This window comes from Lytechinus pictus, chromosome 8, assembly GCF_037042905.1.
Source record: "Lytechinus pictus isolate F3 Inbred chromosome 8, Lp3.0, whole genome shotgun sequence".
NCBI classification, from domain to species: Eukaryota; Metazoa; Echinodermata; class Echinoidea; order Temnopleuroida; family Toxopneustidae; genus Lytechinus; species Lytechinus pictus.
The window spans coordinates 23,717,886-23,789,974 of NC_087252.1; the positions used below are offsets into that span (position 1 = coordinate 23,717,886).

The 72,089-nt window shown below is 36.3% G+C and overlaps 3 protein-coding genes and 1 long non-coding RNA gene across 4 annotated transcripts in view; all 4 read right to left on the bottom strand.

Annotated features, from left to right (window-relative positions):
* Nucleotides 1–21,717: 21,717 nt before the first annotated feature.
* On the bottom strand, nucleotides 21,718–31,186 carry LOC129266976 (uncharacterized). Its single transcript, XM_064104167.1, has 8 exons — nucleotides 31,157–31,186; nucleotides 30,453–30,639; nucleotides 29,609–29,734; nucleotides 28,674–28,903; nucleotides 27,319–28,068; nucleotides 26,363–26,435; nucleotides 25,544–25,609; nucleotides 21,718–24,955 (listed from the first exon to the last, which is right to left on the bottom strand). Exons 1-8 carry the CDS (start codon nucleotides 31,184–31,186, stop codon nucleotides 24,696–24,698), a joined length of 1,722 nt encoding a protein of 573 aa, XP_063960237.1. The 3' UTR covers nucleotides 21,718–24,695.
* A 5,061-nt stretch (nucleotides 31,187–36,247) lies between these two features.
* LOC129263009 (uncharacterized) lies at nucleotides 36,248–41,101 on the bottom strand. The gene is made up of 5 exons (XR_010294470.1): nucleotides 40,926–41,101; nucleotides 40,182–40,357; nucleotides 39,406–39,523; nucleotides 38,874–38,988; nucleotides 36,248–36,596 (listed from the first exon to the last, which is right to left on the bottom strand). It is a non-coding gene; the product is annotated as an uncharacterized LOC129263009 (long non-coding RNA).
* A 3,630-nt stretch (nucleotides 41,102–44,731) lies between these two features.
* LOC135153107 (protein FAM234B-like) lies at nucleotides 44,732–62,221 on the bottom strand. The gene is made up of 8 exons (XM_064103815.1): nucleotides 62,112–62,221; nucleotides 58,805–59,583; nucleotides 58,154–58,365; nucleotides 53,395–53,566; nucleotides 51,339–51,448; nucleotides 46,733–46,849; nucleotides 45,626–45,807; nucleotides 44,732–44,853 (listed from the first exon to the last, which is right to left on the bottom strand). The coding sequence occupies exons 2-8, from the start codon at nucleotides 59,517–59,519 to the stop codon at nucleotides 44,745–44,747; spliced, it is 1,617 nt and encodes a 538-aa protein (XP_063959885.1). The 5' UTR covers nucleotides 59,520–59,583; nucleotides 62,112–62,221; the 3' UTR covers nucleotides 44,732–44,744.
* Nucleotides 62,222–64,621: 2,400 nt separating this feature from the next.
* Nucleotides 64,622–72,089, bottom strand: part of LOC129266179 (kielin/chordin-like protein) — a 57,851-nt gene continuing 50,383 nt past the window's right edge. The window contains exons 34-37 of the mRNA XM_064103816.1: nucleotides 71,787–71,934; nucleotides 70,368–70,536; nucleotides 68,878–69,058; nucleotides 64,622–67,105 (exon numbers count right to left, since the gene is read on the bottom strand). Coding sequence (XP_063959886.1) covers nucleotides 66,912–67,105; nucleotides 68,878–69,058; nucleotides 70,368–70,536; nucleotides 71,787–71,934 — 692 coding nt within the window. The 3' untranslated portion in view covers nucleotides 64,622–66,911. The remainder of the gene's footprint in view (nucleotides 67,106–68,877; nucleotides 69,059–70,367; nucleotides 70,537–71,786; nucleotides 71,935–72,089) is intronic.

Sequence of the window (72,089 nt, forward strand, 5' to 3'; positions counted from 1 at the left end):
CCTGGCAGCTAGTTTGAGGGGTCCGGCACTGAAACTTTTGGCGAAGCATGGTGAGATGGAGCTGCCATATCAGGAGTTGGTCAACAGACTTAAACAACGTTTCGGTCCTTCAGGGAAGGCTGATGTATTTCTAGCAGAGCTAAGAGCACGACGTAGGAAGCCACAAGAGACACTCCAAGAACTTGGGCAAAGCATCCGAGACCTGGCAGGGATGGCCTATCAAGAGTTTGACCCAGATGGTCAAGATAAACTAGCCCGAAGTCATTTCATGGATGCAGTGGTGAACCCGGCAATTCGGGAAGGTCTGTTTCGAGCTCAACCACGTACCTTGGATGAGGCCATACGGAATCTGACGGAATCTGCTATAACTGCGGACAGCAGGGACATTTCGCCCGAAATTGTCCTTATGAAGAGAAAGACACCAAACGCTGTCACCTTTGTCATGGAACCGGACATTTCAAGAAGGACTGCCCAAATAATCTACTAGATATTGAGAGGGGGCAATCCAGTCATTCCAGTCCAGATGGAAAAGATTCAGGAGGGAACAGACAGCAAACATCTAGACCGGATGGCCAACCAGGAGCTGGACAAGTTCGAGTTGGTACGTCAGGAAACGTCAAGCGGCAAGGCATTTTCATTGAGTCTAAAGTCAATGGGCAGTCAGTAACATTCCTGATTGATACTGGATCGTCGCAATCTTTTATTGCCGACAATGTTTTCAACATGATCGACAAGGAAAAGCAGCCAGTCTTGGAGGAAATGAATAACACGGTGCATCAGGCTGATGGATCACCTTTAGACACAAGGGGAAAAGCTGCGATGGAACTGCACATTGGAGGATTGGTCTTCATGGTCGAACTGAACGTGGCTACATTGAAGAATGAGGGTATCATCGGTCTTGACCTGTTAATTCAGATGCATGCTGAACTAGATTGCCATAAGATGGAACTTCGAACACCCTGGCAATCAATCCCATGTAAAGACCAGGAGGGCAGACACTTTTGCTGCAGAGTCGTGGCCTCCGAAACCAGTATCGTCCCTGCCGGGCATGAGGTTGTTCTCAAAGGAGAAGTGGCTGGATGTAACTCCATGACCATTAGCGGGGTCGGATTGTTGGAAGCCCCTACCAGTTCGACAGAATTGAGCAAGAAGGGCCTCCTAGTAGCCAGGGCTGTGGTTCCAGCAATCTGACCAGATGTCGAACTCTGTACCATAACATCTAGAAAATCTGTATCAACGAAGTACAGAGCAACTCCCTGAGCACCAGCGTAAAAAAGTGGTGGCATTGCTACAGGATTTTGCAGACATCTTTGCACAAAGTGCAAATGACCTGGGGAAGACCAGCCTGGTACAGCATTCGATCAACACAGGGGATGCAAGACCGGTAAAACAGCCAACAAGACGACATCCAGCAGGCCAGAGGGAAGTGATCGACAGGCAACTTGGTGACTTACTGACTAAAGGGCTGGTCGAACCGGTGTCAGGTCCATGGTCCTCTAATGTTGTTCTGGTTACCAAGAAGGATGGCACCAAGCGGTTCTGTATAGATTACCGTCAACTGAACGAGGTGACAGTGAAGGACGCATACCCCCTACCCAGGATTGACGACACCCTGGATTCCTTAAGTGGTGCCAAGTGGTTTTCAACTCTAGATCTTGCCAGTGGTTATTGGCAAGTCCAGTTGGATGAACAAGCCAAGTTGAAGTCAGCATTCATGGCCAATGGTGGGTTGTATGGATGGCGTGTCATGCCCTTTGGACTGTGCAATGCGCCCGCCACCTTTGAACGGCTGATGGATAGAGTACTGTCCGGGTTGACATGGAAGATGTTGCTTGTTTACTTAGATGACATCATCGTGTATGGGGAGACGGTTGAGGAGGAACTAGCTAGACTAAAAATTGTCTTCCAACGTTTGAGGGAATCTGGATTGAAGCTAAAACCGTCCAAGTGTCATCTGTTCCGGACCAGTGTCGTCTATCTGGGGCATGTGGTATCAGCAGATGGAGTCACAACAGACCCAGAAAAGACAGAAGCCATCAGAAATTGGCCAACTCCACGGTCCGTTAAAGAAGTCCGAAGCTTTATTGGACTAATGTCCTACTATCGACGCTTTGTGAAGGGATTTGCAATGGTGGCAAAACCATTACATCAATTGACGGAGAAGAACCGAGAATTTGAGTGGACAAAAGAGTGTCAGGAAGCGTTTGAAGAGCTGAAACGGAGACTGATTACTCCACCTATCCTTGCTTATCCATCTGCAGAAGGGCGCTACATCTTGGACACCGATGCTAGTGACATGGGCATAGGGGCTGTCCTTTCTCAAGTGCAAGGAGGTGTCGAGAAGGTGATTGCCTATGCTAGTCGCACTCTACACAAGACAGAGCTGAACTACTGTGTCACCAGGAAGGAGCTTTTGGCAGTGGTGGTATTCCTGAGGCAGTTCCGCCAATACTTATATGGCCGACATGTCACCATCAGAACAGACCATGGATCTCTGCAATGGCTGGTTCACTTTAAAGATCCAAGAGGCCAGTTTGCTAGATGGATGGAGATTATAGCTGAGTACGACTTTGACATCCAACATAGGCAGGGACGGAGTCATGCAAATGCTGATGGTCTTTCCCGGAAACCTTGTTTGCAGTGCTGCCGGGAGGATGAAGGTTGTGTTGGACAGATTATGGCTACATGGGAGGTTGCACCCGAGCCAGCAACAAACATTGGTGACTTACAACGAGAAGACGAGAATATCAGCCCTGTGCTGAATGCAAAGACCTCAGCAAAGAAACCTTTGGAGGAAGAAAGTGCATCATGGTCAGTTAAAGCTAGAAGACTCCTTGAACACTGGGAAGCACTTGTTGTCACCGATGGGGTACTCTACCGACGCTGGGAATCTGAGGATGGAGCAACAATTCGCCGGCAGTTGGTCGTCCCAAAAGTCATGATCAAGGACATCATCCAGGAGACTCATGCAACCTTAACTGGAGGTCATTTTGGCGTGGAAAAGTCAATGGGAAGGGCTAGACTAAAGTATTACTGGGTCGGAATGAAAGAGGATTTCCGTTCTGCTCTAAGAGAATGTGACATCTGTGCTAGACGGAAAGTACATGGCCAAACAAGACGAGCCCCCTTGCAGCAAAGAATAAGTGGTTCACCCATGGAGAGGATTGCTTTAGACATCCTTGGCCCTCTACCCAGGACCGACAATGGCAACAAGTATGTTCTTGTCGTTGGGGATTACTTCACAAAATGGATGGAGGCGTACCCAATCCCCGATGAGAAAGCTGAGACGGTGGCAGAGAAACTTGTCACAGAGTTTACATGTCGGTTTGGGGTTCCTAGGTATATCCATTCAGACCAGGGGCGCAACTTCGTGTCTGAAGTCTTCACAGAAGTCTGCAAGATCCTGGGAGTCACCAAAACCAGAACCACTGCCTATAATCCCAAGTCCGATGGGCTAGTCGAAAGGTACAACCGTACCCTGGTGGATACAATCGCTGCATTCCTGGACATGGATGGAGAAAGGAATTGGGATCAATTCATCCCCTTCGCTACATGTGCTTATAGAAGTTGCCCCCAGGTATCAACCGGTGAAACACCCAACATGTTAATGTTAGGGCGAGAAACAACCATGCCTATGGACTGGGATCTCCCTCCTCCCGAGACCTCCGAATATGATGACCAGACAGACTACAGTGCCAGGCTCCGGAATCGTCTAGAAAGAGCTCACAAGGTAGCAAGAGAATCCTTGAAGACAGCGAGTCGTCGGCAGAAGTCGTTCTACGACAGGAAGGTGCATACAGCTCTTTATGCTGTGGGACAATTTGTATGGCTACGAAAGAAAACCAGAGAAAAGGGCCGCTGCCCGAAACTGCAACCACGATGGCTTGGCCCTTACCTAGTTGTTACTCGCCTGTCAGATGTCACAGTTAGGATTCAACAGTCACGGAGGTCTAAACCACTGGTCGTACACATTGACAGGCTGAAGCCCTATCAAGGCATAAGGCTTCCCACTTGGGAATTCAGACCCACTGGAGAAGACTTGGTCCCGGAGAATTCAGCGGATGAAGAATCAGGACAAAGTTCGCCAAGTAGTGCCAACAGGCATGACACAACCGACTCCCCAGCAGACATCCTGCCAGATGTTGATGTGCCTGGAGACCCACCAGACCAGACGCCAGCAGGTGAAGACGCATCTGATAGACCAGAAGATGACACGTTAACAACTGACCATGATACTGAAAGTTCCCCAGAAGACGTTATGCCAGATGTTGATGTGCCTGGAGATCCACCAGACAGAAGCCATGCCGCAGATGATACCCTTGCAGGTGAACCACATGAAGCTTCGGCGGACGACCACACTTTGGAAAGCTCCTCAGGAGACATTCCACCCAATGACGATGTACCTGGAGAGCCACCAGACAACAGTCCAGCAGACGCAACAGATGGAGCAACAGCAGGGGGTACAACTAATGAACAATTACCCACTGCTACAGGAGAAACCACACCTGAAAAAGAAACTTCAGCCAGACGGTATCCCTCCCGTGACAGACGACCTGCTACATACCTGCGGGATTATTTTGTGACATGAGTTTCCTACAACTTTAACCAGGACTAAGTTACCAGTTCTGAAGGATACATGATAATGAACTCAATTGCAATCTTCAAGCTTTTTACGGATACCGGACGTCAAAAATATTGACTTTTGTGGACTTTAATCAATGCATAATTTCAGTGTTGCTTTGCATTGTATAAAAAAAGTTGTACTGAATTACCTGTTACAAGAAACTATATGACAAAGTATTTATTGTGTTTCGAAACTTAAAGTTGAAATTATGTTGTTTTGGAGTTTTTCGTTACCTTCTGTTTAGTAGTTGACAGTTTGTTATTAATTAGCTTGGGGACCAAGCTCGAGAGAGGAGGGAGTCGTGTAACGAACTATGTTTCCGATTTAATGTCATAGAGAGCTTATAGGGTCTGTAAACGTAGACTATATGGAAATCGTATGTGTAGACGTTCTATGATTCAACGAAAATTAGCCAAAATCGCACATTTTATAAACATGTTGGAGTTGTCATGAAACCTTTTGATTAATTTATTATTAGCAAAGTTGCCTAAGCATTATCCAGTTGTTTTATTCGAGAAAGCTGGTTGATTAGCAAAGTTAATTAGGTTATTGTAGTTGTTGAAGTCATTTTAGTAACTGTTTTATCGAAGTGTTAAAAAATGCATAAATACGAGGAGTCAACTGCTATTAAGAACAATCTGTGTTACGGCCCTTTACCGTAGAGCAAATGTTGCCCTTCATCTCTTGTATATCATTTTGCTCTGTACAATGATTTATCTGTGAGAAATTAAAGGTAAAGATCAAGCATTGAAACTACACTCTGGACTACGTTCTTATGAGTGTTATAAAGGAACAAATGATTGGTGTACGGAACGAATGCTGGTGATTGAATGGTCGACGGATGTCCGATTGACTGATAGTCCAGGATAGAAGAGGCATAACCTTGTTTTTTCATATATACAATATTATTTTATGGTTTCTTGTCAATTCGAGGGTGCTGATTACGAATCTGAATGATGCCACTCGTGTAACCTTGAGCATTTTCCGCAAATTGGCAAAATCAAATATGGCCGCCAAAATATGCAAATTGCCCATGAAAATCATAAAATTGTATGCACATTGGCTATGAAATGCATGAAATTATGTGGCAGGAGTGAAATACTCTCTGAAAAAATAGTTTTTGACAAAATATTTATTTTCCTGATATTCAAAATGGCCGCCATAGGCCCTTGTATACTCTATTATGTACAATATGAATAGGGAAAACTAATTTTCACAAAAATGGGCACTAAACTGCAAAAAAATCGCGATGTATGAACGAAGTAATATATGCAAATCATCATTAATAACGAGATATATCATTTATTATGTCATATATGGGAACATTGCTGTATTTTGATATCTAAAATAGCCGCCACTGGCCCGAACAGTATTGCGTACAATGGCAATGAGGGCAAAAAAATTAACAAGAGTGATCACTAAAATGCTTATTATGAAGATTAAACGAGTGGAATATACTAACTAAAAACCTAATTGTTAACGAAATATATTATTAGTAAGCCATGTATGTGATGAATGTTGTATTTTGATATTCAAAATGGCTGCCAAAGGCCCTAAAAGTATTATGCACAATGAGAAAGAGGAGCAAAGAAATCACAAGAGTGAGCACTAAAATGCATATATATATGTGATAAATTAATGAGATACTGTCTAAAAACGTATTTTCTAACGAAATATATCATTCAGGTTTCAGGTTTGTGTTAAATACTGTATTTTGACTTTCAAAATGGCCGCCATAGACATTGACTGTATTATGTACAATGCAAAGTGGGAAACCAATATTCACAGGAGTGAGCACCATAAATGCACGTAATAGTGATCTATGAGTAAAACATTGTCTGAAAGCATAATTTATATTAAGATATCATTTATTCTGCCAGTTTGATAAATACTGTTATTTTAAAGTCAAAATATGGCCGCTACAGGCCCTTGCGGTATTATGCACAATGTGAATGGGAACAAATCATTTCAACAGAATTTGGCTTTGTTTGGCCAAATGGTGATGTATGAGTGAAATATTGTCTGAAAACATGTTCTATAACAAAATATATCATATCTTATATAATTTAGTTGATAAATACTGTATTTCAATATTCAAAATGGCTGCCCATATGCCCTTTTTTTGAACATTATTTGTCTCCACTCAATTTGTATATTATACGATAAGGGCCTTTGTTGGCCATTTTCAATTTAAGAAATGCAGCACTTATCACAAAAATTACACAGCATTTTGATATATCTCGTTAGAAACCATGGTTTTAGACAATAATTCACCCTTAGATCACAATTCACAATTATGTGCAATATTTAGAGTCTAACAAAGCCAAATTCTGTCAAAATCATATGTCCCATGTTACAATGTACACAATACTTTTAGGACCTATGGCAGCCATTTTGAATGTCAAAGTACAGCATTTATTACCTCCACGACCAATATGTGATGTATTTAGTTAGAAATCATGTTTAAGACAATATTTTTACTCGTACATCACAGTTATATGCATTTTATGATTATCACTCTTGTGATAATTAGTTTCCATGTTCGCATGTTACGTAATTTAGTTAGGGCTTGTAGACATGGTTACTTATTTTGAATGTCAAAATACAGTATTTATCAACTATATGGCAGAAGAAATGCTATAATAATTTATATAAAAAAATATGTTTTCAAATAACATTTACTCATACAACAGGATTATATGGATGTCATAGTAAAGCAAATCCAAATTCTTACAAAATTATATGTCCCCGTTCACATTGTAGATAATACTGTTAGGGCCTACAGGGGCCATTTTTAATTTCATAATACAGCATTTATCTCATGCATGACAAAATAAATTATATGTCTTGCAATAAAACATGTTGTCAGACAATATTTTACTCGTAGATCACAATTACATGCATTTGATTTTTCTTACTCGTGTGAAAATTAGTTTCTCCATTCGCATTGTACATGAGAAATATAGGGCCTATGGCAGCCATTTTGAATTTCAAAATACAGCATTTATCACATAAATGGCATTTTAACAAATATGTTTTTAGTCAGTATTCCACTCGTTTATCTTAATAATATGCATTTTAGTGCTCACTCTTGTCATTTTTTTTGGCCCCGGCCATATTATGATTGCCATTGTACATAATACTCTTTGGGCCAGTGGCGGCTATTTTAGACATCAAAATACAGCAATGTTCTCATATATGACATGATAAATGATATATTTCGTTAGTAATGATGATTTGCATATATTACTTCGTTCATACATCGCGATTTTTGCAGTTTTAATTAGTGCTCATTTGTGTGAAAATTAGTTTTCCCTATTCATATTGTACATAATAGAGTATAGAATGGCATATGGCGGCCATTTTGAATATCAGGAAAATAAATATTTTGTCAGAAATTATTTTTTCAGAGAGTATTTCACTCCTGCCACACAATTTCATGCATTTCACAGCCAATGTGCATACAATTTTATGATTTTCATGGGTAATTTGCATATTTTGGCGGCCATATTGGATTTTGCAAATTTGCGGAAAATGCTCAAGGTTACACGAGTGGCATCATCCAGATTCGTAATCAGCACCCTCGAATTGACAAGAAACCATCAAAAAATATTGTATATATAAAAAAACAAGGTTTGGTCAATTCTCTATGGGGCCTATCCTGGACTATGAAATGAGACGAGAGAGGTGATCGATTGCAATCGACGGATGATCTGACTGGAGAAACCAGAGACGACGGTTGGTGATGGTTGTTAATCAGTCTTTTCCATAAACCATCAGCAACGGTCATATACTTTGACCAAACGAACGCAACTGACGGTCAGGCACGGTGGCATCCTGACAAGAAAACCGTGTCAGCTGAAAGTTGGATTAGAGGCCGTCACAATATATATTTTTTTGGAGTTTTGACATTGAGGAGTGGACATTCATTTATATTTTGAATGATACGGTATGGATTGAGCAATTGCTTGGTCTGGTATATTTCCCCTGTTTTTTTTTTATAATTCAATTGCCTTTTAAGGGACCTACAACAGGTTTTTCCTTTATTTACAGTTGTAAGGGAGGAAATATGGAATATACAATCATGTTGATAATTGCAGTTTATCAGTTTTTGTATTGATATGTCGATGTTTGCAGTTTATTATTTCAATGTTATGGCATGGAAATGCTAAGGGTGTTTCTGTTTCTGAGTTAGTAATTTACTTTTGCTATTTACATATATTTTACTTTGATACATTGTATGCACTGGTATACAATGTCTATGACAGTGATAGGCTTGTTATGTGAAAGAGTACAATTCATGCTTTCATAGGGCGTTATTTTGATAAAGGTTTTAATTATATGCTTACTAAGGATTTTTATATTGTCAGATATGTTTGTTCTGAGGATATAGATTGAATTGAATATTATTGGTTATTTAAGGTTTTGTTACAAGACGAGAGAAGAAGAAAAGTGGTTGCGCCAATATGTTTGTTTGTGTAATGTCGCCATCTGCGACGGATTAATCGCCCCTTGTTCGGCCGGCGCTGTTCTGTGAGGTAAAGCCCCGGGGGGGCCACTTCCATTCACGAGTGGATACCATGCGCGACCATGGTGTCTCGAAAAGCACCCTAAACACGTAATTTCCATATTCTGAAAATGCACCCCTTAACAAGTATTGGCGTGTGAAACCCTACCCTTAACAAGTATTGGAAACAAAACGATACTCTTGGCAAATGTTCCCTGAAATGAACCCCTAAACAAGTACAGGAATGTTTGATTGTTACGGGTCCTTCGGTCGTCGGCTTTACCTTATTGGTTTAGTACGACCCCACCTTCTACACCTCGCGCAAATCGGACTCTAAACACGAAGTGTTGGGGCAAAAAGGACATCCTTTATAAAACATTTTAATTTTGTTTTATCATCCCCGCGAATTCTACCCTAAACACGTAATTTTCATAGCGAAATAGATACCCTTTTTTCATTATTTTTGTGTTTTTGACACCCTTATCACGTTACGTACGTAACGTGCCCTGTCGTGAAAAAGACATCCTTTTTACGTGTTTTTTTGGTCGCGCATGGTATCCACTCGTCAATGTAAGTGGCCCCCCCGGGGGTAAAGCCCGATGAAGTTGGCTTATTAAACTGTATTATTAACTGTAACTGGCTACTCATCTTTCATTTAATTATTGTCGTCTCATTATTAACATTAATGTAGGAAGATACCTAGTTACCAATCCATTTTACGATTTACAAAGCATTAAAAGTGTGTCCTGTTCTTAGATCCGAGCTCTATTTTTTTCGGCTCGCGCTGCCGTCAATTGTGTAGTTCTGTAACTAGAGTCCTGAAGAAAATCCCGGTGATTGGACTTATTGGTGATTGGACCCATGGCAACGATACCAAATGATTTTTAGCCGAAATGGGTTTAGACAAAGTGATAGCGAACCAACTGAAGTTAGACCAAAAGGAACGTGGGCGAAATGAGAGTAGACAAAGTAGATATTGGACCAATTGAAAAAAAATACAATTAGACTAAATGATAATAAACAAAACGGCGATTAGACCAACTGGCTAGGCGAGATGGTAATTAGACGAAATTGTTATTGGACTAAAGTTTTTTTTTTTTTTTTTGTAAAATAATCATTGCTGGTCTTCTTTATTCATTAAACAAAATATATTCACAGTGCTAACATTTGCCTCCATTTCTGGAGGGAAAAACATGGTTTTCTGGATTTCACATTTTCTTCTATCTGTAAACGATATCTTAATAGGTAAAACAAAATATTAAACAGCCTTTGAATCGTTATTTTCCTTTTAGATTCTTTTCCAGCGAAACATTTATAAATGGTATATAAAGCATAATTCAAAATTATATCTACATCATTTTTTTCTTTTGATCTAAATGAAATTCCTGATAATATATGACATGGCTGGAAATGAAAATTTGGCAAAATATATTTCTGTACATTTTCTTCAATTTTTTTCCAAAATATTATCATTATGTTACAAGAGAAAAACATATGACTGCAATCACCTTTTTGATCACAGTAAAAACATTGGTCATTTTCTTTTAATTTCCGTCTAAAAAGGTTAGCTGGTGTTGCCAAAATATTATACATGAACTTAAAATTAAAATTGACCAGTACATTGTCCTTAACTAACTTTAACTTAAATAACCAAACATCTGTCCAAATTGGTAAACAGTCAAATACTAAGGTATTACACCAAAATTCTTCTGCTCTAGATTCTTCAGTTTTTACTTGGATCAATTCATAATATATTTTCCTAACTGTCAATTTACTTAATGAAATAATACTATCAACCAATCTAATATCATTATATACATTAACATTGGATCTAAATTCCGAATACTTCTTTTGTAATAAACTTGTATTAGAAAAAAGAGACATGTTGCCACATAACTCAATAGCCTGTCGTATATTACGAGCATACTGACTGTACCACCTTCCGTCCTTAACTACTATTTTAGCGCTAATCTTATCTATAGGTAGAAAACCCTTATCATCCATTAAATCCCCCACAAACAAAATATCAGAGTTTATCCAATTCATATAACATAACATTTTCCCTTTGTATAAGATATCTTTATTTAGCCAAATCATTTCTTTTTGATAATTATCCTGTATATGTGCTTGAATATTTCTTGAATAGTTATACCTTTTTAATAAGAAAAACGTTGATATCAAGTTATGATAGAAATAAGGCATCCTGTTTTCCAAAAAACATTTGTTTTTAATATTATATTTACAATTCATAATAACTTTTATACAACCCAGTTGCTGAAACCAGTAATCAAACATACATTAATTTACATCCAGGGTTTAACTCATCACTCAAATATTTACAAAGCCAAAATAAATTCAACGACGCAACTTTTGTTTCAACATCTAACATATTTAGGCCACCTTCCTCTATTGTACTTACTACATTAGTCCGTTTAACCTTTGCGGGTCGTCCTTTCCATAAGAAATTTAAAAATAGTTTATCGAGCTCCTTTACTATTTCTTTAGGACAAGAATGAACTTGTGTTGTATAAATTATTTTCGACATAATCAACGATTTTAATATTAAAATTTTCCCTCTTAACGTAAGGTTTCTCTGTTTCCATATGTGTAACAACTGTTTAATTTTTAATATTCTTTGTTCAGACCAATTCATTTCTAAACTTAAATGCTTCTTTTTGCAAAAATAAATACCAAGAGACTTAACATAAACGTCCTCCCATAATATATTTCCAATATTATTTGTCGGATTGTCGTTTCCCAGCCAAATAGATTTTGTTTTGTTTTCATTTAAATGAATTCCAGAATATGTTTCAAAGTTTATAATGATATTAATAGCTGTATTGCCTGATATAACTCTCCTAACAAATAATGTCATATCATCTGCTAACTGCAGTATCTTAAAAGTATTATTATTTTCATGTTTGTAACCAATGCTCAAACCTATGATATTATTATTTTGTCTTATCTGATTTGCAAGGGTTTCAATGCAAAGTATAAATATTAATGTGGATAAGGGACAGCCCTGTCTTATACCCCGCGATGGCTTTATATCTCTTGTTAACCATCCATTCGTTAATATATTAAGATGGGGATCATTATATATAAGTGAAATCCATTTCCTAAAACTATCTTAAAAACCATATATCTTTAAACAAGCATCAATAAACTTCCATTCTAACGTATCGAATGCTTTCTGAAAATCGGCAAATATAATTGCACCATCGGTTTTGTTAAAAATGCTATAATCTATAACATCCTGGATTATTCTGGCATTATATAAATACCACTCCTGCCCTTGATATAACCTACTTGGTCTTCATTAATTAAATGAGTTAAAACCTTTTGGAGTCTGTTTGATAGTACTGTAGCAAGTATTTTGTAATCAGTATTAAGTAATGTAATTGGTCGCCAGTTACCCAATTTCATCGAGTCTCCACCTTTAAATAACAAAGTTACAACACCCTTTCTCTGCAAAAAACTAAGCTTACCTTTGCTATAACCTTCATTTAAACTATTTACAACAAGATCTTGTATATCAACCCAAAATTCCCTAAAAAACTCTACTGTTAATCCGTCGATACCGGGTGTTTTATTGAGACTCATTCCCTTTAACGCATTTGTGGCATCTTTAATTGAGATCAGTCCCTCGCATTCTTCGGCTTCACTACCACATAAATGAGGATGATTTATTTCTTTAAGATACGCTTCGATCAACAACAGATCGGGATTTTGTGTTGTGTATAATGAAGAATAAAACTTTTCTACTGACTTCATAATTTTGTCCCTATGAGTTACTACTTTCTTTCCTATCTTTATCCCTGATATATATTTTTTTGTGCTATTCCTATGTTCTAAATTTAAAAAGTATGAAATATTGCTCTCACTTTCTTCAAAATGTGTAACTCTAGACCTAACTTTTGCACCATCGCATTGCTTTTTGTAATACATATTAACCTTTCTTTGAACACTAATCATCCGTTCGTCTATCTCCGAATTACCTGCATAAAGTTGCACATGTAAACATTCTAATTCTTTTTCCAATGAAATTAATTCTTCCTTCTCGGCTTTCCTAAGCTTCTTAGCAAAAGATATAGTATAATCTTTCATTCTCAACTTACATAGGTCCCAAATATAATGAGCGTCACATTCTGTTTTAAATTCAATTTTAGTATGAGTGATAACATTAATGACACCAGTTTTATAATCGCTGTTTTTCAGGAGTGAGTTATTCAATTTCCAGTATGAAGAGCCACGGGCAGCATTACGTGATGAATGTATTGTCATAGTAATAGCACGATGGTCTGGACACATTGAGACCGGTTTAATGGACATATTATAAATGTAATCCACAAACTCATTTTGAACTAGCCAGTAAGCTATCCTTGATGACATATTCAGATACTTACTTCTATAGGTATATTGTTTTTTGTTTTTGTTAATTTTCCTCCATACATCAACCATCTTAATTTTTTTAACAAATTGCATATATCCATTTGGTTTCTTATATATTGTTTTATTACCTATCACGTCAATACTTGGATCGTTAACACAATTAACATCACCTCCTATGATTAAAACATGTGAACCAGTAGTCTTACAATCATAATTACTCATTATCTTTTCCAACTTTAAGAAAAAATATTTTTTATTCTTCTTCTCTGTCGGAGCAAAAATATTAACCAAAAATACATTTTTGTCATTTATTTTAGTATCTGTAATCAAAATCATTACGTCGTCTGATGAGTAAATCAAATTAACAGGTATTTGGGAATTCTTTTTCACTAAAATTGAAACACCTCTATTGGACTATGTTGATAGTTGTTGACTAATGGTAGACAAAAGTATATCAGACCATGCGATAGTGGGGGAAAGGCAGTAGACGAAATGGCAATAAACCGATAAATATCCATACAATGAGTAATCCTGACTTCCAAATCACTTAATTCTCTTTCTCGTGCCTCAAAATACTTAGTGAAAGCATATTTTATATCTTATCTGTAGCTCGAGTCCTGAACAAAATACCGCTGCGACATTATGCGTTGCGACATGTGACATTATGCGTTGACACTTTGCTGCGACATTATGCGTTGCGACATGTGACGTTATGCGTTAGAAAAACTACGACAATATGCGTTGACTGCGACATTATGCGTCGGACGCTCTTGGCATAGTGTCGCAATCTGCGACATTATGCGTTGCTGCGACATTATCGGTTGTAACAACACTAGTATATTAGATTCCGTATTTAACACGCAGAGCTACCAGGAATGCTTCTAGCATTTCTTTCATTTGAATATAGGATAAAAGAGCATAATTTCCATTGGGTTTGATGCCAAGGTCGAGTTAAAACTCTATTGAGCTCCTAAAGTTATATCTTTAAAATGTTAATGTTTCTAATCAACTGTAAAACAACAGATATGGTGAATTACTTACCATATAAGCTGACATCAGTATAGTTGTATATGATGTTCCCCTTGTAGTTCGAAACTCTGCAGATGTATCGGCCTTGTTCAGAAATACTGACGTCCTTGATGATCAAAGAATAATTTTCATTCATTTCCATGATGTCGCATACACTTTGACGTAGGCATTTACCGGTAGCGTCTTCAGTTGGGATCCATGAGACAAGATTTGTTGATCGTCTGGGATCATATCCTTTCTTCCAGTAGACAGCCAACGGTGACCCTCGAAACTGACATGTCAGGACTGCTCTGTCTCCTATTCTTACATTTTTGTGTGACTCAGTGTAAACAACATCATCAGGAACATCACCATTTATCCCTAAATGACAAAGATAATGTTATTCACACCAATAGAACACACGCTTTTGAAATATTCAAAGTCTTGTCCGATTTCATTCTATTCATCAAAGCATACATGAATGTTTCATAATTCTATAAATATTTTTTTATTACAAGGTTCAAATAAAAAAAATAGGGAACGTATTTTAGTTATATCTGAAGTGTTGAAATTGAAATACCAAATACGAAATACAAGTGTCATTTCCCAAACACTGACCCAATTTACTTTCCAGTTAATATTTCATTCCAAATGTCCACAATGACAAGTATTTTCAATGCTATACTTTATTCGTTTAATTTCTTTTAATTATCTGTGTTATTGTTTGACATTTTAATCATATTACCTTTTAAATAAATGGTAATTCGGCCGATGCCACGATTTACCATATCAAAATACTATACAATAGTAGCTGCTAATAAGATTTATGGAATGAGGACTTTCAAATCATTTTGGAAAATCCAGATCTTGGTTAATTTTTGTATATTATGTTAATACCACAATCTTATCCCCATGCCAAATTATCAGTGACACTCGATTAACCTTGTGTGCACATCACTGGCGTAAATCCCGGGGGGGGGGGATGGGGGGATATATCCCCCCACTTTTCGAGGAGGGGGGGGGTGGCCTGTACAAACATCCCCCCCACACTTTTTAATAATAATAATAATATAGGGTATTTATATTGCGCACATATCCACCTTGTTAGGTGCTCAAGGCGCTCCTATATTACCCGGCTAAGCTAGGCGTTCATAGCGCACACAGCTTTTTAAGGAATTACTTCCTACCGGTACCCATTTACCTCACCTTGGGTTGAGTTTTACGAAAGAAATGAAAAAAAATCACAAGAGATAATTGTTTTATTGGTGAAAATTCTTCCAAAAATACCGCTTAACAAATAAAATAACATTATTGAATCATAAAATGCAAATAAAGAGCCAGTTCACAATTTCCAAACGAAATACTTATGTCCTTATTATAACATTGAAGAGAAACCCCCGTTTCTTCCAATTCATCAATGTTGGGGTCTTTGGGAAGGGATTAAGATGGAATGTCAAAAATTTGTTGAATGTAATCTCTGATAAAACCATTAAACCATCATGGGGTAAAAAATATAATAATATTGGAGGGGTATTTGCCATATGGACATACAGTGGCGTAACTACGGGGGACATGGGGGGCACATCCCCCCCCCCCCCCCATCGGCTGACCAAAAAAAAAAACGGGGAAAGGGGGAAAGGAGAAAAGAGGGAGAAAGGAAGAGAAACGTAGTGGGAAAGAAGAAAATATTATTCATTAGAATGTTATATTATATTATAACTATGTTAAGTTACATTACATAAGAAACATTTATCATAACTTTATGAAACATAATTTGCCCAGGGCCTACGTCTTCATTGTTCCTGGTGCTCGCATTGTCTGTTTAACGAGATATATAATCCTGTTGTACTAAAACATCCCGTTTTCAAGTCAATATAAACCAAATATATTTCCTAGCACTTGAGTTATCATTGTTTTATGTAGTGACATATGCTTCTTTTTCATGACTCAAAAGTGATTGCCCCATGTTAAGGTCTTCGTATATATGAAACATTTCCTGCCCGTGATTACGTTCGCATTAGTGGATTGGTGAGATATGTCTGCTCTTCATGAATTTCTAAAATCAGTCCTTAAAGGAGAATGAAACTCTTGGAGCAAGTTAGCTTTTGTGAAAGCAGAAAAATCAAAGAATAAGATCAACAAAAGTTTGAGTAAAATAGGACTAGCAATAGAAGAACTATGAGCATTTGAATGTCGAGATCACTAATGCTATGGAGATCCTCCTATTGGCAATGCGACCAAGATCTATGATGTCACAGATGAACAACTCTCCCCCTTTGGACACTGAAAATATACCCCAAAACATCTCTTTTTGCTCATTCTAATCATATGACAAACTATTCATCAATGATATAATGTTGTGAAACCTCTGTACTTGTCCTCTCATAAAGAGAACACATCACCTTGTGATAGACTCTATAAAAGTGAGAATATAAGTGAAATAAGTACTAAAGTAATGAGGGAGTTGTACGTGTGTGACATCACAGATCTTGGTCGCATTGCCAATAGGAGGAACTACATGGCATTAGTGATCTCAATATTCAAATGCTCATAACTTTCTTATTATTCATTCAATCTTCCTCAAACTTTCAACAATATGTTTCTTTGATTTTTCTCTTTGATATGGATTCAGCTGGTTTCAAGGGTTTCATTCTCCTTTAAAATGTCCCTTCTTCTGATCTGAATATCAAAAATTTTCAGCTCGAGCTTCGCGCTCGCATCATTTGGTTAATGAAATATGTATGGTCCTAGTTAATTCCTACAAAGAAACCTTAGAATGCCCCACTTCAGGTCTGAATTATCGAAGTTTTCAGCTCGCGCTTCGCGCTCGCACTGTTAAGCGAGACAGGTACCTAATATCATGATTACACAAATTTGAATATAATGTCCCTTTTTAGGTGTGAATATAAAAAAAATTCAGCTCGCGCTTCGCGCTCGCATTATTTGATCAGTGAGAAACATATCCGTTTAATGACATTGTCCTTAAAATGTATCTATTAGGTCACTCACTCAGTCATTCAAAAATTTTGCTGGTGCCCCCCTCCCCACCCCCCCCCCCCCCATGCCGTGACCCACGGTCGCCACTGTGGACATATCAATGACAATTCCTTGCATATCTAAAAACATGATTGCAAAAAATGCCAAAATATTTCAGTCATCCCCCCCCCACCCATCAACACGGATTTACGCCAGTGGTGCACATTTCATAGAATGGGTTCTAATATTTCTAATTTCTATTTCAAACACTTAACCTTGGTAAGCTGCTATGCAGGCGATACAAACAACAGTTTTCTTACCCTTGATACAGTAGAAAGCATGAATTTAACTATTGTCAAACACTATTAAATAACCTTTTTTAATATAAGCATAATCAAACACTACTAAAGGAAATTTTTTTCATAGCTTTTCCAAAACCTTTACTACTAACCTGCAAAGAACATGAAGGAGCAAACGTTGAAAACAGATACTATCCAGAGAACCAGTTTTCTTTTGGGAACCGCCATCTTCAGCTCCGCGGCATGGTGCATCATGTAACATATCTACAGTATAAAGCTGCATTTCACTTGCATCAGTGCATGAATACACATATATCGATGTTTACATTATAATTTATGAGATATGTATACCGTGTATCTACGATCATAAATCTATGTTAACTGCATATATCAAACGAACTTTGATAAAGTTAATGATTGCCTGTTTGACACGTCACCAGATATACAGTGCGTACAAAAAAAGTTCACACCAAGAAATCATTTTTTTAAATTATATATTTATGATATTTTGAAGATTTTTCCACATGTAATCATTGGTACAGTTCTCTTTAAGCAAATGTTGATATAACTGACGAAAAAATCCGCTTGAGTGAGCACCACTTACTTTTGAAAAGTTCGTGAAAATGTGATTTGCGCAGATCTCGGATATATTTATATGAATAAAAGTAGACGATGATCATGAACACATGGAATTTAGCGAGGAAGATTGATAAGAAGATATCTTTTACATTTTCTTTGCCCAAAACACTTCATAGAACGTCATTGCACACCCATTCCCACACACCAAGGCCATGATCGTACATTTTGCATCTTCAAATACACAATATTTTTTCCCCATTGGGAAGGAAGACACCCCTTTTACCAAATGGTATCAGCTCGCATATTCTGTGCTTCCATCGTTTTGTTTAATAAGATATGATTATACGGTTCAGGATTTACAATGTAATTCACACTTAAAATAAATTAAACAATGCTGTTTACTATGTGAATCGCACAGCAGTTGTTTAGAGTTTAAATAAGTGTTTAAATTCGTCAACAACCATGCTTAAATTATTGATAATTAAATATTTTAATTTACACTTTATTGTTTAGGATTTTAAACACTTGTTTAAAATATTTAAAACAAGGCAAACGCCAAGCGTTGTCTCGCCTGCATATTGCAGTCATGAAGAGACTGCATGTCAAAACTACATGTATGCTATATGACTTAGATGGACCTCTGTTACGAGTTTGGCGATCCCACCTCGAAGCTATAGAAAGTTATCGTGTGTACAACACAGCAGTGCCTGTCATGAAAAGTTCATTGACCTTTGACCTTAATCAAATTCAACTCACATTCGAACTTGACCTGCACCTTCAAGAGATGGACCTCTTGTTTGAATTTGGCAATCCTACCTCGAAGATATAAAAAGTTATTATGTGTACAACAAAGCACAGTGCCAGTCATGGAAAGTTCATTGACCTTTGACCTTAATCAAATTCAACTCATATTTGAACTTGACCTGCACCTTCAAAAGATGGACCTCTTGTATGAATTTGGCAATCCTAACTCGAAGATATAGAAAGTTATTGTGTGTACAGCACAGCACAGTGCCAGTCATGGAAAGTTCATTGACCTTTGACCTTATTCAAATTCGGCTCACATTTGAACTTGGCCTGCACCTTCAAGAGATGGACCTCTTGAATGAATTTGGCGATCTCACCTCGAAGCTATAGAAAGTTATTGTGTGTACAACACAGCACAGTGCCAGTCATGGAAAGTTCATTGACCTTTGACCTTATTCAAATTCGACTCATATTCGAACTTGACCTGTACCTTCAAGAGATGGACGTCTGTTATGAATTTGGTGATCCCACCTCGAAGCTATAGAAAGTTATTGGGTGTACAAAGTTATTATGTGTACACAGCACAGTGCCAGTCATGGAAAGTTCATTGACCTTTGACCTTATTCCAATTTGACTCATATTCGAACTTGACCTATGCCTTCAGGAGATGGACCTCTGGTATGAATTTGGTGATCCCACCTCAAAGATATAGAAAGTTATTATGTGTACAACACAGCACAGTGCCAGTCATGGAAAGTTCATTGACCTTTGACCTTCTTCCAATTTGACTCATATTCGAACTTGACCTGTGCCTTCAGGAGATGGACCTCTGTTATATGAATTTGGTGATCCCACCTCGAAGCTATAGAAAGTTATTGGGTGTACAAAGTTATTATGTGTACAACACAGCAGTGCCAGTCATGGAAAGTTCATTGACCTTTGACCTTATTCCTATTTGACTCATATTCGAACTTGACCTGTGCCTTCAGAAGATGGACCTCTGGTATGAAGTTGGTGATCCCACCTCAAAGCTATAGAAAGTTATTGGGTGTACAACACAATTGTTGACAACGACGACGATGACGCCGGAAATAGTGATACCATGTCTCGCTCCGCTACGCAGGCGAGACAAAAACTACTGTGCGATTCACGTAGTAAACAGTGTTGTTTAAATTATTATTAACAGTGCAGGGCAATGTATGAAATAAAACATCCACGATACTCTATTGTATGGATTCATATTTTTCCTGTTCAACACTTTATATCCACTAGACTTAGTTCCGAGTCCAGCAATTAATCGTTCAACTGATATTTATGATTGATCACACGCAATACTCTATGCATTCCATTATCATAGAAAGAAACCCTACGACCAATCACTAAGCTTTATGTCACAGGGCCAAAAATTAAGGAAAAAATGAAAGATACACTCTACAAACACTGATTAATTTTGCCAAAAGTGAGTAGAAAGGGATTACATGTATGCATGTTTGCTGTGTATCTTTTTTTACCCCATATTGGGCTATTTCAACACACCATTGCGTAAAATTTACAAAATACACAATCTTTTTACCCAACCAACATGCATGTTCCCACTTTACCCAAAATTGGGTAAACCTTTTTTTGGAGTGCATAGAAATACAGATATGAGAGTTTAGAGAGCTGAAGGAGTGAAAGGAAATTGCATGGTGGCAGTTAATTGACGAAGTCTTCGGATTTTTTTTAGTGACAGTAGAAAAGTATGACAGTGATAAAGAAAAAAGGTATAAGTGATACTAGAAGCAGAGAAGAAAGTCATGTAGTTATTGGAAATAGCGAGTTTGTAGGGTACATGAAAGAGAGAGAGAGGGGGAGAGAAGGTGAAGGAACGGATCAATATATGAATGAGACGGTGCTATAATGGGCTTCTCAGAATGTACACAATCAAACTTTATCTCAAAGTGTTTGCTTATTTCAATATTTGTATTATTATGAACTTCATCATAACCAGACTTTAGGCGCGTTAGTATCACTAGACCTGTTAATGATTAACCTTGTTTAACATACATTGAGGTATACCTGCTAGGGTCATGGGCACCGGTTCATGATGCATGTCAGGAATTACAAGTTGTCATTCACTGACAGTTATCATACGCATACAGTTATCATAGTAAGAGTCAGAGACCAGTGCTCTCAGTCAATTAAAACCAAGGATATTACTAAAATATCAACAGTAATTAATGTATTGTAGCAGCTTGTGCTACCAACTCGCATTAAAAAGCCCCCACCCCGATCTAGACTACCTTCTTTTATACCTTCTCTTCTCAATCTTCTGCCTGTCACTACAGCTAATATCATCTCCACCATTTGTTTCCTTCCCAGATTTCTTTACATCCTTGTTGATTGAAAATATAATTAAATTGTAAACTGGTTCAAACACAGCATACATGTGCACCTGAATCCTTGCTATGCATTAAAAAAGACATCACATAAATGCACAAATGCATTAATGAACAGTTGATGGTGGTATTTATTCATCAATGCCCACTGAATCTGGATTGAATATACTTCTTAAAAATAAAGAAAAATGTAAATTGACTAAGGAGTAGAGTGAAACAATGGCAATAAAATATTTTTATTTGTTCAAATCATTTGACTAGAAAAAATATCCATATCTTCCCAAATTAAAGTCATTGGCCCGTATTCTGAACTCTGGTTTCAATTAAACCCTGATTTTAAGTTGTGGTTTAACTATGGATAGCCAATTGGGAGAAAAATCCCTGATAGTACAAATCCACTTTATTAACTCATTTGACTTAAGTTGTTCATATTGTCTGGGAATGATTACTTAAGTATTTTTCTTCATCATGAAAGCAAAATGAAACGAAATAGTATACATAAGAAATATACAATACAAACAGAATTTTTGAAATTTTGGCTCCTCATGATTTAAGCACACAGTTAAATAGACCGTGGTCTAAGTTAAACCCGACTTCAGAATACGGGCCATTTACTACACAAAGACTTAGTTTACACTAACATAATGCAAAAGAAAAAAAGATAATTGCAAAATAAAACAAGAAGCGTTTACATACTGTTAAAAACCATGCACCAAATTTCAAACATACTGTACACAAATATTGCAAATGAAATGCTGTAAAATCAAGGATTATGTTAGTACTGTATAAATGTCAATCAGCCTTTGTTCAATATACTGAACCAAATGCAAAAAAATTTACAATTTTTTCTAGCATTATACCTTAGCTTTAATAATTTTTACCAGTTGAATAAAATATCTCTTAAGGCGACCGCACACCTTACAATCGGTCTGCAACCCGATTTTGGAATAAAACCTAGTAGAATTTGATGTTAATATTGAGACTTGGAATATCTTACTGTGTAATGTTCAAAATCATTGTACAAATACCTATGTTCAAATCTGTGACTATGCTATCATCCTTCTTAGAATAAAAGTAAATTTAATATCTATTCGCAATGACGTCACAGCAGTCGTACGATTGGCTACGATTTGAAACAAATTTTGCCTGTACTACAAAATAAAGGCTTGCAATCTTTCAAAATGGTTATAGTATTTAGTATTCTTTCAATTAATTTTAACCTCAAATAAAATGATATGTTCCATTCACATTTTCAGAAAATGAGTAAAATGCGATTCGTTCCAAAATCGGATCGCGAACATTCGTAAGGTGTGCGGTGGCCTTTATGCATTAAAAATAGGATGACTGGAAACTATTGTTCCTTCTAAATAGTTCTCTGGTGGTTAATTTGTTTGAATTTAGAAATATAATTCAAAATATATACATTTTCTATGAAATAACATACTGTTGTGTTTTAGTATATGATTCACTTTGAGCAAATACTGGAAAATTTCAGATTTGGATAAGGGGCACACATATGAATAAACGAAAAAAATAAGTTTTTCCAATCCTTTGAATTAATAAAATTAAAAAAAAATAATTCACACTGATTGTATCCCAGAGTTTCTATCCATTCTGATTTACATTAGAATAACATACAGTGACAAAATATAATATACAAATCATTACCGAAAAATCCCCATATCCAACAGTGATGCCAAAGGGACAAAATTTAGACATCATATATCAATATTTGATTATCTACGTTTCATTGCAACAACGTTTGAGCAAAATCAAATGCACAAGACAAAATAATTGGGAAAGATTTTTACAATGTCAACTACCATCACTGCTTGGTCAATCTAGATTGAATATTTGAGCCACTTCATTTTCTGGCTATGTAAGTACTGACATTATTTACAATAAAAATTATCATATGAAACGAAACGGTATAGATGTGTCTTTGCAAAAGTCTATTAAGTTCTTGGTACTGAAATTTTGCAAAACTCCATCATGAAGTGAATAGACACTTAGACATTCTTTATAAAAAAAAATCTAAAATAATTTGAATACCAGCACTTAGATATAAAAGGTAAAAGTGGGCTAAATGTGAAAAAAGTTTTTTTCTTCGTCAAAGATTTATCTAAATGTCTTTGCTTCATACATTACCTCCTAAAAATCATCTGTACAAAGAATGGGTGTTGGCATTTAAACAAAAATATATCAATTGTTATTTATTACAACACAGGAACTTTCTTCCACAATGGACTCTGGTCTTGGGTATAAGCATAAATCAGCCAAAATCTATCCCTTGCTTTACTATTGTGTATAGATATTACACAACATTACATATTCCCTCATACCATGAACAAATAAAATAGAAAGATATCACACTGATTTTGTAAATATATATAGGCCTATATATATCTAAATAATTTCTTTGATTTACATCCCTGTACAGTATTTAGCATTTATTCAAAATTGACTAGAATATGCTTGGGGGGTTTTAAATCAAATCATCAAAAATGAAAATAGATATTGGAATCCTTCATTGGAATCCTTCTTTCTATGCTATATAGATCGGCAGTTTTTATCACAAGCAAAATATCACATGTTTTCCTGTTGTGATTTGTCTCATCTACTGAGTATCAATAAGGCAACTGTTATCTTTGGATTTCTAAGTTTTCCATGAATTTGTATATGCAGTCTACATTATAAATTTTCGAATCTTGATACAAGTCATAATCACATATTAATCTTAACCCTCACAACATTGTACAATATTAGCATGCCTTATTCTTTTGTCCCAATTTATCTTCATAATTTTGTTTTAATTCAGAAGATATCTGCATTAGCTTTACCTGCTAATAGTTGTGCATTCAAACCTCGTTGACGGGTGGATACAAATTGATATAATATTTTATATCTTCATACATGTACTTCCACCCTAGCCATAATGATGATGATGATCCACAGCATTTATATTGCGCCATATATCTGTTAAAAACATTCATAGGCGCAGGCTCATCCAAAAAGTTAATCACTACACATCTGCCAAAATAAGTGAGTTTTGAGAGACGGTTTAAGAGTTCTATGCTGTCAATTTCACAAAGTGAAGAAGGGAGGGAGTTCCAACGCTGGTGTGAAAATATTTTGGTACTGTGCAACCTTTATTTTAGGTACTTAGCACCTCTCTAGAATAAATTTCATTCCTTTGTATCCTCTTTGATTCTCTCCCGGAAGAAACTGTTCCCATACGTGCCCATGTAGGCGCCCCACTCCTGCTGGTGGAAAGGGAGTATCTTGGCACAGCGCGCTCCCGGGTTGGTCCTCTTTGCCTCCTTGAGGCCGCAGTCACAAGAGAGCCGTAGTCTGTAGACCGTCATCTCCCCCGCATCCAAGTTGAAGGGATAGATGTTGAGGGGGTCGGTAGGTGACTCTGTAGGAGATGCTGTAGCTGAGGCAGCTAAAGATAAGAAAAAATATAGAGGTTAAAGAACATCATCAATAAATTCTCTATTGAATGGAGAATCATTGAAATTGCTATTTCATACTCTTTGTCATCCATATAAACCATTTTAAAACTGAAAAAAAATGTTTTTTAAATCATAGGACATCTCCATGAACAGGGGGGTTTTTCACAAAGATTTAAGTATAACTTAAATCGCACTTTAATGCCGACATGTACATGTACATGATATGAAACGCGCAATCTCATTGATCAATACGCAGTAGTGCGCGTGCTCTTTGCATAATTTGACCAATGCGGTCATGCCTTTTATAATTCACGCAACTGGGCATTTAAGCACGACTCTAAGTCATGCTTAAATCTTTGTGAAACACGCCCCTGATGAATACACAATTGTTGATAGATATAGTATGGTATTCAACTAGATAAAAGATATGATAATGTGAAAATAGCACCTTAGTAACAATAGTGATAGATGCATTTTTTTTTCAAACTCAGTAAGAATCTAAAAATTCAAAAGGGCGACTTATTGTTAACTTTGGGATGGCAGGCCACGAGTTTGCTTTAGTATGCAAATGTGCTTACCCAACTTCCGACAATGGTCTGAACCCAAATGTTCATATGCATCATGGTCAAGCCCATAATACTCATCTGCAAAAAAAAGGAAAAAACACACAATATCCATCAAGAATCACATCAAGGAAACTGGCTTGCCTTATACAATCTCATGAAGATACAAATACAGTTGAACATGTTGCAGGTGAGTTTGTTTTGTTCAAGTCACAAGGTTGGAAATTCAACTGAGGTGATTTAAATTATGTAACTAATTCATCAAACTGACCTCATACACAGTGGATTGAAATTAAATGACTTGTCTAAGGCAAACTAAAATGACCTGCATATCATTAACTGGACGAATCTGAGAAGAAATATGAAATGAACCAATATCTAATTAACTATATATTGAGCTGATATATGATGATATGACGAAGTTGTAGTGAGTTATGTTGAAGATAATGTATCTGGAAAAAAATTAGACAAGAGCAAGACTAACTAAAATAGAATTGAACTGAAGTGCTTTAAAACAATTTTATTTTGTAGGAGTGCTATATATAAGAACATTTCATTATTATCATAAATCATTTATTATTGTAATCATTATCATCATTATTAGAAGTATCAATATCATTATCATCATCACCATTATTATCATAATTACTAAAAAAGCATTCTAAATCATGGATAGAATTTCCCAAGAGCCTAAACCATATGAGGGAAGGGGGGGTTATAAATGTGTATATTGGTGAGCCGTTGGACAAAATAAATACACAATTTCCTTGCCTACATAAATACACGCTGCATGAGTAGAAATTATTTGATTAAAGGTTAAAACGAATGACTCACTACTAGGATCCATTCTCTGTTGCTCATTGTTGGTCCAATCATCAAGGCATTTCTGCTCTCTTGCTGTGATGATCTGAAACAAACCAAAAGAAGCATCGAGAAGAAAAGGTAAACTTTCATAAGAATTCGGTCAAAATAATATACATAAAGCATTCTTTTATAAAAAGCAGCATCACTGGAAACAGTTCTTGAGTAATTCACAGTGCTGGTTTATAATTCATTTCATAGTTTTAATGACTGGTAATGAGGCAACCATCATCTTTTATTGTATTCTGGGCTCCGCGTAACACAAAGCTTAGCGATGAATAGCGAATATGAAAGAACAATTCTGATTGGTTCCTGGTCAGTATTTTGATCCAAATGCGCAGGTACCATTCATCTTGATTGGTCAGTCCATTTTGCGATTGATCGCTAATCTTTGTGTCACGGAGCTCTCATGAAATTCATATTCCTGAATATAACAACTCTTTTTTAATTTGAATTTGCACACAATTTGTTGTTTTACATATACACATGTAACGTTTAAAAAAATTGGGTAAACAGTGTACAAAGCCAGATGTACTCGCTACCTTTCCTCGGCTTTGCTTCGGGAAGATAGCTACATCCAACTTGCCTCGGAAGTGATAGTTTGCCCATCACACTTACCAACAGTCATTACTTGCTTAATGTCACAATAAAATTGTATACAACTGTCACCATTTTAAGTTGTAACCAAGGATGTATAAATAACTAGTCTAGACATACAATAGAATTAATTTACATGAATTTACATTTATTTTACATAAAAGGCAACTTTATTAGTGTAAGGTAGACTACATGTACACTCTTTACTTACTGCATTTCTTGCAAACTGTAAAACTTCATATTTTTTACATCTATTTCCTCTTCTTAATTTTTTGATACTTTTCATGAATTAATCATTATGGTCTATAAAAAGTTGAAGTTAAGCATCTCACCCTATTTGGTTTGGGATAGAACCAGTAAGTTGCAAAGATGACATCAATGCTGTTTGGATCGCTGGGTAAGTCATCCAGGACTGGACTAAGAGGTGGAGCCAGGGTACCAGTAGAGATGAGCCTCTGGATGCCTCCAGCATCATGGAGTCCTGCGTGACGTCTCAATCTTTGGTGTTGCTTATCCCTTGGCATGTCCGACCTGGAGGCAAACAGCTTGGCATTGCGCTTAGATACAAACCTCTTTATCTTTCCATCATTATTTGATTCATCGTCTAGTCCAAGAAGGTCCTTGAGGATTCCCTCAAGCTCTTCCTCTGAGAGGTTTTGTAGGTCATCTTGGGGAGTTTCATCACCGCTTTCTTGTCCCGATTTCTTCTCCTTCGGAGAATCAAACCAGGATTCTGGAAGTCCAAGGTCTTCGAGTCCTCCTGCGATATCTCCAGATAGTAGCGCATCATCATCAGAAGGTGAGGTAGTGGTCAGTGTCGCGTCAACAGCTTCAGTTTCTTCTTTTGCCTGAGAGCTTTCTGTTGGGATCTTATCACTTTTGTCAGTGTTGATTTCAAGGTTGGTTGCTTTGGTTGAAGAATCTCTTTGGTCAGGTGACGTGAACCCCTGGTCATGAAAATCGTCTTGGTCCTTGAGATTGTCTGATATTGCAGATAGTCTTGCCAAAAGTTTGTCATATTCATTCTGGAAGTCTAATGAATGTGTCCTAGATTGTGGTGGGAGTGTTGTTGGCTCGGAATCCTGTACATAGGGGAAGAGTAAAAAAGATGAAAATGAAGCATTAAGCAAGCCAGTGCTGTCCATGAGGCCGAGAAGCCAAGACCACTGCAAAACCCTATAAGACCTCTGAGGCCAATGACAAGGCTAAGGCCACATATTTGTCCTTGCTCAGGCGAGCCTCGAGAAGCAAATCAAGGGAAGCTCAGTGGTCATTAGCCGGTAACAACTTTTTAATTCTGAATTTATATAACAATGAATGAATCAGTTTTACAGAAAGGTATTTTTTTTAATCAGATTTTTTGTCATTTTGTGAATTTTGCTCAGGATTGCTCACAAGTCATGGAAATTATTTTTTGGTAAGGCTGGTTCAAATTAAAAGTCATTTCTGCCAAAAGTTAACTAGATTCTAGATTCAATTGTACTTGTTTATTTGGTCTTATGGTTATTTGTATTATTATTGTTAGCATTATTTTTATCAATATTTTTTATTATCATAATCATTATCATTATTTTATTATTATCATTATTATTAATATTGTCTATATTATTATTCTCATGAACTTAATATGAATAACAGCTTCACCCACTTCTCCTGATTTTTTTATATTGGTTTTACTTCAACTTACCTGATTGTGAGAATTAGGTAAGGCTGAATCAGTAGCTGACTGCTTATTTTCTTCCTTAGCACTGCTATCTTTCTGATCATTATCTTCTTTTGATTTGTTCTCTTCCTCTTTATCGTCCTGTTTCTGAGCATCAAGTACGACAGGTATTACTTCAGGATATTTCTTCAGGTATTCCATGGCCATACGAGTAGCATTTACTGTGTATCTATGCTCATCTTCAAAGCGATCAGCTGTAACAAGGAATAAGAATACAGAAATTTATAGACAATTATGATTATCAATATATATCCTAAATGTCACAGCATTGCAAATTTGTAAACGATTGCCACTATTCAACCATTTGAGTTTCCTCTGCTTCACAATAGAGTAATAAGTCTGATTAAGTGCAAAGCTGAACTTTGTGCACTCTCTCCTTTCATCTCACTCGCAAACATTGATTTTGCACACAGTCTATGTATCAATCAGCAAAAAATAGTACATGTAGATATGTTTATGGACTGAAAAGAGACCTGCAAATGTTACACACTTCTCTTCTTGAGTGATGGAATATTGAAATGTGTCAGCAAGTGAGGGTGTAACCGGTGTGTTGGCTCAGTTGGTAGAGCGTCCGTCTCACAACCGTGATGTCGGGAGTTAAAACCCCGGCTGCGTCAGACCAAAAGACGTTAAAAGATGGGAGTTGCTGCTACCCTGTTTGGCGTTCAACGATAGAGCCTCGTCGATCTGGCGCTGCACGGCAGCTGTCGGGCCCACGATCAATTGGGCAAAGCAAATTTTTGGAGTATTTAATTTCATATCTATTTCGAACAATAAAATATGGATTTTCATTTTTTTCTTCTCTCTTTTCAAGCCATGTGTAATGAAGAGCTTACCATGATATGTGATATTACAAAATTCTTAGCAGACAGAATATCTTATCAAGTTCATTGGATTACCTGAAGTGTAAACAACCTGTCCGGGTACATCCATATGTTGATTGAGAAGGCTGCCTGTGGTCACAGAGCCTGAATTGAACCTCTCTCGACAAAAATTGGTCCGACTTAGAGAGCCCTTGCTTTCACCTATAACAAGCGAATGGTCAATTGAAGGAAAGAAAAAGAGTACAAAAAACGATTAGATGTTTTAGAAATAAAGAAATTACAAAAATATTTTCAAGAATAAGAGAAAAGTTATTTTAATGATAAACACATAGTTTTTGCAATTTATACAAAGGGAATATAATATAAAGTAATAAAACCGATTGCCTTATTACACAAAGTGCTAATTTAGAATAAATATGGATAATTGATGACTCTGTCACTGCCAGATTTGGCACATATTGCAAATGGAACTTTAAAATTGTCAATAGCTTTTATAATCTTGTCAGAGCTTCACTCACAAATAAATTCATGATTCCACATTTAATTAAGATTCACTTATTATACTGAAGTGATTTAGTCACTATAAGCCAAAACATCATCTACATTCACAAAGTAAGAATTTATTAATCGTTCCTCCAATATCAACAAAAACATACGGTGAAACTCATTTGCTCATGCCGCCCGTTTTATGGAACAAGCTTCCAAATTCCCTGATAACAACTGATTCAGCTAACAAATACCAAACAGCCCTTAAAACCTACTTGTTTAAATTGCACCTAACCTCAACATAGTGAACTCACCAACACATCTTTTCCTCTCCTTCATTTCCTGTATTGCATAGAGACATATCTGTTATGTGTTATACACTACATAAAACTGACTATTATTATTAGAGATAATTCAAAGAAAAAGGCATTACCTTCTCCAGTAAAACGGAAAGCTTCTGTCTCTTGCTCATGCCCTTCACAACCTAGTCTCCAGTAAAAGAATGCATCATTGCCGTACCCTTCTGTACTCACAGTCAATGGGGATGTGGTTGCTGAACCTGAGCTGATGATATTCTTCTGGAGAAGAGGTTGTCCATTCCTTCCATCCAAGATGTTGATCTTTGTGCGATGAAATAGAAGTGAATAATAATATATTTGGAAAGCACCATACCCACTTGTGGTAATTGCTCAAGGCGCTGGAAGTTCAAGCAAATCCCAGCAATGGCATAGTTTCCTTCAGCAAGTATCCTTATTGTGCTGCACTCAACCCAGGCGAGGTGAATTGGTACCCGGCAGGATTAATTGAGTGACCGAGCGGTGAAAGGCAGCTTGAGCTTAAGTCAGGGTAATAATAATAACTAGAGATGCTCGGCAGGTCGCACGGCCGAGCACATGTATCCCCCGAACCCACCGCGTCATCGGTCATTGCAATATATAGAGCTCACATAGAAATTTGACAAATAAATACAATTGTCATGGCGACAATGACACTGCCCACATTTTGCCTGTGGGTATTAAATTTGATGACAATAATATGACGTAGCAGCGTGACTCTGCCGAACCGAAAGTATTTTCCAGTATCACCTGTTGGGGAATACAATTATAGAGTAATCTGGATATATTTTGTAAACCTAACCCTAAGACCCCCACCAAAAATGATAGGCATCTTCGGTTCACCATCTGATATTGCTTCTGTGTGCCAACTGTTATGACAAACTGGAAAAAAGCAGAAGTTACAGGTTCTACCAAATTTTCCACAAAAATATGGTTACCATGGCAACCATGTCTCCACCTACTCCAAAATCATTAGGCGTCTTTGCTTTACCATAATGGACCTTCATGACAAATTTGAAGATAATTGGAGAAGAAATGCAGCCAGTAGAGCACTCACAAGGAAATCTCTGCTATTTCCACAAAAACTCGTTACCATCCCAGGTCAAAAAAACAGTTAAGGACTATGAGGCGCCGAATGTACCAATATTATATAGAACAATTATTTGTTATATAATCATTATTTATTAAATAATAACTATTATTTATATATAATTTACATTTTATTTGTAAATAACTACTATTATATAAAATATAATTTCTAATTATTTATATATAATTCCAAGTAATACTTCATTATTTGTAAATAATAATAGTTCGACATTCCATTATTTACAAATAATGATTATTTGTTTTTCATTATTTATAAATAATGATTATTTGTTTTTCATTATTTATAAATAATGATTATTTGTTTTTCATTATTTATAAATAATGATTATTTGTTTTTCATTATTTATAAATAATGATTATTTGTTTTTCATTATTTACAAATAATGATTATTTGTTTTTCATTATTTATAAATAATGATTATTTGTTTTTCATTATTTATAAATAATTTGTTGAGTTTTCCATTATTTATAAATAATGATTATTTGTTAAATAATGAAAACGTCTACTTCATTATTTATAAATAATTTTTATTTAATGTTCGAGTTTTCCATTATTTATAAATAAAGATTATTTGTTAAATAATGAAATATCTACTTCATTATTTATAAATAATAATTTTGTTTCAATATCCCATTATTTATAAATAATCATTATTTATAAACAATTTTTACAGTTTGCCATTATATACAAATAATCATTATTTATATACAAATAACCATTATTTATTAAATAATGCCATTATTTATTAAATAATGCCATTATTTATTAAATAATGGAAAACTCGCTATAACATGCAAATGTGGGACCGCCCATGATATGAATATTCATGATGCGATTTCCTTTTTCGTGATTTTTCTTCACAAATTTTTGTCCATTTCCTCTTCATAATGACATTTCTTGAAGCAATTTTCTAGGGATATGGTCTGATTGTAATATTCTTCATTTTCTATATAACTTCGTCTTCGTAGAAATATCAAAAAGTGTAATTTTATACGATTTTTCCTACAGTTCACAATCCCCATAGGCGCGCGTGTACGGTAGGGACAACCGGTGAATCGACGGAGTGCTCTTCATCGAAATACTACGTTGGTTGGTCCCCGGAAGTGGCGGGCGGAATTTAGCCCGAATCCTCGATGGAAGTCGATCAAGTGCATATGAGCTGAGAGAGTGAAATATCAGTGTACTTGTAGGCCCTTCTACTTTTTATAAATATTTCTTGTTGCTTTTTTTGTTAAGTTAATTTTTCCTGGTGTAGAGATAAGTTTCAGTTCTAATAATGCACTTCAAATACATTTTGGAGTGTCTGTTTGAGGCGTTTGGGGCGATTTCACCCTGGCCCCAAAATGCTCGCAACGACAATACGGGGGCATGATGACCCCTAAATTTTTAAAAACTTATTTTACTATTGAAGATTATCACAAAATTCACCAAAAGTGTGCACGAAAGCCTTCGTATTTCACTTTTAAAACTCAGAAAAGTGCCCAAATGACAAGCTTGGTCGCTTCGCTGTGTCGCTTTCAACTTGAGAACGTTTACGCGTCTGCTCCCCCCCCCCCCCTCCTCCGAAAGAAATTCTGTATACGGCCATGCTCTAAAGAGCCTGGCACATTGATTTATGTATACTTTCATTTTCATTATTTTTATCTCATTATCAACATGGCCTTACGCAGAATTTTTTCCAGGGGGGGGCCGGGGCCGGAGCATGACGCGCGTAAACTTTCTCAAAAAAATCTTGAAAGCGAGACAGCCACGGGACCAAGCCCAAATGACAAGCTTTGTCGCTTCGCTGTCTCGCTTTCAACTTGAGAACGTTTACATGCGTCTGCCCCCACCCCCCGAAAGAAATTCTGTGAACGGCCATGCTCAAAAGAGCATATGGCACATTGATTTATATGTACTTTTCATTTTCATTATTTTTATCACATTATCATCATGGCCTTACACAGAATTTTTACCGGGGGGGGGGGGGGGGGGGGCAGCTAGGACGCGCGTAAAGTTTCTCAAAAAAATCTTGAAAGCGAGACAGCGACGCGACCAAGCTCAAATGACAAGCTTGGTCGCTTCGCTTTCTCAAGATTTTTATGAGAAAGTTTACGCGCGTCCTGCTCCCCCCACCCCCCCCCCCGGAAAAAATTCTGCGTAAGGCCATGATGATAATGAGATAAAAATAATGAAAATGAAGTATACATAAATCAATGTGCCAGGCTCTTTAGAGCATGGCCGCATACAGAATTTCTTTCGGAGGGGGGGGGGGGAAGCAGACGCGTAAACTTTCTCAAGTTGAAAACGACACAGCGAAGCGACCAAGCTTGTCATTTGGGCACTTTTTGGAGTTTTAAAAGTGAAATACGAAGGCTTTCGTGAACACCTTTGGTGAATTTTGTGATAATTTTCAATAGAAAAATAAGTTTTTAAAAAATTATAGGGGTCATCATGCCCCCGTAGTTGCGAGCATTTTGGGGCCAGGGTGAAATCGCCCCAAACGCCTCAAACAGACACTCCAAAATGTATTTGAAGTGCATTATTAGAACTGAAACTTATCTCTACACCAGGAAAAATTAACTTAACAAAAAAAGCAACAAGAAATATTTATAAAAAGTAGAAGGGCCTGTACAAGTACACTGATATTTCACTCTCTCAGCTCATATGCACTTGATCGACTTCCATCGAGGATTCGGGCTAAATTCCGCCCGCCACTTCCGGGGACCAACCAACGTAGTATTTCGATGAAGAGCACTCCGTCGATTCACCGGTTGTCCCTACCGTACACGCGCGCCTATGGGAATTGTGAACTGTAGGAAAAATCGTATAAAATTACACTTTTTGATATTTCTACGAAGACGAAGTTATATAGAAAATGAAGAATATTACAATCAGACCATATCCCTAGAAAATTGCTTCAAGAAATGTCATTATGAAGAGGAAATGGACAAAAATTTGTGAAGAAAAATCACGAAAAAGGAAATCGCATCATGAATATTCATATCATGGGCGGTCCCACATTTGCATGTTATAGCGAGTTTTCCATTATTTAATAAATAATGGCATTATTTAATAAATAATGGCATTATTTAATAAATAATGGTTATTTGTATATAAATAATGATTATTTGTATATAATGGCAAACTGTAAAAATTGTTTATAAATAATGATTATTTATAAATAATGGGATATTGAAACAAAATTATTATTTATAAATAATGAAGTAGATATTTCATTATTTAACAAATAATCTTTATTTATAAATAATGGAAAACTCGAACATTAAATAAAAATTATTTATAAATAATGAAGTAGACGTTTTCATTATTTAACAAATAATCATTATTTATAAATAATGGAAAACTCAACAAATTATTTATAAATAATGAAAAACAAATAATCATTATTTATAAATAATGAAAAACAAATAATCATTATTTGTAAATAATGAAAAACAAATAATCATTATTTATAAATAATGAAAAACAAATAATCATTATTTATAAATAATGAAAAACAAATAATCATTATTTATAAATAATGAAAAACAAATAATCATTATTTGTAAATAATGGAATGTCGAACTATTATTATTTACAAATAATGAAGTATTACTTGGAATTATATATAAATAATTAGAAATGATATTTTATATAATAGTAGTTATTTACAAATAAAATGTAAATTATATATAAATAATAGTTATTATTTAATAAATAATGATTATATAACAAATAATTGTTCTATATAATATTGGTACATTCGGCGCCTCATAAAGGACCAGTTCATCCAACTGGTACTGGTACCAGTTGATTCCAGTTAGCGAACTGGATTCAATATGGAAATTGGAATACTGGAATCAACTGGAATCCAGTTGACAAATTGTAACTGGTACCAGTTGGAAATACCAGTTGGCAACTGGTCCTAACTGGTACCAGTTAGCAACTGGTACCAGTTGACAACTGGTCCTAACTGGTACCAGTTAGGACCAGTTGGAAACATGAGTTGTCAACTGGTGCCAGTTAAAACCAGTTGGAAACACCAATTGTAAACTGGTGCCAGTTAGGACCAGTTGGAAACATGAGTTGTCAACTGGTGCCAGTTAAAACCAGTTGGAAACACAAATTGTCAACTGGTGCCAGTTAGGACCATTTTGAAACATGAGGTGTCAACTGGTGCCAGTTAAAACCAGTTGGAAACACCAATTGTCAACTGGTGCCAGTTAGGACCAGTTGGAAACATGAGTTGTCAACTGGTGCCAGTTAAAACCAGTTGGAAACACCAGTTGTCAACTGGTGCCAGTTAGAACAAGTTGGAAGCACCAGTTAGGACCAGTTGGAAACATAAATTGTCAAGTGGTACCAGTTAGAAACACCCTGCAATGTATAGCATAAACAAAAATGAATCATGTGGATATGTACATTCCCGATCTTTTACTCTTCTCGTATAATCACTCCCTCGTTTTCCTTGCGCACACACACATTAGAATATTGGTACCAACACCCCCCCCCTCTCAGGCGGTTATTTCAATTATAAATTATCTTCAATTATCTTTACATTGAATGTCCACTCCTGTTATAACAATGTGCAAGGACAAGTGAAATAATTATCCTTGCACATAGGACTGATGAAATGAATCAAGGTAAATTTGTAGCATTGTATTGAAACCTTGTTAATTTCCACATGCACAATATAACAGGATTGGACTGTAAACTTGCTCTGGTAAATCAATCCCTCAGTCTCTTGAAATCTGTACCAAAAAACATCAGAGAATGACAAAAGTCACAAAAAACATCTATATGGTATTTAAACTAGGAATTTAATGAAAGAAAATTATGTTACAAACTGTAACATGCTGTGTATAATTATTGTATTATGTGTCAACAAAGATCATTAACTTACACAGTAAATATGTAGTCAATCCAATTTTTACATGCTAGCTTGGAGACAAAATTTGAATATAATGCATCTAAGCATTTACCTTCAATAAATAATATGTACTATTTTTAAAGGAATGATAAAGGAGTCTTTTTTTAATTATTATTTATTGAGATCTTGGGGCCCTCACTGGCTCTGAAGAGGAAACGTGAAACAGGTACCTTCCTTTCCTGTAGTGGCACTTGATCTTTGCTGGTAGATGCGATGTATCTGAAGATTAGAAGAAAAAAACCAATGGAATGAAAAATAATAAGTACAGTGAATACCGTAATACAAAATTTCAGTGGTGTAAAATTATATCTGCACATAAAGAAAATACATGGGATAGTGAAACTTCTTTAAGTTCCATATTTCAATGATTCAATTATAAATGATAGACAGCACATCATCATTTTTATTACAACATGTATAGTAAGTTCACATGGTCTTGGGAATACTTCTGAAATTGACATCGCAGAGATGAAATTGCCTCGACCTTATACCTATACATTTATTTTAAAGGAGAATGAAACCCTTGAAACTAGCTGAATCCATATCAAAGAGAAAAATCAAAGAAACTTATTGTTGAAAGTTTGAGGAAGATTGAATGAATAATAAGAAAGTTATGAGCATTTGAATATTGAGATCACTAGTGCCATGTAGATCCTCCCATCGGCAATGCGACCAAGATCTGTGATATCACACACGTATAACTCCCTCATTACTTTAGTACTTATTTCACTTATATTCTCACTTTTATAGAGTCTATCACAAGGTTAGGTGTTTTCTTTATGAGATGACAAGTACAGAGGTTTCACAACATTATATCATTGATGAATCGTTTGTCATATGATTAGAATGAGCAAAAAGAGATGTTTTGGGGTATATTTTCAGTGTCCGAATGGGAGAGTTGTACGTGTGTGACATCACAGATCTTGGTCGCATTGCCAATGGGAGGATCTCCATAGCATTAGTGATCTCGACATTCAAATGCTCATAACTCTTTTATTGCTAGTCCTATTTTACTCAAAGTTTTGTTGATCTTATTCTTTGATTTTTCTGCTTTCACAAAAGCTAACTTGCTCCAAGAGTTTCATTCTCCTTTAATAATAAAGACTTAGACTATGTATGTTTGCATATATGTATCTAGGAGTCTATGTTGCACATTATCTGCTAACATCTGATGGGTATTTCATGATTGTCAGTGCCGACTATTTCAGTGAAATCATTGCTTTTGATTGGCTGAGAAGCACTGGCCTCTGACTGTTACTATGGTAACTGTCGGAAAAAGACAACTTGTTAATGCTGACAACTTTCAAAAAGCAGTTCCCAGAACATGTTTAAAAACGCAAGACAAAGCAAAAAAAAAAATGAAATACAAAATTTTATCCGAGGATTAAAGTGATGGTCCGGGCCGAAAATATTTACATCTAAATAATACTTGAGTAAAATTCACAGAGCAAAATGATGAAAATTTCATCAAAATAGGATAACAAGAAGTTATTGAATTTTAAAGTTTATCAATATTTTGTGAAAACAGTTGTATGCACTTCGTCATGAATATTCATTAGGTGGGCTGATGTCACATCTCCACTTTCCTTTTTTTTATGTTACTAGATGAAATCATAAATGTTTGATTTTTTCATACACGTGTAAATGATGCGTCTCCATTGTAATGAAATAAGTTGCGTCAATAACTAATGCACCTAATCAGTTGTCAATCCAATTGTCAATAGTTCTTGGTTAAAAATATCTTAATAAACCTAATCTCATATAATAAAATACAAAAGGGCAATTGGGATATGACATCATCAGCCAACCTAATGAATATTCATAAAGACATGCCTAGAACTATTTCACCGGAATAATGCAAATCTTTAAAATTCAAAACCTTAATTAGTTATCAAATTTTGATCAAGTTTTCAGCATTTTGCTATGTGAATTTTACTCTATTTATTGAGATATGTTTCCAGCCTGGACCATCCCTTTAATTCTACTTCTACGGTACCCCCACACATACTGGTAAGTCAGAGGTAAAAAACAACGAGAACCAATTTAATTTCAAAGATAAAAAAATACTTCAGCCTCCAGATTTAAGAAAAAATTCAGGAAATATTATTTTAGTTCAGACTAATTGTGCACGTTTCATTTCGGAGGTCAATCTGAAATTATACTTCCAGTTTTAAATTCACACCATTTGGTTATGCAAAAGCATGAATTAAAATTGATGGGCATGGGCCCATGTCACTGGCTAGCCTAGAGGACTCCATGAAGATAATTTTATCATTTTTACATTGTATTTTCATCACGGAGCCTAGACAAGCCTCCTATAAGGTTGCTCGTACAACTGTGTAAACAAAGATAGATTTCCCTCGGAAATCCACCTTTCCCATAATGATTTTTGGGCAAACATTAAATTTTTACATTTTGTAAGCCTTGATACTCTAAATGTGTACAAAGGCTTTAAAAAAATTAATTGTAAAATGTACAAATTGGAAATTTTCTTACAAAAAGGATCACTTGCTTGCAGATCTAGTCCTCACTGCCTCTGAAGAGTTCACGTGCGACAGGTACATTCCTTTCCCCTACTGGCACACATTCTTTGCTGGTAGATGCGATGTATCTGAGGAATTTTTTTCAAAAACAATGGAGAGAAAAATAATCAGTACAGTGAACAACAGCGAATAACAAATACGTATATATTACAGTGAATAGCAATACATGTCTACACCTTAGGCGGGCAAGGGTTACTACAGAGTGTTGTAAAATTCCATTTGCACTTTAAGAAAAATACACGGGATTGTGAATCAATTTTTACATTGTATTTTCATCACGGAGCCTAGACAAGCCTCCTATAAGGTTGCTCGTACAACTGTGTAAACAAAGATAGATTTGATTTTTCCTCGGAAATCCACCTTTCCCATAATGATTTTTGGGCAAACATTTAATTTTTACATTTTGTAAGCCTTGATACTCTAAATGTGTACAAAGGCTTAAAAAAAAATTAATTGTGAAATGTACAAATTGGAAATTTTCTTACAAAAAGGATCACTTGCTTGCAGATCTTGTTGTCCTCACTGCCTCTGAAGAGTTCACGTGCGACAGGTACATTCCTTCCCTGTACTGGCACACGTTCTTTGCTGGTAGATGCGATGTATCTGAAGAATTTTTTTTAAAACAATGGAGAGAAAAATAATCAGTACAGTGAACAGTGAATAAAAATACGTCTATATTACAGTGAATAGCAATACATGTCTACACCTAAGGCGGGCAAGGGTTACTACAGAGTGTTGTAAAATTCCATTTGCACATTAAGAAAAATACATGGGATTGTGAATCAATGATTCAACTATAATGATAAACAGCACATCATCATATTTATTTAAAAAAATGAGTAAGTTCACTTGGTCTTGGGAATACTTCTGAAATCAATGTCGCAGAGATCAGTCCTTCATGTTTATAATTCCATGGAGCTCAATAAATGGCTCTCCTTATGCCTCCGAATTTGCTTTCCTAGACACACTCAATTTTATAAAATGCTCAATTGTTGTAGATTGTTATTAAAATTGTAAATGCAACAGCTGTGTAGCTATTAATTAATCTGTGGTGAAACTAGGCTTGGGTCATGTACAAAAATATCGCGCTCCTCAAAAAAAAAATTATAAGTAGGGTGTCCGAACTCATATTAGGCCTAAAAAAAGTGCTAGAATTTCATATTTTACATCTTTAAAACCATTAAATCACCATCTCTTTTCCATAATTCTCATAATAGAAGATACACAAAGACCCCAAAAGAAAACTTGACATCTGAATTACCTAACTTACAGCCTCCTCATATGGAGGGCAGCAACAAAGTATTCGGATCTCTACTCCTGGCGGTTCTGAGCTGGGCCTTCCTCTGGAAACTACCGGTACCCCAGGTCATGTTCACTGACTTCATCTCCTCCTCGAGGCTCAGTATGACTCCAGGTGGTTTTGGGTCTCCCTCTCTCCTGAAATACACAGTCAAAAAGTGATAAACAGCTATTCATGAAAAAATCAGACTCTTAAAATGGTGGAAAAAATAATGAATTTCGATTTTCGGCATTTCAAAATCTCATCAAAATCCTCAAATCGTGTGTAAAGTGATTGGTGCGCAGACACGAGGCGCTGGCCACTATCATAATGTTAAATCTGAAATTGAATTGAAAATCATAACTGGCTGAGTCTCAGATTTTTTCCAAGACCAAGAAAATCAGTTTCACATTCGATCACATATCTCTCTCATTTACTTATAACAATATATGGAACAATATCAACTGAAAGATTTTGTGAAATAAAAAGAAATTCATGTTAAATCTTAACACAAATCGTAAGGTCAATATGATGTATGTGCGCAGACTTGCACCGGCATGGCAGCCACACATCCACGCCCGGCTAGTCGCGGCCGGCAGGCAGCGCTGAGGGGCAGTAACAGGATGTCCTGACGAACTCTAACGTTACAGCTAGCCCCGCAGCTAGCTGCGAGCCGCGTCATTTAACAAACTACGAAAAGAAAATCATAGAAAATTGTTAACTTACCTGTAGAGCCTACTGCGAATGTCTTAGCTTTCAAGTCATTGTCCAAATCTGGTCCGTGTGATTTCAGTGGTTGAATTATTATTAAAACGGCCTTCTTTATCCTTCTTTATCGCACTAGCACTCGATAAAAGTGCGGTGCAAATTAACGGCGCGGCGAAGATGGCTCTTTCAAATTCAAATTAGATTGGCGGTTTGCGTTTGGAATTGGCGGCGCTGGTTAATTTGCATAATTATACGGACGATAGCGATCAGTGGCACTCAGTGCGCATGCGCAGGCCCGCCCGCGCCCGGTGATTGAAGGAAGATCTGCTGAGTCAGGAATAATGAAGGGGGGGGGGGGGGTCTAAAGCAAGAAAGAGGTTTTAAAATAGATATACGAACTTCTTAACATAAAAATTTCTTCTTGTTTGGTTTTGGTTGGCAACCAGTCAAGAAATGACGATTTTTGCCTCTGTTTTTGGAGCTTTTTTTTTTCTTTGAAAGTTTAAGAATGAATTAGCTTAATATTTGTTCTTTATTTCTATTTTATTTATTTTCTTTTTCTTTGAAAGATAAAGATAGCCTTGCTTAACATGGCAAGGTTGTAAACTAGCAATAAATATGCGCGTTATAAATAGAAAAAAATAGCTATTCTATTCACCTTCAAAAATATTTTTAAAATATCAGTGAGTTAAAAAAAGAAAAATACATTAATTTTTATATGATTTGTAAAAATAGTGTAAAATAGTCCTCTTTAACTTAAATTAGAAAAAAGGGATTAAATAGGAAGAAATTTTTTTCTCGCAACAAATATCTAGGATAACAATTTTTTTAATGTAAACTAGAAAATTTCACTGAGAATAACATGTTTCGATTTAAGTTATATGGTAATATCGAACCACATACTTTAATGAAACTTTTCAAGGTGGAAATATTAAAATTAACATAAAGAATAATTAAGTTAGTTATTATGTAGATATTTTTTTCCTCTTATCCTCAATCGAGCTGTGTATAGGATGGATAAATGCATGGCATTTATTGTGGTAAAAGGCTGAATTACATGAATTTGTACAGAGCAAAATTTCAGTAAACAAATAAGCAACAAAAAAATAACAAAGTATACTAATGTATAATATTGGAAAGGGGATACAAAAAGAAAAGTATACAGGGAGGGGGGGGGGGGAGTAATGTCAAAAGCAGGAACGGACAAATGTTGGGAGTAGGCTAAATGTATATACCTTTAACATAATGAACATTTTCACATAAATATATATTTAACCAATGTTGAATGAATAACAATACATGTAGATTAAAGAGTGGATTGTATGAAATAATACTTGCTTTTTTTAAAGAAAAGTAACGCTTTGTTGATGGTAACAATAATAATAGTTATAGGAAACACATTCATGAATGATAATCATAAAGAATTATCTCAAAAGGAATTAAAAACAAAGATAAGAGGACTTTGAAGTAATATGATCTGTACAAAAAATATAAATATTAATGTAAAGTGGGTTACAGCTATATTGAGCCAGTGACTTGTCGGATAAGAAATTTGAATGATTACTGCAGATATCAACAATTACAAAAATATTTCAAAAGTCAGTTACAGTTTAAGAGAAGCGACAAATAAAACAACAAAGGTATGAAAACATAGTTCTTATATAATATATATATATATATATATATATAAACTCTGTTGGAAATAAGTACAATGCATTACCACTATGCCTCTTATATACATATATATATATGTATATATTATATATGTATATACGGGTTCTTACTAGAATCAACTGGTAAGTCCTATTGGTTCTAACTGGTATCATTTGGTTTGATATTCCAGTATGGTTAATGGGTTTCAAGTGGGTTATGGGTGGCCTATGGGTTTCAACTGGTATAATCTGTTCCAGTTTGGTTTATGGGTTTTAACTGAAATCAGCTGGTAGATATATACTGGTAATGCCTATTGGTTCTAACTGGTATCAATTGGTTTGATATTCCAGTATGGTAAATGGGTTTCAAGTGGGTTATGGGAGGTCTATGGGTTCCAACTGGTAAAATATGTCCCAATTTAATTGATTTATGGGTTTTGACTGGAATCAACTGGTAGTATACCAGTAATGTATGTTGATTTTAACTGGTATCAATTGGTTTGATATTCCAGTATGGTTAATGGGTTTCAAGTGGGTTATGGGAGGTCTATGGGTTCCAACTGGTAAAATATGTTCCAGTTTGGTTTATGGGTTTTAACTGGAATCAACTGGTAGTATACCAGTAATGTATGCTGGTTTAACTGGTATCAATTGGTTTGAAATTCCAGTATGGTTAATGGGTTTCAAGTGGGTTATGGGAGGTCTATGGGTTCCAACTGGTATAATCTGCTCCAGTATGGTTTATGGCTTTTAACTGGAATCAGCTGGTAGATATGCCAGTAATGCCTATATTGGTTCTAACTGGTATCCATTGGTTTGATATTCCAGTATGGTTAATGGGTTTCAAGTGGGGTTATGGGAGGTCTATGGGTTCCAACTGGAACACTCTGATCCAGTTTGGTTTATTGGTTTTAACTGGAATCAACTGGTAGGTATACCAGTAATGCATGTTGGTTCTAACTGGTATCAATTGGTTTAATGATATACCAGTATGGTTTATGGGTTTAAGGTGGCATTAACTGGTATATACACCTATTGGGTTTCTATGGGTTCCAACTGGCATCAAATGGTCCAGTTTGGCTAATGGGTTTTAAACTGGAATCTATTGGTAGATAAACCAGAAAGGCCTATTGGTTTTAACTGGTATTAACTGGTGTACTAATTTATACCAGTATAGTTAATTGGTTTCAACTGGAATAAACTTGTATGTTTTCAGCATGTCCAGTTGGGACAATGGGTTTCAACTGGAATATACTGGCATGGTGGGAGTTTACCAGTTGTGCCAATTGGTTTCAACTGGTACCAGTTGACTCCAGTTGAAACCAGTTAAAATTTCAACTGGTTTCAACTGGTTTTTTTACCTGGGATGGCAACGATGTCTCCGCCCACACCAAAATCAATAGGCGGCTTTGCTTAATTGACCTTCATGCCACATTTGAAGATGATCGGAGAAGAAATGCAGCTGGTAGAGCACTCACAAGGACATCTCTACTATTTCCACAAAAACTCTTGTTACCATGGCAACGATGTCTCCGCCCACACCAAAATCAATAGGCGGCTTTGCCTTACCATAATGGACCTTCATGTCACATTCAAAGATGATCGGAGAAGAAATGCAGCTGGTAGAGCGCTCACAAAACATCTCTTCTATTTCCACAAAAACTCCTGTTACCATGGCAACGATGTCTCTGCCCACACCAAAATTAAAAGGCGGCTTTGCGATACCATACTCAACCTTCATGCCAAATTTGCAGATGATCGGAAAAGAAATGCAGCTGATAGAGCGCTCACAAGGAAATCTCTGCGGCGGCGGCAGACGCGGCGCGACGAGGCCAAATCCATAGTATCCTCCGAACTCTGTTCGGGGGATACAATAATGTGCCTCAGAATAGAATACTTCTGGATAGATGGCGCTATATAAATGCCTATTATTATTTTATTGTTATTAAAGTAAAACTAATCATAAATCACTGTTACATAATAATGAATAAGATTTTTTTATAAAAATCAATCAATTACAAATAAGTTTAAGAGTGAGAATTTTCCTGACAATGCCCAAATACTATAGCAGCTCTTACTGATTGCCATTATACATTCTACGCACAACAGAGCTACATGTACTAATAACAATATCAATATACTTTTGGACAAATTGCTGTCATCATATCAAATCTTTAATGAATTATCATTTTTTTACCTGCACATAGTAGTAGAGAGGGTAGCCGGGTCCATAGTTATAGACAACCATGAAGTCAGGCACATCATCATCATTATAGAAACCAGCAGCTGGGGTACTGAAAGAATTAAATATAAAGAGTTAATGACATATTGTACAATGTAGACTTATATTATTTTTGCAGTGAGCGACAGGGAGCATGTCCTTTCAAATAGCCGAGATCATTTTGTGAGTGGTAAATACCACACATGCTTCAACGCTACGGAAGGCACTAGATATTGCTTTCTTAATTTTGTGTCTCATCAATTTTATCTATTTGTGGCTTAAACAGAAGAGATACGATTAATCTTGTAATCTATATCTCTCATAGTTCTCGACACCTATGTACCTATGTAGGTAACAATTTATTTACTGAAGATGTACACTTGATTTGGGAGATTGCTTGTATCTCTACGTGTTTCACGGCAGTAGATTTTCTTATTCTTGTACAAAGTAGCTCAATACTAGCCTGTTTTTTTCAGCACAAAAAAAATGCGGTGTCATGCAGGGATGATCCTTGGATAAATTTCTACACACTTTAACCAACATATTTAATAAACAAATACCATTACCAATCCATGTGCAATTTGCAACTCTCCACCTACGTAAAGCAAATCGCTAACCAGTAGGAAGAATGTGATTTAAAGCTGAAGAACCTGATCAGACGGTAGACATGTTGAAGCCTGTCTCATAGTATGCACCAATTACAAACATTGTATTAAGCTATATACATAAACAATACATACTATTGATATTACTTACATTCTGTTGTTTAAATTGATGTCTTTGTAAATGCTGAAATCTTGTTCTACACCTATTTCACACACTATGCAACATTTCCAAGCTCTTACCTGTATGATTCTGAAGAAGGCATGGAATAATTCCAAAGCTGTTCATATGTCTGACCATTGAACGCTATAACGGTTGAATTGAACATGGACATGACAATGTCTTTGACCCTATCGCCAGTGAGGTCAACAAGGACAGGGGGCGTCATCACACCCTTGAAGGGGTCAGTATAGATGACCTTTGCCTTTTGAGGGAAGAGAAAGCAGAACAACCAATCGCCACTGAATACTATGATTTGAATATAATTTTACAATGACCACCTGGTTCAAGGAACCAATGGGATTTCAACAGTCAATGGTTGTCAAAAAAATTCTTAAATTCTCCTAGCAGCTGTCTAAACAAATTCTAGTATTTTCTACCATTTATTCTTTAATTCAACAAAATCTGCTAAAACCACATGGTTATTTGAACCCATTTAGGCATTTTTTGCCATTGCGTCTGCAGTTAAAAACTGGCATGAATAGGTAAGTCGAGAATAGCTTTTTTCTTTTTCAACATTTGTCTGACAGATTGTCAGTTCTAAACCCTATCTACAGTTTTGTTTACCAGAGAAGCATAGATGTCCTACTGATACTATGGTAACAGTTGCATTATGACAACTTGTCAGTGCAGGTGGTCTACATGACCATACTTACTTGAAATTATCACCCTGTTTCATTCTTGGTGTTACTTTATGTTTTGACTTCCTACTAGTAATTATATGATATTAGCATATGTGGAACAAAGTAAATTCACCTTTTAATACATCAAACAATTCATTGACTATATGCCCCTTTTGTCTCCTTGTTTCTAGTGTTGCTATAGCTTGTCTGTGGTCTATATTATGGTTGTTCCACTTAATATGTTTGTCATTTAACCTCCGACGAAGATTCTGCTAGGATCGAAAGCTTAGGCCCCTATTGACTTTCTTATGTTCATATTGTTAAAATTACCACATGCAGGCAAGGATAAGAAAAGTATACATGGAAATTATTCAGTACTCAAAAATACAAAGTTGAGAGTCTACGTATTGTAAATTAGGAGTGGATTATTTTTTTTACTTCAGGATAATTACTACAAGATATTGCCCTTCAAGATAATCATACTTGTAGATATCATAATTAACATACCTGTGTCATGTTACAAATAATGATGTCATCGAGAGGTATAGCCCACAGGGAGCCTCCCACTGTCTCTCCCCCAGTTCCGAATAGAACCATGGCTTTCCCACCATGCTGGTAAAAAATCTACAAAAGAACAAAAGAAGAAATATTAAAAGGAGAGTGTGAGGTGGAGTACTAGGGTCGAGGATGGGGGGGGGGGGCAGGGGGAGGATGGGTGTGGAGGAAGGGGGACAGGAAGGAGGACAACAAATATTAATATGAGAGTATGGGGGAATACAAGGAGGAAGAGGGGTAGTAGTACAGGGCAGGGCGATAAAGAAGGGGAGCCACGACAGGGCCAGAGACAGGAACATATTAACAGGAGAGTATGAGGGGAAGTATATAGGGGGATAGGGAGAGGGGCAAGAAGTAAGGGCAGTGTAGTAGCAGGGGCGAGAAGGGAGGGGATCAAGAAACCAGTGCAGGGACAGGGAAAGGGATGAGATTTGGGAGAATAATAATAATAATAATAATACTTAGTAATTATACAGCGCTTTTCCCAAAAGGCCAAAAGTGCTTACAATGAAAATATTTAAAATAAATTAAATAATGCTAAAACTATGAAACCCTAGAATGAGGGCATTAGAAGAGGGGGTGTAGGGGCAGGGGCAGGGACAGGGGCGAGAGGGGAGGGTTGGGATAGCAGCAGGGACAGGAAAATATGAATTGTAGGAAGAGAGACAACGATTATCACAATATGCAAACAAGCCTGTATGATATCACAATATGGCATGTCATATGCAAGCTAAATTCTTGCCATGCATTAACGAGTTCAAGGTTAAATACATTTACAGTATATGTATGAATGAACACAAATAAACAGACCTGAAGAGTATTATAGCAAAAGCTCCTACACATTTGCGGATAGAAAATTCACTACAAAAACATAAGATGAACCTTTAAAACTAACCTCGCACCCCTAGCACAAGCTAGTAAAAAAGTTTTGAACCGTGCTAGAAAGATCAGATATAATGTGTTCACAGTATGGAACACGGTGTGAAGTCAATGTCACACTCTTATTGGAGCATTTGAACAGCGTGAATCACAATTTTCACATGGTTCAGGATGTGAACACACTGTTAAAATCCACATTGTGAAACCATCACCTCACTTTTTAATCTGAGCATTTAAACAGGATGTATGACATCTTCATATAATCCATGATGTGAGCACAATGTGTGAACACTCCACTGAGGTGTCCATTCTTTACATTACAACTTTAGAGCATTTTAATCATGTCAACGACATCCTCATGTAATCCACTATATGTGAACACACTGTGAAGATCCAGACTGGTGAGGTGTCCACAGTGTAAAATCACCATCTTAAGGCCCGAGCATTGTTGGAGCGGTCGTGGAGTGGAGAGAAAAATCATCACCGCTCGCTACCGTTCACCACCATTTAACCAAAGTTGGCCTCCGTTAAGGCAACGCCGAATACGCTCGGCCACTGCTGATGGTCCCTCCTACCGCTCCGAAAGTTTTGAGCTGCTCAAAATATTGCGAGCGGTGAGGAGCGGGCAATTTTCCGCTCCAGCAAAGTTGACTACCGCTCTAACAACGCCCAGTCAAAGTTTGGCACCGCTAGACGAAAGTTCGTAAACGCTTGGGTCCGCTAAGCCAACGCAGATATCTTGAATGCTGGACAACCATTTTTGCAATTTTGCACGGCGGGGACGATTCCCCTACCATTCCATGAAATTCCGGGCATAATGTAAACAAAATGAAGGTTGATAATGCATATAAGGGCTACCCAGCCATCTTCCAGAGATAAAAGTTACTTGTAGAATAATTTCAGCCAAAAACCCTCATCATAGTAAAACATTCGTTGTTATATACTCTGCGTTTTAACCAAGTCTACACAGCTTGATAAAGCATGGTTAAAATGTTTCAGATTTCAAAGTATTTTTTTAATCTAATGATCATTTTGATGCCATAAAATTATTTTCAGGATCTCATACACACTTTTTAGGCATGTGAGAAGCATAAACCAACATTCACTCTGATCAATCTTAAAGTAACACATAACACAAAGTTTATATACTTCACATTGTTTAGGGTAATTTTTCTTTTCACACATAGATTTTATGCAGCCCATCAAACTTTGGTATCAAAGTGACATCATACGGCTTTAAATTATGTTCAGTAAATTCTACGCCCAAAATTACCCTTAATCTACATGTTAAAGTAAAAATATAACAAGGAAAATAATTTTGGCGCACTTTCAACTCATTCTGGCCCACTGTGCGACGCCCGCATGCGCAGAACTCCGCTCTATCAATGCGGTGCCCATGTTTTCGATTTTTTCCCCAATTTTGTGAGCGTTGTCGAAATTCGACCTTCTCTCCCTACCGCTCCACGACCGCTCCAACAACGCTCGGGCGGTGTGACCAGGCCTTTACTTTAATATCTGAGCATTTAAACAAGATGTATGATATCTTCACATAATCCACTATGTGAGCACACTGTGTGAACACTTCACTAAGGTGTCCACAGTGTGAGATTTTCTTTAATACCACTGTTGAATTTAAGCATTTTAACAGTGTGAACGTGTGAATCACACTTTCAAATAGTCCATTATGTGAGCACACTGTAAGCACGTACTCCTCTTCAGTTTCCACATTGTCCAGTGTCCAGTGTGGGATTTTCTTTACACTAATAAATTTGAGTATTTTAATTGTGTCAATACATCCTCACATAATCCACTATATGTGAACACACTGCGAAGATCCACACTGATGGGGTGTCCACAGAGTGAAATCAACTCACTTTAAAATTTTAGCATTTAAATAGGGAGTATCACATTATAGTCCATTATGTGAGCACACTGTAAGCACTCCACTTACATGTAGGTGTCCACACTGTCCAGTGTGAAATTTTCTTTATACTTTGATATAAATTGAGTGAGTGAAATCCTCACGAAATCAATTATGTGAACACATTGTGAACACAGTATGTGACACTGGTTTTTCCTAGTCTGCAGACACAGACCCTTGGTCTTTGCAATTTGCATAGTGCATAATGCAGAGTCTGAAATAGTGAGACTAGATTCACTATGTACAATGTACTGTGGCTGGCTTTGATTATTTGACACAGAGAGCTTGGTATCTAGTCTTCACTCCAGACATGATATGATTGGTTAAAGTGTCAAATATGAGTCTGCGCTTGCAGACTAGTCCTTTCCAGCATGGAACACAATAAAAAAGTAATAGACCAGTTCGTAGTTACTTCATGGACAATTTTGGTCAAATGACCTTTCATTTCTTTCATTGAAATAGGCAGATTTCAAAGCAAGATAATATGTAAGGATGCCTTCCATAGCAAGATGAAGAAATTGAAAAGACAAGGTAACTAGAATAGCATGTCATTGAATGCTCTATGAAGGTATTTGTTGCATTTCTACTTTGAATGCATATTACTTGGTAAACTGTGAAATACCAGTCGTTTGTGGACGCATTGTTGTGGATGTAAATAAAAAGCACAATTCAAAAGATGATCAAGACATCTGAAAGATGGTGCGTATCTCATTAAATATTTGAACCAATGTCACTTTAGTACAAATGACCTTCCTCTGATCATGCGCAGAGTGGAACTACGAACTGGCTTATTGACTGAACTGGAGGTCCTCACAAATACCATGACTGATAAATTGTCAGATAGCATTGACACAATCTAAAGTGAACTCTACAGACCTTTAGTTTCATTATACTGTACTGACATAGATCTACCAGCATTTCTGATTAAATAATTATCCTTAAGTGTTTTTCTTCATAGAATCTGTGTTTCTCACTAGGTGTTTTCAGACCACCTAGCTAGGACACAAGCATACCCGTTAATTGATGATAACTTCAAACCTCAAGATATTATTCCACATTCACACCAAAAGTGAAGAAAAAAATCTTGAAGTTAAGCACCTGCACAGTGTCACTATTAGGGATATTACAACCATTTTCCTTCCACATTGGCAAAAATATCTGGTATTCTCTGATCAGGGTTGATCAGGGTAAATTTCCTGATCATAGAATACCTGGTATGCTAGAACTTCAAGGCAGTCTGAATGCTCCTACTATTACAAGGAATTATTCTGGAGGTGATTCACAACAGAATAACCTCCTGTAAACAACTTCCATTGCCTTTAACCCACTACCTACTGGAAGCATGCGATTCCTTTACAATGCCTATAGAAGTTACAGAATTTTGCAGTGAATACTGGGCAACATTTGTATAGTGTCAAGCACTGCTAAAATCATAAAAGTTATTTTTTTACTGGGCATTGTTGTAAAATTTAAAATCAAGGTGTGTGAACAGGGCCTTGTACCTAATCAATTGTAACTAATCAATATAATCAATTTCGTAATATTTACTTCAAGAATTTTGCACATTATCCTTGGTTAACACAGAGCTAGGAAGCACTCAGAATTGTGAATTCAGCACTGAATGTAATGTTATGAGTATACATTATATCGAAACCATTTTGAACAAACATGCAATTTAGCTGTTGGCATTGCTGGCTTTCCATAGTTGTGGTTGATCGCATCAATCGCAACTCTTTGTAAGACGGGGCCCTATCTTACCTGAGGAGAGTAATACGATTCCATGCCATCAGGTACTCCACAAGCGCTAATGACACTACCATCCGAGCCACTCAGAAGCATTACATTTCCACTATGGGTCACTGGAGCACCTAGCCAGGAAGATAAATTAGATAAGAGAGGGTACGTATACGAGTTAAAATATGGCTACCATCCTCAACACAGACAAGGCTGGTTTAGAAAAAGTGAAAGATGCATCTATCCTGCAAGACTCCTCGCTAATCCCAAGGAGATTTAATCTCCTTGCTAATACTTACCTTTTAAGAAAAAAAGGAAAGTTGTGTTACCATTAAGAAAGTATGCTTACAACATTACCAAATATTTTAAACTAAATTGATGTAAGTTTATATCGTTGTTTTTCCAATTACGAGAGCTTTGTGAACTAAGTGAATATATAACTACAATGTATGTATTTTTTTTTTCAGTTCAGAGCAATTTGTGAAGAAAGTGAAGTTTAACACAAAAAACACTCATTTTTTTGTCATATGTGCTACTGATGAATAAACCACTATAAATTCTCGGGGAAATTAGTCATCTCAATTAATTTTTCATTTTTCTGGTAAGAGTAATTAGTAGAATGCACCCAATAAAAAGGCCTGCTTGGGTGGGGTAAGACAGATATCCCATGTCTTACCATTGCAAAATAACATTTACTTGCATTTTTTTAAGTTGCCAGACCAGGGGCCCCATTTCAAAAAGAGTTGCAACTGTTGTAACTTTGCCATTATGGCAACTACCGTGGCAACCTTGATTCTGAGTGGCTGCTAAGCCCTGTTAACATGGGAGTTTTCATAATTGCAAAGTTACAACAGTTGTAAGTCCTTTATGAAACAGGCACCAGATTCCATGTCAATAACAATAATTTACATTATTTATTAGGTGCATAATACTTGGAGTAGTTTATATGCAATTTATTATAAGAAAAAATGTAAATACAGTGGAACATGTATTTAAAGGGTGACATGACATTTTCTCTGGTGACAATTGCTCAGGGCTTCATTTTGACTAATTTGTAGGGTTATTTTTAGGATAGCACTAGGGTTGCAATGTTAGCTGTAAGGTTAAGTTCAGGGTAAGGTGTTAAATCCAGGGTTGAAATTGGTCATTCCATTATTGTGTGGAATGTTTAGTGGAGAAACTGTCACGAAAGCAAATGTTGTGGAATCCTATAAAGACTTCTCAAGGGTAACAAGAAAAGTGGTAATTGTTAGCAGGTGGCTTTTATGCTTCAATAGGGAATTCTATCCAAGTGAAATCAAATTCATGGTCCTTTCAGACAGATTGTCCTGCTATGTACATCTGGGGCGTCGTGGTCTAGTGGTTAAGACTCTCGTCTTCCAATCTGAGGGACGTGGGTTCAATTCCCAGCCATGGCGTGTTTTCCTTCAGCAAGAAATTTACCAACATTGTGCTGCACTCAACCCAGGTGAGGTAAATAGGTATCGGCAGAAAGTAATTCCTCAGAAAGCTGTAGACTAGCTTAGCCGGGGTAATATAGGAGCGCCTTGAGCACCTAGCAGTATTGATATGTGCGTTACACAATTCCTATATCATTTTACTATTATTTATACAGGTGCTTGCTAGAGGAGGTTTTACTGTATCACAACCCATTGGAGCATGGACCCACATATTTGCAGGCTGGAGTCTATGGAAAACATGGGTTAGAGCACAATCATTCAGTATTCAATGGCCCGTATTCTGAAGACAGGTTTAACTTAGACCATGGTCTAACTCTGTGCTGAAATTATGGGAAGCAAAAAGTGTCAAAAATTTTATTAAGTTGTATGTTTCTTATGTTAACTGTGCTCTTTCCTGATTCATCGATTGTGAAGACAATCATTCTATTTATACTTCCTTGACAATTATGAATGATTTCAGAGTCAAAATGAGCTGAAATACGATAACTCTACTGTTAGTGATTTATGTAACAATTAATTGGCTATCCATTCTTAAACAACAACTTTAAACCTGAGTTTAAGTTAAACCCGATTTCAGAATACGGGCCAATGGGTAAAGCAAACTTTAAAGCAATATTTACCTGGTTCTCTCACAGGATCACCCCCGAGGGCATTGAGCAAGTCTCGGACTCCATCCCCATTGACATCATGTATAAACTGTGCAGTGTAGAAGTTGCTAAGAGCCTCGCCCGCTTTTTTAACATGGTACTTCCACAGTAGCTTCCCACTCGTGCCATCGACTGCTTCCATAACCTGATGTAGAATGAATAACAATAATAGGGCATTTGAATTGCTAAATTTCTAAAGTACATTGTTGCATGAAAATAGGGAAAATAAAAAATCAAGTCTTGTAAACTGTGTAGAAAATAAGAAATGATCATAAAAAAAAACAATCCAAAGAGTCAGGACATGGCGTAAGCGTTGTAAAACGCACACAGCAGGCCTATGGCATAATATCCTTCAGCAAGAAAATTATCCACATTGTGCTGCACTCAACCCAGGTGAGGGGAATGGGTACCCAGCAGGATTAATTCCTTGAATGCACGGAGCGCTGAAAGGCAGCTTTAGCTAACTCCAGGGTAATAATAATAATAATAATGTGCTTCGGAATAGAATATTTTCTAGATAGATAGCGCTATATAAATTCCTATTATTATTATTACATCCAACAGGCAGGGCCTTCTTGAATCCTGAAAACTTGTGCCTATATAATGAACTTTACAATTATTTTGCTATTGTTGGAGGAGGAGGGGCTTCAATTATTTTTCCTCTTACTTGCTTCATATGGCTATGAATGACATTATCCCAAAATTTTAGAATCACATTGCACAAGGCAGCAGTTGAGGAATAATATTAAATATGTCTTCATTTTGAAACATGAAAATGTATTTAGAAATATTTTCTTTGAATAAAAAGCAAATGGGGAAATTATACATTTAGTGACAAATCATTGAGAAATATATATAGTAACATTTTCAGCATTAATGGATTTTTAATCCAATGCTTTAAGGTGAATCAACATAATACATTTCCTATTTATAATATATAGGCCTACAGTGTTAAGAAGGAAAATATAATGCTGAATGTTGATCTATAATAGTGAAAATCTGACATTTGTGCACATATGGGCACCTGCTTGAAGAATGTATGCCTGATCCCCACCCCCAGCCCTATTTGTAAATGGGACCTGGGCCCCGTATTACAAAGAGTTGCAATTGATCCGATCAACCACAACTATGGATGGCCAGCAGCATCAACATCTCATATGCAAATTTGTTAAAAATATTTTCTACATATGATGTATATTCATACATTGATTGTTCTCGAGAAGATTCAGTGTGATTCTCTTTGTTTACTATCAATATTGGGCACATATTCTGTATAAAAAAAGTATGGTATGGATGGATTTCCATATATAGTTGAGATTGATTGGATCGATCGTAACTCTTTATAGGATGAGGCCCTGAACTGATTCGTCTCTGTTTTCTAGTTCACAAGAAAAATTGTGATGCTCTCAAATTATCATAGCTTGAGCAGTTCATGAAGTAAAGTAAGGTTTTAGAAAAATTATATTGCAGACATTGCCAACAAAATTTGACCCAAATTGCTTGTGACAAAGTGCAACTAGAAGTGGATCAAGACTTAAACATACTTTGCAATTCGATCTGCAGTTTATCATACTTTTTTCCTTTCCTTTTACATTGCTCACTTCATTTTAGAATTGGTATTGACAAAGGTTTATTTTCCCATAACCCAGGTAGAAAACAGGTCATCCATATCTTTCAAACTTTTATCCCAAACAAATATTACCATATGCTCTAAAGCTTGAGCTTGCATGTTAACTCATTGTCAGTGCAGGATTTCAGGTAACAAATATGCTTTTCACACTGCATTTCATTAACCCCATACTATCCTTAAACCCAGACTATCCTTAACCCCACACTATTTTTTTTTTTTTTTTTAACCCTGTACTATTTGCTTAGCCGGGGTGAACGCCTTAACCCCAGACTATCATACAGCTCATGAATATTGATGATTTTACCATACAGAGCGCGATTAACGTGCAATATCGACTTCTGTGATTGGTTAATGCTTAGCCCCACTTTTCCTTAGCACTGCACTGCATCTCTTAGCACCGCAATTGTGGTGCTAGTACCATAATAAGCAGGCTAACCCTGCTATTTTACAGGGCCAGATAGTACCGTACTATTTACTGTGCATGCTAGCCCACTTTTCTAAAATATGTAAAAATGAAGTGGGCTAAAATTAACCCCGGTATATTGGAGGGGCTAAGACCCTCCCCCTTAGCCCCACCAATATCCTGGGGTTAAGGAAGTGCAGAGTGAAAAGCATAAAAATGTTTTGATACTCCAAAGCCTACCTATAAATTATCTATTATCTACCTATTAAAAACTAAGAAGGTGGTTATGACAATTTAGCATTGCTACCAAAAAACATACACATAATGAACATACACAAAATATAACTATATCTATATATTCTAAATGAAGTTCTAACACTTGGTTTAATAGTTCATCAGCAAGTTTCGAGATCACTTTCTTGAAGTTAAACTCAATTATGGGCCATAGAATGGAAAAGGGAATGAGGAATGAGGGCATAATTATGGAAGGGTAAATTGACAGGAATTAGGAGCATTAATAAGGCTTCCAGCAAGGTTGGTATGATGGGAGGTATTAAAATCATTAAATACATGACTAAAGAAGATCATGGGAGGATGATGGGAACCTGATCATATTCTGTTTTTAACAAATTCTCTTCTAGCCTCACATGAATATAAAATTGATCTGAATAGCACAATACAGGTACCTGGAGATGTACAGGAGATTTGAATAGCATGCATAACACATCCACACTCTCAGACTGCACCCTAAACTACTGAAGGGATTTACTTTGTCAAAAGTTTCCAAAACCTGACCCCGAACAATAGAAATCCCATAAAAGCCATACCAAGCTCAGCTGAAATCATGGGGAATAAAAGCCATGCCCTTATAAAGGGAACCAGCCAAGCTTGAAGAGGTCCTTTCAAAAACATTTTTGGTCTCCTTTTGAAAAGGATTCAGATCAACCACATCAATCACTGTACAGTTCGATACATACAAGCACAACAACAAAGTATGCAGTGTACATAGCTTACCAGACATGTCTAACTTTTATTCTACAATTATGTTATGCATGGTCACATAATGTAGGCCTTTTGACTTGTCTAAAGCATTACAGATATAAAGATACACATTGAAAACAAAAAGCTAATTAATAGACTTTCATGGAAATGGGATTTAGTTTTTATTTAAAGGGATCTTTGACAAAGTAGAAGGGACATACTTTCAAATGCTGACTAAACTCATTTCACAAGATTCGTATGAAAAAAACGAGATGTATATTCCCAGCACAAATCATAATAATGTCTTTACTCATTAAAGGAGAATGAAACTCTTGGATCAAGTTAGCTTTTGTGAAAGCAGAAAAATCAAAGAACAAGATCAACAACAGTTTGAGTAAAATAGGACTAGCAATAGAAGAGTTATGAGCATTTGAATGTCGAGATCACTAATGCTATGGAGATCCTCCCATTGGCAATGCGACCAAGATCTATGATGTCACAGATGAACAACTCTCCCCTTTTGGACACTGAAAATATACCCCAAAACATCTCTTTTTGCTCATTCTAATCATATGACAAACGATTCATCAATGATATAATGTTGTGAAACCTCTGTACTTGTCCTCTCATAAAGAGAACACCTCACCTTGTGATAGACTCTATAAAAGTGAGAATATAAGTGAAATAAGTACTAAAGTAATGAGGGAGTTGTACGTGTGTGACATCACAGATCTTGGTCGCATTGCCAATTGGAGGATCTACATGGCATTAGTGATCTCAATATTCAAATGCTCATAACTTTCTTATTATTCATTCAATCTTCCTCAAACTTTCAACAATACGTTTCTTTGATTTTTCTCTTTGATATGGATTCAGCTGGTTTCAAGGGTTTCATTCTCCTTTAAGTGCACATTGCTCTAAGACCATTTTTCTGTTAGTTTTAATAACTTTTCTGCTTCTAGCCATCAATATCTCTTAAGATTGCAAGTTTGTGCATAATTGCTGAGTAGTGGTATCTGCAGATCTGGAAATAGTGTAATACATGTAGTAATAGTTGTAGTAGTAGTAGTAGTATTAGATGTAGTAGAAGTAGTAGTAGTACTAGTAGTAAAAGTAATTGTAGTAGTTGTAAAAATAGTCGTTGTTGTAATAGTGTGGTGGTGGTACTAGTAGTAGTAGAAGCAGTAGTAGTAGTAGTAGTAGTAGTAGCAGCAGTAGAAGTAGAACTAATAGTAGAAGTAGTAGTAGAAGTAGTAGTAGTAGTAGTAGTAGTAGTAGTAGTAGTAGTAGTAGTAGTAGTAGTAGTAGCAGCAGCAGCAGTCATAAGGAGTATTTTAAAGACATTTGGGGGGCATCGATTAGCAGAGGAAAACCAAAGAAGACAGAAGAAGCAAGCAGGGAAGGATAGTAGGTGGGTAGGGTCGAGGACGTAGGATGCATTAAATTCAAAGAGGAGGGAGGTAGCATTAGCACACCTCAAGGAAAAGCAGGTGGCATGGTGTTCCCCCCTTACAGAAGTTTGGTACTTTGTTGGTGCTTGCCAGAAATTGGTTTTGATGATTGCTCCAGTTTTTTGTTTTTGCTCCTGAAAAGGTTTTCCAGGTATGCCACGGAGAGAAGGATAAGGGTGATTGCTGCAAGTCTTAAGTGGTTCTGATGACCCCCTACTCAACATGACAAAAGCTGAATTAAAACTCTGGACTACTGATTCAACTTACCCCAGCCCTGCCTGCTATGGCACAGTCATTGACCCGATCTCCCGTCAGGTCACCGTTGCAGTTAACAGCAAAGACCTCCATACTTGAATAGTGTCTCCAGAGTTCCTGACCAGTGATGCCGTCCAGGGCAAGAACGCCTCCAAAACAAGGAACCGATCCATTGAAGTAAATAGAACACATCAGGTACTGGTGGGCAAAATAGGCAGTGGCATCTGTGGAGAGGGAGATTTTAGTTGTAACTTATTTTCCAACCTTACCTCTAAAAGTTTGAACTTCAGATTCAAATTTGTAATAGTTTACATAGGACAAATCAAATTACGGAATGTACCAAGGACAAAGCAAAGGACAATGTCCAAGACTTGAAAACTGAGGACATGGCAAAAAACATGTTGATGAAATACCATTTAGCCTCAACCAATTCTGTTTTAATAAAAATTCAAAATTTTTATATTGATAATCTTGATAATCAAGATCCCCAGGAAAGTAAACGTAGAGAAAAATGATGACAGAAAAAATGTATGTGAAAGCAGATTAAAATAAATTGTCAAAGCCAACAATGTGATGCTACTGTTCTGATATTTTAAGCACTTCTTTTACATGAGTATGCATTGTTTCAAAAGGGAGGAGTTAAATCACATGATGAGGCTCTACCTGTTGAAAATCCTATGATCGCATCCAGCACACCATCCTGGTTGACATCTAGGAGTCGAATGCCTGACTCTAGCTGTAGCTGCGGAATGTTCTGAACCCAGACATCCTGTACAGTATATTTGGTACAAGGTAGTACTGTTCTTTGAGGCTCTTGTTTTGGTTCTTCAACATCTACATCCACTTTTGATTTTTCTCCATGACTGGCAACTGTTGGAGTCTTTGGAATAGTCTTTGAAGGTTCAATCACAATGGAAGACAAAGTGGGCTTTGCCATGGGCTTTGCCGTGGGCTTCAACTTAACGTTGATCCCGAAAGGCCTACTCATGGCAAAGTTCCCAAGTGCAGCAATGGCTGTCAGATGACTCTGTTTGTCATCGTCACTTGTCCTGTGTTTGGCTGCATCATTCAAGATCCTCATCAAAACTAAGGCAAATATAACAATCACCATGATAATCATGACAATATAGAAAGCTTGGAGGCAATCCTTCTTCCTCTTGAAGTACCATACTGGCTTGCGTTTGGGAAGTTTTGTGTCTGGAGTGTTCGTTTTCACTGGGGTGGGACGTGAAGGTATCCTGTGAGGAAACTTCTTTGGTGACATCAAAGGTCGACTGAGGTCAATGTATTCATCTTCTTCGCTGGAGCTTGGATCATCCAGGTAGACGTCAAAGTAGCGCTGATTTCCCATACCGACTGCTGTCATAGGCGCTGTCATACTCCAAAGCAACAAGGGATCACAGATCAGAGGCAGTCATGGTGACTTTAGGGTTGTTCAATTTCTGAAAGACAGAAGAAAATTGAAATGGTCCAGAATTATTTTTCCTGAGAGTTTAACATAAAGAAATACACTTAAAAATACACTTATTATTAATATATATATATATACACACAATGGATTGCAACTTTAATGAAGAAAATTGAAATGAAGAAAAAAAATTAATGAAGAAAATTAAAATGGTCCAGAATTTTTTTTCCTGAGAGTTTAACATAAAGAAATACACTTAAAAATACACTTATTATTTAATAATAAGTACATTAAAGTTGCAATCCATATATACACACAATGGATTGCAACTTTAATGTACATTAAAAGCCACATATCCACAGTTACGCTTAGTTGAAAAATCAGTTGTGTCCTTTTTTTAAAGGAGTAGGACCCAGATGTAACTAAAATTGAATAATTTCATCTGGCAATCGAGAGGTTGTAACCCAGTTGAAAATTCTGAAAATGGATAACAAATATCACCTTTTTTTAATCTAAAAGCTCTGGTATTGACATCTCATTGTTTTGTTTATATCAGTCAGGTTGATGGTAAATAATGTGCAAAATACAGAAAGCATGAATATATTTCAGCCATATCATGCATGGATTTTTGTTACACTGTTTGTAGTAGATAGGTAGGTAGGTACTTCACTTGCACAATTTTCCATTCACAATGGAACTAACAATGCAAAGGAGTTCTAAAAATGATAAGTATTATTTCTTGCAAATTTCAAGATGTTGTATTTACTTTTTCTCCAGGTAACACTTCACTGAAGAGTCGTACCAGAAAAAAATATTGCTTATCAGAAAATTTGAGTTACAACTTACTCAATCAGAAAATTAACTTTGCAATGAAAGTGAAAAACTAACACTATCTCTTTTCCATTTGCATTTTGTAATCAAGATTAATCAGAATAAAAATATATATTATTTGAAAAAAAAATCCAAATTTATTTCAATACCCTCATTTTTCAAACTGTTATTTCTGAGGTCAATGCATGATAAAATCAAATACATAAAACTTCTTCTTTACAGACTTTATATAACCAATGAATGATAACAAAATTGAAAAAAGGGAAATTCAAAATTACATGCAAACAAAAGATATATGGCAAAAAAAAAAGTATTGGAATTATACTATTTCTATTATTTTTAGTATTGGAATTATAATATCATTTTATAATATTTCCAATATTAATCCAATATTAAAACAATATTGGAATTAAATTATAAAAAGTATTATAAAATAATAAGTTCATTGCTTATAAATAATCAGACTTTTTTCAGAGCATACAACAACCACAACTGGGCGTTGTGGCGTGCGCCTGTAATCCAAGCTATGTGGGGAAGTTACAACTTGATAACATAAATAATCATATCTGATTGATACACGTCTGACAAAACTCCAATACACACACACACAAAATTGAGTGAATTTTACAGGTGCTTATTGGGGACTGCATCGTAAGCCTACTGGAAGACAGAGAATGCAGTGAAAATAGGGAAATCTATACATATTTAATGGGAATAGAGTGCAGGGGAGCCGATACTAGACAGTGATGGATTGAGCTGGAAGGGATAGAGAGGAGGTGTAGTATGAGGGTATTAAAAGGGAGAAGGAATTTAAAGCAGAATATAATAAGGAAGAGATTGAAGCGAAATTGAGGTACAATGTAAGAGAGAGAGAAAATAAAATGAGGAATAGAGAAAGAAAGCAACCATGAGGTTTAATAGAGGGGGGCGGGGTAAGGAAGGGAGATACGGGGGAGGGAAAAGTAAGAGTGGGTGAAAAAAACCAGAAAGAGTGAAACAAAGGGGAGTAAAAAACCAGTCAGCCTAAATAGAGGGAAAGGGGGGGGGGGTAAATACATATGAATGTCTTATTTGTAATATTGCTGTCAAAAGGGTGCATAGATAAAAACACCTTTTAGAGGAATTTTGATATAAATTCTACCATCACCACCACCAACAATGTTAGTAACATCAGCTCCGCCATAACCATCATTATCGTAATCACCATCAATATCATCACCAACACTGTCGTCATAAAATGATCATCACCTTCATTACATCACCATGGCAACGATTTAGGTCACTCATGGATCCACCAGATTTCCCCCCAAGAATATCCCACTACATGCAGACTTGTGCAACATCTCTTGTCGCTTATTATTCACAAATTGGTTTTTAGAAATAGATATCATGCAAACACACATTGAATATACAAGAACAAACATATTTTGGCCAATTCGATACACGCACTGCAATATAAGTCTCAACACATCTCCATTCTCCCGCTTTCTTCGAAACCGCATCCATTCATATGAGCACGTACACCGTCTGCAAACAGAGGATGCATATACGTAAACATCGTACACCGAGCACACTCGAACTTTCGAAAAGGCATCCCCGAACGTTTTCCCATTCCAGAACCCTAGCGGTTTCGTTGGTAAAATGACAAAGACAATGTAGTGATACATTCTCACAACACAACATGTATTACAATAGAAGTGTGATTAATAAGTCAAGGAGATTGATATTTACCTGTTTGTTTTCACTTGCCGTGAGTTAGTCCAGTCTTCGTCGAATGTTAATCAAACTAATACGTGCGACTGCAGTGCAGTGCAGCTCTGACATCCGTGCATGCACCCAGTGCAGTGGACATCAATTGCGTGTATTCTCCGTTCTGTGGCGTGTGTGTGTGGGCGCCACATAAGATCAGAAAGTGGTCGACGGGGCCACTTAATCATCAAATGCTGTGAACAGGTGTCTCGCGACCATTAATGAAAGTACCGTACGTGAGCACTTGAACATCAATTGCATTATCCTTGCCTCTCTGCCCAAAATACAATAGTATCCACAGTCCTTTATTCCATTAGGGGTTAGAAATCATCAAGGCTAGGAAAGAAAATCATACTTATTTTAATCACTGTTTGATTATGTATAGGACCTAATAACTTTTAATTTATCCCCCATTTTTAAACCACAAATAAAATTATGTCCTCTTATCAGTAATATTTAACTTTTAGTATTTAATAGTACGAGGCCAACAATTCCTGTACTTTTTTCACTCATTTAATTGTTTTATAAGAAGCTCATGCCACTTGCATTTTTCTCGAATAAAAATTAATCATACTCTGATTAATTCAGTATCTCCAAATTTATAATTATAAATAATTTTTCTTTCTTCACCTCTTTTTTCCACTCTTTCTTCCCTCTCCTCCTCTCATTCTCCCCTCCCACTCTCTCCCCCTCCTCCCCCCCCCTTCTCACATCTCATTCTGTACCCCTCTCTCTCCCTGTATCTGTTTTTTTTAGTAACTTCTGTAGGAACTCGGCAAAGCAGCTTTCCGCTGAAAATTACAAAATTGAATCAATCAGTCATAGTAGCTAAACCTTTTAGATGACAGAAAATACTCTCGGGCCTTTTTGGTTAAAGTGGAGATGATGGCTGAGTAGGGATTCAAACTCAGACATTACAGTCATGAGTATAATGCTCTAACCATCAGACCACACGACCCCCCCCCCCTTCTCTTATTGGTAACTATCTCGCTCACTCTCCTTTTCTCCCCTTTCTTTCTTGTACCTCTCTCTTTATCCCTCTCACTCTCCCCACCCCTCTAACCACCCCCCTCTCTCTCCCCCCCCCCACTACCTCTCACCCATTTCACTCTACCTCTCATTTCACGCACCCACTTTTATCTCTTTCTCTTTATCCCCAACCCTCAACCTTCCCCACCTTTGAAGTATTCTCTCTCTCTCCACATATGACTCTAACTCTCATTTCACCCACTTCTCTTTCATCTTTCTTTTTATTTTATCCCCTCCACCCCATGAAGTTCTCGCTCTCCTTCCCTCTTCCTCTACCTCTCATTTCACCCACTCCTCTTTCTTCCCTTTCTCATTATTTGCCACCCCTTGCACCCCCTCGCTTCTCCCCCCCCCCCCCCCCTCTCTCCTCCCTGTACCTCACCGATCTTTCATCTCTTTCTCTTTTCCGGCCTTCATTCCTTCCTCTTAAAGCTTCTCATTTTTCTGTCTCGATCAATAATCATTGGGCTAAAATTTCCCCATTTTGAAAAGCTGTTTGCCAAGTATTTGTTTTATAACTTTTATCAAAGTTCGCTGCTTTCATACTTTTCTAACCTTTTCTAACAAACCATTTTCTATTCAATCTCTATCTGCTCTGTTACCCTGCTCCCTTATCTCTCTCCTTTCTTGTTTACCCCTTATATCTCTTCCTCTCCCTTTCTCGTCCTACATTTAACTTCTCTGTTACTCTCCCTAGCTCACCCCCTCTCCCTACCTCCCTATGTATATCTACCTGCTCTAATCTTAAGTACACCTGTTGCTGTTCCCCACTCTTTTATGTGCACTCTCTCTCTCTCCCTCTCTCTTTCTTTCTCCCTCTCTCTCTCTCATTATCTTATAATGTACTTGCAGCTTTAGAATACTATCTATTGAAATTACCAACTGAATACCAAATACCCACATGCAGGGTGCTACATAAGCACTTGCCTGATTGCCCAGGGCAAGTAAAAGTTAGAGTCGGGCAAGTGTTTTGAAGTAAAGACCAAAACTACTTGCCCGAATTGGGCAAGCAAAATTCTCACAGCAGAATGACCAAAATTAGGGTCGATATGATATGATATTGACCCTAATTTTGGTCATGGCGGGCAAGATAACATCACTTTGGAAAAAGAAATGCAATAATAAGGTAGATCAGTTCATTTTAAAAGAGAGAAAAGGGTCAATGGTTTATAAACCGCAAAACTTTCTTTTGAAGAGGTAAAACCTTTTTTTTTTCAAGGATTTTTTCGGGCAAGTGAAATAGATTTTTGGGGCAAGTATATTCCAACTATTTAAAAAGTTCTTTGCCGGACCGGACAAGTGCTTCTAAAAAGTTATGTAGCACCCTGCACATGTATTTCCAGTAAGTTAAGTACTAGTATTTCAAATAGGATATTAGACAGAATGCATGATAAAAGTAGAATATTGATAATACTACGCAAAACAAACATACAAGGAAGGAAAAATGAGACATAAAAACCTGATTCATACATAATATCATACATACTCAATATTATTTATTTCCATTTAAAAAATCAATCATTTTAAAAGACAAGGCAAGAGTTGGTTTGATTTGAGAATATCAAAAGCATGACATAATACCGGATATGAAATGTAGTATAAACATCATCAATCCATTACAAAAATCAGAAATAAATTACTCTTCTGTCAAAAATTCCCTTTTTTCAAATAAAAAGGAAAAATACCCTGCAGAGTTAATACAAAATAATGAGGAAATAAAATAAGTTACCTTAAATATGTATTCCTTTGGATACATCAATATGAGGGTTGTAGCACCATAAAAGCAGCATATATTTCCAATTGAAATGGTTTTCATAAAGAATAGGAAGATATAATGGTATATGTTTACTAAACAGGCTTTCAAATGTTTTTTCCTCTCTAATATGCACCAGATTTGATTCTTGAAAGCATGCTAAACATTGATTTCAGTAAAGAAATAAAGACATTAAGGGGTACATATAAAATATATACACTGTACAATGCAATCAAACACAACTTTACATTAAGCTAAAAAGTTATCTATTTTGCTCAACTTTTAGTTTGAATTTGCATTTTGGTAGAATTGATAATTAGTACCTGATAAAAGGTGACAGAAATAAATAATAATAATTGTGAATTCATATTGTGCAATTTCTACATGGATATCCTAAAATGCACACTACAATAAAGGTGAAAATATAATAGACAAACATGAGTAGGTCAAAACAAAATGGAAGCCAAATATCTCTCTAAAATGCAATACAATAGAAGTGTCTGATTTATTGAAAACTCTCTTGAAAAAGTTAAGTTTTCAGAAAAAAATAAAAAATGTACAATTCGCTGGATTGAGTGTAGATACCTAAAAAATGTTTGTGCCATGTTTTGCTACCACTTTAAGGATCCAATCCAGTGTCTGTTAATTCCTGCATACACAAAACGACGTAGGATCTGGCAAACACCATAAAAAAATTGAACAGAATTCATCACAAGTTGACATAAAAAAAACTCCCACAAAGAATATTGAAAATAATTCTCAATATTAGCAAATCTACTCATCCTGCTACTTAATGATGCATATACAAGCATTAAAAAAAACCTTAAGAAAATGATCATTAAACTTATAAAATACATGGATATATTTAAAACAGAGGTAGTGCTATCATTAAATTATATCAAACCTAATCACAAATAACAATTACCTAAATTAACAGAGTCAGCAGAACATATGTATAAAGAGATAATTCATTGGTTCAATAAAAGTTTATTTTCAAGGATGCACATATCACGTTACATAAAATGAAATAAATACACTTTTTAATGTAATAAGATTGGTTTGGTTCATGTAGTAAAATATCTAGTAAATTCATTCAATTTCACTTTTCGAACAACATACAACAGCTTATTACTTGAATACTGAAATAAGAGTTGTTTTTATTTTCAGATTTTCGGAAGACCACTCCAAAAATTTCCGCTGATTGATTTGCTCATTATGGCACTATCATTGTGCATTTTAAGTCACAAATTTGAAAAAAGGCAGATACTACCAGGGTATTCATCCCCAATGAAAATTAAGCTTCAGTAGCACTGATTAGAGGCTGAATTAAATTGCTGATTGATAATGTTCCATGATAGGGTTTTTTTTCAAATGAACACAACTTCAGCCTTTCGAAAACAGTGTTTAAGCTATGCTTCTGTTTCGATGCTGTATCTTAATTTGTATCTATCTGAGCTCTGAATATGCATAACAAAATATAATGCATGCCCTGACATAGCAGCACACCTGTTTCGTTGCATAATCCGTTGATAGCTTTGATGGAAGCCCCCAGGTTATGGCAATAATAAATCACAGTGCTAAGGGGGCATTCCATGAAAGTAGTAGGCACTATCAAACTAAATTGTCAATGCTGAGACAATATCAGTGAAATCCTTGCTTTTGATTGGCTGAGAGCACTAGCCTCTGACTGTTACTATAGTAACTGTCAGAGGAAGACAACATTTCATTGCTTAATATTTTCATAAATCGGTCCCCCCCCTTCCCAAGTCCAAATTAAACAGTTTGCATAGCATGTATGTATCTTATCAGCACACATAATATCAAAGCTCATCAAAAGATCTAAATCCGAGTCTGTACGACATAAACTTTTGTCCCTCTGCAGAAAAAAACTATCAAAGTCCTTGTAACGGAGTAGATCTCTTTAGAATGAATCCACATCGGATAATGGAGGGAGCTCAGTAAGTCTCCCCAAAGACAGTCTTTACATGTTCATATCCAAACTATAGAGGGCAGTCTTCAGGCATTATACATCTGAAATCGTGTAGTAACATTCCTGCCGGGCATTTACATCCCGGTATGCAATTTTCAAGTTGATTACATTCTAAAGAATCTTCTATCGTGTTGACTGTATCACAAGTTTGTACGCAGGGCGATGTGCACTCGTTGTACACTGCACCCTCTGGACACGAAATTGCTGGAAAAAAGAAGAAAAAGGAAACACATTTGAATTAATGGGTACCAATAGAAATTACAAAATACATAGCAATCCTCGAAGCAACATGTCCTGGCTACGTTAAGTTATACTGTTTATTTTTTCATAAAAAGAAACTGCTCATAACTGGGTAATAAAATCATGAAATACTCTTCAAAATGATAAGCACATTCAACAGAATAAATTTTCTAAAAATCAATGAAAGTTCATCAGAAACATATAATCATCTCCGGCAAATGAGCCACTTCTCAGCAAAAATCACCTTTAGGTTTTGAAATCATAGTAAAGAATATCCAAATTCTTTCATTGAATGGTTGATAGATTTCACTTTTTTATTTGGGCAAACATGCAAACGCTTCAACTTTACTCACAGAATTTGATTTAAATCAATGTAATACACTTATTTTCTGGTATTCCAATGTACATGTAAAATGCACACAAGATTAAAACGAGTACCATCTCTAGAATTACCATCAATATAATTCTTACCTTGAAACTGTGTTTTATTACATTTATGATATGCATGTATGTTTCAAAATGAAAAGAAAAAGAGAAGGGTGCATACAAGACCGCCATTGAAAAATCATACTGACAAGCAAGCTACAAATTAATGTCTTTTTACACTTTTGTAAGTTTAGTGAATTCACTAGTACCAACCACACAGAAACCTTCTAAGCGCTAACAGAGCAGTAACCGTAGTCCATGTCACACATCTCTCGGATTGTGATGTCAAACATTTATCCAAGATGTTGATAATGTGTTGTAGTGACATCAGGCATTCGGACTTTGAAACAGAGGGTCATGGGTTCGCATCCCAGCAATGGCTTAATATCCTTCGGCAAGAAATTCATCCACATTTTGCTGCACTTGACCCAGGTGAGGTGAATGGGTACCCGGTAGGATTTATTCCTTGAACGCTTTAGCGCCTATTAATATGGCGGCTCAGCTACAGCCGGGGTAATAATATGATACCAAGTATCAAAGCGCAGTTGAGTATATGCACATAGTAACTGCCCTATATAAATGGACATATTATTATTATTATTATTATTATTATCACTACGACATTACTGGTTTTCGGTTTGCGCATTGTTAGCACTACCAATGTTCCTGTGTGGCCGGTACAGAAGAGTTAATGTGCAAGTTGCTTGTTTGATTGCCAAATCTCTTGGTTTTCATAGATTATACAGAAGTCCTATGGAGAAATAAAATAACTACGGACTTATTTTCAGATATTCCAATGTGAAATGTATAAAAGATCAAAACAAGTACCATACCTAGGACTAGCCATCAATATAATACTTGAAACTGTGTTTTATAACATTCATGTTATGCATGATGTTTCAAAATGAAAATAATAAGATAAGAGTGCATAAAAGACAGCCATTGAAAATTATCCCAACAAGCAAAATTAATTACAAATTAACGTCTTTTCACACTTTTGTAATATAATTAGTCACTTCACCAGTACCAACCACACAGAAACGTTGTTAGCACTAACCGTAGGCCTAGTCACATATTTCAGATTGTGATGTCAAACATTCATCCAAGATGTTAATAATGGGTTGTTGTGACAACAGGCATTACTACGACATTACCAGTCTCTGTTAGCGCATTGTTAGCACTAACAATGTTCCTTTGTGGCCAGTAAAGAAGTGCTAATTGTCAATGTTCTTGGTTTAATTGCCAAATCTCTACTAGGTTTCATAAATCCATATAATTCGTATAAGGGAAGAAAATAACTGCAAACTTACCACAATAGTTGTCTCTTTGCCAGTCTATCATGATGCCTTTCTTTCTGGCTTCGTGTGAATACGCCGTTAATACATCGCATAGACACCTCTCATGGGCGGGACAGGCACAGAGGTCGTACATACAAGCATCAAAGAAAGGCAGGGGTGGGACTAAGGCATGGGCAGCAGCAAAAGGCTCTTCCTGTAGATGGTACAAGTGAAAAGGCATAAAGGGAGAAAGGAAATGATTACATAGATACTACAGAACATTACTACAAAAATATTTTGAAAATACAGGGAAAAGTTCTTCCTACAGATAACTATAAGTGAAAAAATAAAGAAAAGAGATTTTTGCATTTGTATTATAGAACAATTATTACAAAAATATTATAGAAATATAAAGCAAATGGTTATTCTTACAGAGAGTAACAGTGAAAAAGAGAGAAAAGGAGATTTTTTCATTTGTACTACAGAACAATTATTATAAAAATATTATGGAAATATAAAGCGACTGGTTGTTCGTACAGATAGTATAAGTTGAAAAATTATATATAGAAAGAAAATAGATTATTACATAATTACTACAGAACAAATATCCTAGTAAGAGGTAATACAATGTCTTATTAGTGGAGCGTTGTGGCCCAGTGGATTAGTCTTCGAACTTTGAAACAGAGGGTCGTGGGTTCGAATCCCAGCCATGGCGTAATTTCCTTCGGCAAAAAACTGATCCACAATGTGCTGCACTCAACCCAGGTGAGGTAAATGGGTACCGGTAGGAAGTAATTCCTTAAAAAGCTGTGTGCGCTATGAATGCCTAGCTTAGCCGGGTAAAATAGGAGCGCCTTGAGCACCTAACAAGGTGGATATGTGCGCAATATAAATACCCTATATTATTATTACAAACATACCATACAAGCAAAAATGTTTGTATATTTAATTGGGCTAATTATGCAAGTCTACAATGACAAAAGATACTTTGTTTTGTAAATATATATTGAAAGGAATCAAATCATAAGATGTATCATGTTTGAACAGATAGGAATTATACCAGGGATATATTTAAAATGCATTTTATTCTAAAATCAAATTAAAGTGGACTGAAATTTAGTTCAAAGACGAAAATGAATGGGTTGGAAATCGAAATGGGAATGAGAATATGGAATGCTTGAAAAGTATACTTTATTTGGGTTGGGTTTTATCCAAAAGAGGGAAATAAATCTTGATCAGGATTGAATAAAACATTCCAGACATGGTGGCTCAGTGGTAGAACGCCGGCCTCCAAACGGTAGGCCGTGGGTTCTATCCCTGACCAAGTCATTACAAAGACTAAAAAATTAGTTCTTTTCCTTTCTTCTGAGAGGCTCAACGTTTAAGAATGGAGAAGAGTAATATTAGCATTATGTTATGCAGGGCCTGCTAAGATAGCAGTTCATAAGAGCTGAAGTGTCTAACCTGAGTAAAAGGATTATTATCATTATTATTATTACACTTATAATTAAGAAAATCTTTACCTTGAGTATTCTGCATCTGTCCCTTGCCATGAATTCCATATCGGCGTTGTCATTCCTTAGGCAAGGCGTCTGCTCGATACTCTCCTGGCATGAACATTCCGCATAATCACCAACTAAAAATGTGTTTCCAAATTCTGAGGCAGTCCCACAGAGTGTTCCATTTGAAGCTCTGTAAGACATTTACATAAAAATTAATTATCTTTAATAATAATAATATGCAACATTTATATAGCGCTTAATACAAATATTTCTAAACGCTGCATACTATTACCACGGCTTTAGCATGGCTACCCTGATTGGACACTCAACCATTCAAGGAGTTCCTTCCTACCGGGTACCCATCTACTACACCTGAGTGAAGAGTGGCAAAGGAGATAAACACCTTGCCAAAGGATGCTAGTTCTGAGGTGGGATTTGAACCCTGGACCTTGTGGTTCAAAGTCCAGAGACTTATCCACTAAGCCACAACACCTCTTTACATACCTACAGTTTAGTTAGCAGGAGGCAAGATTTGGGGAGGTATTGTAAAATATTCTCTGTCATTTATGATAAGCCCTTTAATTTATTTCTTTCATATATTTTAGCATATAATTTCATTTCAAGTATGCCCCCTTTTTCATGGTGGGTCTAATTTCCACTTTGCCCATTTATTATCATATTTAATTTTGTCAAATGAAAATTTGGTTAATAAAATTTTCATCTAATCGTGTAGACTTAGTGATGTTAGACAAAATGGGTATAGCCTAAGTGGAAATTAGACAAAATGGTAGATAAGCAAAATGGCTATGACACCAAATTCTTAGTAGACTGTTTTGTTCAGAGATCAAAGACCAGCTATTCGCTAGATTTCATCAGTCGGCGGGAGATCACAGGCATTGTGTATATTGTGTATGGGGATTGGCTGTGATACTTGCGCGAGAAGAGAAGGAAATATGAGGGAATGAGCAAGGGTCCCTAATGTGGGAGTCTCACGCATAATGCAAGAGACTTAGCATGGCACCAAATGAGAAGTATTCTGAAGTCGGGTTTAATTTAAACTGGTTTTTAAATTAATTTAAATTTAAAATTTAAACTTAAAACTGGTTTTAAGTTGTGGTTTAACTATGGAAAGCCACTTGTTACATGAATCTCCCACAGGAGAGGTTCAAAGTATTAGCTCATTTGACTCCCAAAACATTATTAACCGCCTGGGAAGGATAAGTATGAAAATTGTCTTCACCATTAAATAATTAGTGAAGAGCACAGTTAACATGAGAAGCATTCACTGTAAACAAAATTTTGAAACGTTTGGCTTCCCATAATTTTAGCACAGAGTTAGACCATGGTCTAAGTTTAACCCGACTTCAGAATACGGGCCAATGGGTGTAAACCAAGTGGCAGTTTACCAATGAAAGGGGTAATTCTTTGAAAAGGACTCACCTGAAGTCGTCATCAGGGTTACCATTGTAATCACCACACAATCCACACAGCTGGCCTTCCCAGATGCCATCGGCTACAACCTCAGCGAAATGGGCGCCATCCCACGACAGCGATATGCCAATATTAGTATGGACTACTATCATCAGACCTGGATAAGAAATAGTGAACAGTGAAAATTGAGAAGACTCTGAAAATTTAGACACATTGGCCCAAATTCACAAAGGTGGTGTTGAAAACTGTCACTCAAACCCACGGTTTATGTAGATTTCTTGTATAAATTACATTTTATTTACCATGTATATC

Bases quoted from the DNA above. Each gene is read 5' to 3' on its own strand.
- LOC135153107 (XM_064103815.1), bottom strand. From the start codon at position 59,519: ATGACAGCGCCTATGACAGCAGTCGGTATGGGAAATCAGCGCTACTTT. The intron at 51,449-53,394 runs GTAAATATTGCT...CTTCCTGGCTAG, and splicing joins TGATCCTGTGAGAGAACCAG to GTGCTCCAGTGACCCATAGT. The intron at 46,850-51,338 runs GTAAGATAGGGC...GTTCTTTTGTAG, and splicing joins AATCGTATTACTCTCCTCAG to ATTTTTTACCAGCATGGTGG.
- LOC129266976 (XM_064104167.1), bottom strand. From the start codon at position 31,186: ATGCCTATCATTTTTGGTGGGGGTCTTAGG. The intron at 30,640-31,156 runs GTTAGGTTTACA...CATCGCACAAAG, and splicing joins TTTTTGGTGGGGGTCTTAGG to ATCAACATCTTGGATGGAAG. The intron at 28,069-28,673 runs GTAAGTTGAAGT...CCCTATGTACAG, and splicing joins TACCTAATTCTCACAATCAG to GATTCCGAGCCAACAACACT.